At 49.1% G+C, this 71,857-nt stretch overlaps 1 protein-coding gene across 1 annotated transcript; it reads right to left on the reverse strand.

Annotated features, from left to right (window-relative positions):
- Positions 1-2,818: 2,818 nt before the first annotated feature.
- Positions 2,819-57,750, reverse strand: Cracdl (CRACD like). The gene is made up of 10 exons (XM_051204454.1): positions 57,588-57,750; positions 39,588-39,667; positions 33,460-33,628; positions 28,018-28,153; positions 27,567-27,728; positions 25,066-25,275; positions 20,386-22,492; positions 5,558-5,742; positions 4,438-4,582; positions 2,819-3,573 (listed from the first exon to the last, which is right to left on the reverse strand). Exons 1-10 carry the CDS (start codon positions 57,659-57,661, stop codon positions 3,431-3,433), a joined length of 3,411 nt encoding a protein of 1,136 aa, XP_051060411.1. The 5' UTR covers positions 57,662-57,750; the 3' UTR covers positions 2,819-3,430.
- Positions 57,751-71,857: the final 14,107 nt, after the last annotated feature.

A 71,857-nucleotide genomic window follows, 5' to 3' on the forward strand; every position in this document is an offset into this window, starting at 1 on the left:
TCTTCCAGACCTGAATTTCTGTCCCATGTCAAACTGATATCTCCCAAATCTATAACTCAATCTGTGGACATGATGTGTTTACTTGGTGGCTTAAGGGGAGCCATTTAAGATGTCATCTTTTCTGGGGACTTCACTCTCGGGCTCTGTTTCTGTAAATGATTTTCCCACTCATCGAAGAACCCCAGCCAAAAGTTGAGGCATCGACCCTTACTTACATCTTTTCTTCCCATATCACATTAAACACACTCACTTAGACCATTGCCTTAGCCGAGGCCACCAGCCTCAGCTATATAATTAGACTATCTGGTCAGCCACCCCCTACCCCAACCGTAAGTGTCCATTTGGCTACAGTCAACCTCATTTTAGGCTCATTACTGCCCCTACAAGTACTTTCCTCTGATTTTTGCATATTTAATGTCTAGTCACTGTATTCCTTTCCCATTTAAAAATAAATGGGTGTGTCATAAAAAGTTTTCATGGGGCTGAGCCCCACTGTAGAGACCCTTATAGGGAGCTTTCACGGAAGCTACAAACATTACACATTGTTCAAGTGTGCTGGCAATTTAAAAATGACAAAATTAAAGCCACCAAAAGCCAACGCGTTCTCTCATCCCGATAAAGGAGTTAAGGGGCGAGGGCAAAGGTGGTCACCAAGGAGACAGCATGAGCTACACACTTGTTCCTAAGACAGGAGCTCTCGAGGTCAAGTTCAGTACACGCCTACATTGCCTTTGAGGACATGGTTCACTCCCGAACTCACTGCATCTTAAAAACTGAAATATTAGCTAGCATTGGGGACTTAGCTCGGTGGTAGCTTGCCTAGCAACCCAAAGGTTTAGGCCTCAGCTCTGAAAATCGAAAACAAACAGGATTCACAGTACGGCTTACAAGTGTAGGCCTCAGAATTCTCGTCTGCAGAGCGGAACTAAGTACTCACCCCAAGGACTGAAGAGAGGGCGGTCCAACATGACTGTAATGCGCTCCAAGTGTCGCCGTCTCCGCAGGAGAATCAAGGCTGGTGATCCCTCCAGGGTTTTCCCCATCTCTGTTGCCACTCGGACGTCTAGGTCATCGTCGCTGAGCTTTAGCTCTTCTCTGGCTCGCCTGGCATAGAAGACCGCACTCCCCACACAGAAGGTGCTGCTTAGAGGCTCCCATCATCCCACCTTGGCGGGATCTGGTTTATACTCTAACAAATAAAGTGTGTCTGAAGAGCAGAGGGCAGAGCTTGCCGCTGGCTCACCATAGAGGTCTGGAGGTCTGCACAGACAGACAGGAAGATCAGGCTGGGCAGAGGGAGGAAGACAGGCTGGACGAGACAGGCGCTTACTCTCTTCGTTCAGCCTGAGGATTTCGCAGCGGTGGGAGCTCCAGAGGCTGACGCTCTGCTTCTCTGATCTATCAGCTTTCACGCCCTAATATCTGACTCCAGGCTTTTGTTATTAAGACCTATTAGAACTCGTGTTACCCCACCTGCTGAATTCACCCATGGCCCTAAACACCTACACCCTTTGGGTTGGCAACCTCTATGTAATCAACACTGAACGGCTTCTCCTTGAGACCACTGCTTCCAGAGAGTTCCTCTGAAATGATGGTTCAGGGAAAGCAGCAGCAAACTGATCCGTCTCCAGCTAAAACTATCGATGCCGAAGCTTTAGAGTTCTTGTAAAGACACAGTTGTAGAATTTGGGTCTTATGTTCTCTATGAGAATAAGTCATTAATAAGTCAGTTTGGCTGGGGGTAAAAAACAAAACAAAACAAAACAACAAAAAAAAACTGTCCCAAGACTTTTTCGACAGAGATCGATGCAATAAAATTGTGTAAAATTGTGTAGTACTACTAACAGCTAGAAAAATAATTTTCACAAGGATAGAAAATAGATTAAAAGTGGCAACCCTTAGGACAAATAAAATCAAGTTACAATACAATATATTATGATGTCGGACTGATTTTCAGTCTAGCTGAACTAACTCCCACGGAGACTGGCCTGTGGAGAAGAACAAACTGGAATTATTTTAAAGCAACAATTGCACAAGATCCCCAAGTTTTGTTCCAGCCCAATTTCACCACATTCTGCTTCTCTGTCTCTTGTACCAGTGACCGAGTTGTCAACAGGAATATACAGGCTGGATGAGCAAAATGCTATACAGGATTGACTGTGTCCTGCTTAGATTTATTTATTGATTTATTATTTTATTTTTTTGTCAACTTGACATAAACCGTGGTCGTCTGGGAAGAAGAAGCTTCAGCTGAGAAAATACCTCATTAGACAGCGTGGGAACTGTCTTAATTAATGACTGAGGTGGGAGGGGTCCAGCTCACTTCCAGCAGGGTCGGTCATCAGGGTGGTTCTGGGTCGGGTCGTATAAGAAAGCAGGCTGAGCGAGCCATGCGCACGCACTACCCACGGCTTCTGTTGGAGCGCCTGCTCGGAGTTCCAGCCGGGTCTTCCCCGAGTGTGACCTGGGATGTGCAAGCCAAAACAAACCCTTTCCTCAACAAGCTGCGTTGGTTATGTTGTTTATAACGGCAACAGAAAGCAAATTACATCAGCCTTTAAGAATTTTATATTTTTACAGTGTTGTGATTGATACACAGAGAAAATGAAAGGGAAAAAAAAGCCTACATACTATTCTTTCCTCCTAAAAAGAACACCAATGTTCTGTTAGAACAATCACACCAGCACCTCCCCACCCCCACCAAGGTTCGAACACCCAATCCAGCCAGGGTTTTCAGTGAGGTGCGGAAGAGAGCCTTTAACTCAGTGTGGGGGGAGGTGTTCCCCATGAGAAATAACATTTACACACAAAGAGGAAGCATGTTTGAAACCTTTTATTAAACAGGCGATGCATTGTGCAATGGTTCAGGACACAGATGCCTAGTGGAAAAGTTTAAAAATTATTTTTGGAAACAGTCTATGAATTGACAAACCCTGCCACATCCGGTCCTCCCCTTCTCGAGGGTGGACATCTTCAGGAAACTGGATTGTTATGTAGCTGCTCTTGTAAATGGCATCCCTGCTTTACCATGAACGTCATGCCTATTAGTAAACACAAAAGATGACGATGGTCCACAGCAAGACAGTGGCCAGAGGCACTGGCTGATGACAAGTGACAAAGCAGGACCTGGGACTCAAAAGGAGTTCTGGTTCTGTCCTTAAAGTGCACTCTTCATTTCTATTTGCTGGACTGGGGACTCTGAAGGGTCACATGGATACCTCAGCACAGGGAGGAGCTTTTACAGGGTTCCTCTTGCTGCCCTCTGGCCCAGGACTGAGGCTGTCTGGTCTCCTGGTTCCTCTCTTCCCCGAGCACATCATAATTCGTTGACAAAAATCAATCTTAAGTTTCACAGTCTGTTTGCCATGATTTATTGGCAGTTTAAAACTAAGCAGCCCATCAATGCAGTGGACATCGGCAAGCTGCCAATCTATTTTATGATTTGGGGCATGTCGCTCCAAGCTTGGGATTTCTTTCTGGCGAGTTCCATCCAGGATGGCTGATCTGTACTTGCATAGCTGGCTCTCTTCAGCTGATGCAACTCCTTCTCTGTCATGGCTGCAGCCTGAGCTGCTGGAAAGGAGACAAAAGCAACAGACAGAAATGTGGGTTTTCACTAAGCCTCTTGAGTAGCTGTAAACACATTACAGTCTCCACTGTGTTCCGCAATACACGGTCCAGTAACATGTAAGTGTAAGAAGATTTAAGCATCAGGTATGGCTTGTATGTGATTGAAAGAACATAGCAGCAGGCTTAGATGGTTCTAGAGGCAAAGTGGGTTGAGAATGTGCTGGGTCTAACCACGGAACACTGCAGGTAGGCTGCACATTGGACCAAGCCTAATGCCTTCACAAGCACACGCTAAAAGCTTGGAAAAGTTAGATTCTTGTGTCTTTAGAAAATACTAGGGTCTTTCAATTCGGTGGTAGAGTATATGATTAGTGTGCATGAGATGCTGGGCTCAACATCCAGCAGCATTAAAAAACTCACACATGCTACCACAGTGAGCTCCGGGTCACATTCAAAATCAGCCGAGAAAAAAGGCCCATGTTTTATGCTTTCACGTTCCCCAAAAAGGCAAATCTTACAGAGACACAAATAGGTTAGTGCTTACCTACAACCATCTATTCCTGGATTGCCACCAGGGCGGCAGGACTCTACAAACATACATAATGTCACTGGAAGGTACATCTGCTGAAATGTACATTTAAAATGGTTGAGTTTTATGATGTGTACATTTCAGCTCAATAAAAGCCGCATTAAAAAAAAAAACCAAACAAACAAAAACAAACCCAGCGCAACACAATTCAGCAAAAAAAAAAAAAAAAAAAAAAAACCAAAAAAAAAAAAACGATTTAACAAAACACACTCCCAACTGCAGGAAGATTCTGGTTACAATGACGGCAAAGTGAGTGGAAATTCATGCCTATCTCATACCCAAGTTCTGATGGGACAGTGAGATCCCTCTCTGTAGACCCTCCTTGGGGCTCAGCTTTGACCCCTGCCTCTGGGTCACAGCGGGCTTCGCAGGGGTCATCAGGAAAGATTTGCTCCGGACGAAGTCACCCTGCTTTGCAGAGTCCTGTGGAGACAGAAGGGCCACATGCATGCTGTCCAACTCTACAGACTCACAGGGGCACACGCCCAGACTGACTTAGTGACAAGACGCCCCTCTCAAGATGAATCACGCTCCGGGCTCTCTGTGGGCTCCTCTGTGCACCAGCTCAACAATGTCACCCACCAAAGCGCCAGAGCTCTGCCCTGTACCAGCCCCTTCCTGCCCACACCCACATGGTGGTTCTGTTCCTTGCTCCAACAACAGTCTCAGCCCCAGATGGTGGACAGCAAGGACTCTATGTGAAAGCCAAATGAATCTGGTTTGGAAATCATTTTGTGGCTTTGTGACACATGGTAAAATGGCACCCGCTGAAACGGGCTAACATTTCCTTCTAGAATTTCCCGTCCCCTGCCCTTCATAAAGGTCTTCAGCCGCGGCTACAACTGATACGCATCAGCAGGGAGGGTAACAGGGTCCCTTTCCCACACAGCAGAACCCGGCTTATGCTGCTTATACAAAAGGGAGGCGCTGCCTGCTCCTAAGAGCAGCTGTTTGGGTTGGTGAGAGCGGTTTTCAGCTGAACACATAATGCAAGCCTGGGCTTTAGCTGTGCACCCCCAGGTGAGGAATCAGGGAACCCAGCAGGCAGTAACAGGGACCGGGTTCATTTATCACTGCACAATGAGCTGAGATGGATCTGGTGACAGTCTCTAAGGGGAGACGTTGTTTTAACTGTCTTCAATTTTTCCAGAGGCTGAGCTGCTTTGCCTAGGAGGCCCGAGCACGGAGCTGTCTCCACTGCCTTTGTCAACAGCCCACAGGCGGGTTGTTCCTCTACGGGAAGCTGACTTATTGACTCGGCCTCGCTGGTCCTCAAGTGCGTATCGGCAGTCACCACAGGCACCGGCTCTGTGATGCCCATGCAGGATCTCTGCGATCCCCGCAGCGCCTGCCCCCACCACACCCTGCCGCCCCCAGCCCCTTGAACGCCACAGAGACAGGGTTTCCTCTCAGCACCTGGGTTGGCTTTCTGGCTTCTGCCTTCAGGATCCGAGGCCCAGGCTTGTCTTCCTGGCTGACAGGTAGGTCTGGGGCTCTTCGCTTCTGCCGGTTCATGGTGATCCAGGGTGGGGTGGGCTGCCCATCAGTCCCAGGACCTGTAGCTGCGGGAGGCTGACCCTTTTCTGTGACCAAGGCAACAAGGGAGCAAGGTTAGAAAGACACTGCGCCCCTTTGCTTGGGTCTCACTGACTTCACACCCACACAGGGAGTACAGAATTGCCGTAGCTGGGGAGGAGGCCGTAGCTGGGGGGGGAGGCCGTAGCTGGGGAGGAGGCCGTAGCTGGGGGGGGGAGGCCGTAGCTGGGGGGGAGGCCGTAGCTGGGGGAGGAGGCCGTAGCTGGGGGGGCGTGGGTGTGTGTGGGGGGGTTAGTGCAGGGGGTGTGGGGTTGAGGAGTGGAGTCTAGGAGAGACCACATTTTCCCTTACACCCTAAGCAGAAGCCTCTCTGATGACATCATTTCTCTTTAGTGTTTCTAAAGGTGCATCGAAGAGAAGATTATCTCCTCTGGTCTGAGCCACCAAAAAAGAAAATCAAAACAAAATTAAAAGTAACTGCCACCTCAACGTGCGTTTTCATTTTAAGCTAATTTCTACCAGGCCACTCTGTCTGGAAGGTGTGCACGGATAAGCTGTCTTTGCTCGTCCTCATTTGAATCAGCGACGCTCCGCCATCCCTGATTTACTCAACATGGTAAACACACCAGCGTCCCAACAATGTTCCCTTTGTGGGCTGGGATGCCATGTCTGAAATCATTTCAAGCTTCATCCTTTACCCGAGGGCGGCCTGTCATCAGCTGACCTAGGAAGTGCGAGGTGCCCGCGCGGTTAGCAGACTATTCTCTGGTTTTTCCTTTTTTCTCAAAGGGTCCTCTGCTCTCTCTTCTTATTTCTTTACCCACAGTGACCAGGGGACCTCGCTCAAGTACTGCACTTCCTCCCTCCACTTCCCCACCACCAGCACACAGAGGCAGGTGCCTCACTTGGAAATAGATGAAAATTTCTCTCTGGATTTGAACTTAATTCTCTCAGTTGGCAACACATTCAGAACAGTTCTGATCAGGACTAAACTCACAACCGGAAGAACTCGCCATTCCAGTTCTCTGCAGGGGCAGAGAAGAAACTTGCTCAGGGCCAGGTGGCCTCAGCCAGTAGATCTAGAATGTTCATGGTCGGCTCCCTAGCACACTTGAATAATTTCACTCCAGCCAAGAATTTTTTTTTTTTTTTTGGGGGGGGGGGAAACAGGGTTTCTCTGTATTGCTCTGGAGTCTGTTCTGGAACTTACCTTGTAGACCAGGCTGGCCTCGAACTCACAGAGATCCGCCTACCTCTGCCTCCCGAGTGCTGGGACTAAAGGCATGCGCCACCCAACGCCCGGCTGAGCTAAAAGTTTTAAGCTGAACATAAAGGGGGCTGGGAAGATAAGCAGTTAACAACACTGGCTGCTCTTCCAGAAGACCCACATCTGGAACTCCAGGGTTATGTCATATGTCACCCTCTGTGGCCTCTGCAGGCACACACATGGTACACAGACAGACATGCAGGCAAAACACTTGTACACATAAAAAAAAAAATTCAAATGTGCAGAAAACTTACAGGAAAGCTATACGGGACAGCATGTAAGGGGGATTGGTATAAGAGGAGACCACCCAAGAAAGCTGGGACTCTGGGGATGGATCAAGGTCGGGGCCTAGTGGACCAGACCCAAGGCTGACACCTCAGGAAGCCTGTGACAACTCCTGTTCTCTCCCAGACTCTGCATGGAAACTGTAGTCTTGCACACAAAGCAACTACATAAAGCTTGGTGGGAAGTAATTTTTTCTTCCCCTGTATCAGGAGTATGCTGATAGAATCCCCATTCCAACACAGAGGGCTCGCCCGATGATCTGCCTGCCTGTCCGTAGGGTGGCAATTTTCCAAGGGCACTGGTGTGTGCCCGTGCATCTACGTTCGCGCGCTGAGCCACCGGAGTAGGTGAACCCCGAAGCTGCACCAGACTGTGCAGGACAAGACAGGTGCCCCGAGCAAAAGCTCTCACCGGCCATTTCTTCCCTTTGTGGCTTCTATATTTCTCCCAACTTGGCCATCCCCACAAAGCCTCAGAGACCTTGCATCTCTGTCCCAAGTAAGTTTGGGCAGAGCTGGGTGACAGACAGCCTTTCTGCTCTGTAACACGGGCCTGAGTGACCTCCATGACCCTCACTCTGCACTTGACAGCCACATGGGAGGCAGGCCGTTCTGGGTCTGTGCTCTGTCTACCTGGGCTGGGTAGAGGGGAATGAAGACATACGGAAGCCTTAAGTGACAGTTTACAGCATGAACTCTCAGGGTCAAGTCTCTTCCAGGATTAAATCTGTTCAGAAGATCAATCCCAAAATAATAATAGATGTGGTGTCAGTTCAAGTAAAACCAGAGGCAAACACTCCTTTATCTTTCTGCCTCAATAGGCAGAAGAGCTTAATTTCCTGGGGATTTGGTTAACCGCCCCTGACACCTCAGCTCCTCCCTGATTGACGAGGACTTCAGGTTGTCAAGTACACCTGGGTTTGCAACAAGGCCCGAGGGGCGGAGCTGGGCATTTCTGCGACAGAAAACCAGAAACCCCATGTTGGGATTTGTGCAATCCCTTTGCTGAGGGTCTGGGAGAGGCTGACTCCCCCACACACAGCTGCCAGGGAAGAGAGCAACCTAGTCCAACTTAGAACAGACCCAGACTAACACCTCCAGCTGGCAAATGCTTCAGGTGTGGGGAGCCTGAGAGCCCCACAGCTCATCCCAAACGTGAAAACAATGCCCAGGCAGAGGAAATTATCGCTCTGTTATTAAGGATGAGAGTCCTTCAAAGGAGCAGTTGGTACATTGGTTCTTTTTCTTTTTTTAATTCCTTCCTCATTAACATCCTCTTCCCTCAAGCTCTAAGTGCAAAAGTGTAAACACTAATCCTCAGGACAGCCTGTCCTGGGGCTGGGTTTAAGGCCTCGGGCTAGCAACGTGCTCCTGGGCAGGCAAACCCACTAAAAGTGGGTGTAAATGCAGGCGTGAAAATTCCACCGGCCGGTCTACTAGCTACACCTGCCAGATGCTTGGAAAGACCCAATCAAGCAGTCAACCCTCCCCTCCCCTCCCCCAGCGTGCCTGCCACAGGCCAGTTGCATTCCTGCTGAAGGGCCCTGGCTGCTGCCATTGCTATTTTGTTGCTGCCTGTAAATAAATAAGTAAATGTAAACAGCCATGGGGACGCTAAGGTGGGGCTTATTTGTGGGCCTCGTGTCCTGCCTCCTAACACTGTAGCTGAGCTATCTGCTATCTAGAAGATCTGCAATGGGCCACTTCCCCAAGTCCTAACCATCACACCATTCCTGGGTTCTTCCAACCAACACATGGCCGACGCCGTCCGCCACTTTAATTAATTCACTCTGTTTTCTTAGTTTTGGTGCCTATTAAAAGTCAAACTAAAGATACTGTTTTTTGTCTTTGTTTGTTTGTGTTTTGTTTTCTGGAAAGAATCCTAGATGTGACTGGCTGAGGTTGGGGTGGGAGGGGGTGAGACGCAAACGGTGGACCACACCCCACAGGACACCTGGCACAAAGCTGGGTCTGCAAGCTCACAGCTGTCCAGGACACAGTTGTGGGTGGGAAGCAATGAGCTGAGGCCATGAACTGCAGTGACCTCCTGCTTCTTTGGCTGAGAAAATAAGCAGATGCTCTGCTCCCAGCAAACTCGAAACAGGATGCTGCCTTCACTTCTTAAAACCTTGGTGTAAACGTGTCCTCCCTGAAGCAACAATCATGCCTGGGTGCGCATGAGTGCATGTGTGTGCAAGTTTGTGTGTGTGTGTGTGTGTGTATAAGTTCATGTGTGTGTGTGTGCAAGTCCGTGTGTGTGTGTGTGTGTGTGCGCGCGCGCGCACGCGTGTACAAGTTCTTGTGTGTAAATGCATATAAAGGCCAGAGGTTGACAGCTAGTGTCTTCCTAAATCTCTAGTCTTTGAGATCAGGTCACTCACCTAGCCTGGCGCTCAGTGATATGGCTAGACTGGCTGTCCAGTAAGCCCCAGAGTCCTCCAACCCCCAGTACGGGATAACAGCCAAACGGCTACTGGGATTCAGTTCAAGCCCCCGTGCTTGTGAGGCAAATACTTTAACTGACTGAAGTCATCTTCTCAGGCTCTAAACTGACATTGTAAAAATGTATGTCCACAGCTCATCCCCAGTCTCCAGCAGGAAGAGGCCTCAGTTTCTCAATATGACCTCTGATCTGAAGTGGATGTACTATCAGCCACGTGGGAACAGGGGACCAAGTCTCTGTACTTAAGTAAACCCCGCTGCTCAGTCCTGTCTGCTGGCTTCTGAGGTCCCCAGCTACAGTCCTGATTTACACAGTGGGCACGGAATGACAGTCGGGTGCTAAGGGGACCTCAACGGCAGACACGACCTTGAGTCCTGGGAATAGACAGGCTTCATGCCGGGGTCCTGAACGAAGGACTTCAGCTCTTCCTGAAGCATTCTTTCATTGTTGTTTGCCCTGGCCAGCTCAGCACACACGTGTGGTGTTTAGTAGCTTTCCATCAGTCTGTCCAGTGGCCACTGGGCAATCTCACAACAGAACTCATACTTGTGGTATGAGTTTATCAACATTCCGAGCATTTTGAAAGCGGGCCAGGGCTTTCCATAAAGCAAGCTCCCACATACGGTAGAGCTGTGAACTAGCTCCATCCCTGAACGAAGTCATCACCTCCTCCTTCACCATTCAACAGATAATCGACGCTCAAGGCTCACCGACTCCCGGTGAGGATGCCCTCCTAGCCAAGCAGCATTCCCAACCCTGGATCAGGTGCTGCTACCGTTACCTGGAGACATGTACTTGGCAGGAGAAAATCTGAGTTCCTTGGCATGCATACCACGGATGAGATGCAAAGTGAGGACATTCTGCCTTCTGTTTTCAATTCCTGCCCCGTACATGTGCCTTTATTTAGCGCCACATATTTGGGATTTTTCTTGGTGTCTTAATCTTTACACAGGGTTTCACTGTGTGGCTCGGGCTGGCCTGGAACTCAGTCTGTAGACCTCACTGCCTCCCAAGTATGGGATTAAAGGCGTATGCCATCATACATGTGCCACCACGCGTGTGCCGTGCCCAGCTGTACTGTTTAAAATCACACCAGGAGCAAGTGCTGAAGAGCTGTGCAGGGTTCCTACGGGCAAGATGGCTGTGCTGCGCCTTACCATGTCGCACGGGAGAGTATGTGCTCACGAGCTTATGTACTGACCCGCTGATTCTGAGACAGAGTGCTCATAGGAACCTCACCTTGTATTACCCCCACTCTGAAATTCACTGCTGCGAGCCACGTGGTGGTGGAGCATGCCTTCAATCCCAGTACTTGGGAGGCAGAGGCAGGCAGATCTCTTTGAGTTTGAGGCCAGCCTGGTCTGCAGAGTGAGTTTCAGAACAGCCGGGGCTGTTACACAGAGAAACACTATCTCAAAAAACAAAACAAAACTAAAAACAACAACAACAACAAAAAGGAAATTCACTGCTCTGCCCAAATACCATTACCTATATTCTTCTTCAATAAAAAGGACAGGCAGGGGGACTGGAGAGCGGGCTCAGGAGGTAAACTGCCTACTGTACAAGCACGAAGTTCAGAACCCTAACACCAACATCAAACGGCCAGACACGGTGGCAGGCGCTCACAGGGACAGGCAGGGTTAGGATGACCCCTGGAGCTTAACCCATCCAGTCTTGCCCAATCGGTCAAGTCCAGGTTCAGTAAGATGATGCTCATTCACACGTGTACATTCGCAGGAACACAAACACACGCATATGACACACAAGCACACAAAAGCAAATACAAGCTAGGAAAAAAACAGCTATAAGACCATCCGGGCTCACTAGGTGCTAGACACTGATCAGGAAGAGGAGGCTGGCTTCCTGTCCACACAGAAAGGCAAGGCAGTCCTTTGCCCCAGAGCCGTTTCCACACGGCAATGACGAAGGTCAGCGAGGGACACGAAGGACGGCCCCTCCCTCGCCTGCAGCTCCTTCCGGGTCTCTGTGTCGCACCCTCAGCCTCCAGGGCGCCCTGGGGCCTAGCTCCTTCGCCTTTCTGATGGCGGTTCTGATGGCCGCTCCTCACCACCTGGAGGACCTCGCTGTCTTCCCTCTGACTTCCTCTAGGTCAGGAGGAACAGGCAGGAGCTGGAGCTTGACTCTGCTTCCCCAGAACTCACCTTTGTCTGACTTACACAGCTTCTCTCACAGCCTCCAAACCCACAAGATGGGAAGAAAAAAAGCCCGTCAGGCCAGTGAGATGGGTAAAGACCCTTGCTGCCAATGCTGAAGACCCCTACTTTGACCCCTCCCGCTAGGCGCTGGAAAGAAAGGACCAAACCCCAGAAGTTGTCCTCTGACCTCCACACAAGCCCTGTAAGTATACACGCACATATTGAATAACAAAATGTAATGGCTTCTAAAACGGTACTCTAAACTGTCCTGTTTATATTTCCGGGCGGGATGGCGAGCCCTGGCGAGGACTCAGCTAGTTCTTCACCCTTGCCGTCACAGCCTGCCTCTGTAAGGAACTCCACACTCCTGCATCAGGGCCGCGGTCAGGCCAGGCCGCAGGACACAGGAGGGATTCCTCTTGTCACTACCAAGGGCCTCGTTTCTGGTCTATGGACAATAGTTTGTCGGGTTTTTCAGTCTCTGCTGCCCAGAGATGAAAATGTGTGGAGAAGCCATTTACAAAGTAACGAGAGACTCAGGCCTGAGTAAAGTATGTGGAGGGAGGCCAGGAGTCTGTCTGTCATCCGTGTGCAGACACATTTACCGGGGTCACCCGAAGGCAGAGAGAGTCTGTCAGACTCTTTTCCAGGCATAGCTAGCTGCTCAAAGCTTGGCCAGGCAAGGTGAGCGACACCCCAAACTGGCCCAGCCCGAGAGCTCACCTCACAGTGGAACCCTGGGGAGCCAAGGTGAGTTGTTAGATCCACAGAGCCTCATTCTTCCCAACTCTGCAAGTAAGACCAGTTTCTCCCTGAAAGCAATGACCCAAGCCCAGCGCTCGGCCCACAGCCTGCAGGCCTCCGCCACCTGCCTCAGATGGAACTGGAATCTTGAAGAACACCGGGTGGGGACAGTTTCACAATAACTCGAGCTTGAGCTGCAGCAGAATAGTGAGGAAAAAAAACTTTTGCATGACACCTTCTCCGTCCAGCCCGAAGGAGGCACAGATGCCTTCCATGAGATTCCTGAGGACAGCCGAGGCTCCATGAGAACTGCCTGCAGTGGCCAAGAAGGAAGGAACCACTTGCAGAGTCAAGCTCTGGTTTCCATCACACAGCTGGCCCTCCCTCACCAGACTCTAGCAGGTAGGTAAGGCCTCTCCACCAAAGACACTGACTCCCATTCTCCACTTTCCAGAGCAGTGCTGACGCCCTTCTGTCACTATAGCAAAGGACCTGAAAGAACCAGCTTAAACAGAGGAAGTTTTATTTTGGCTTCACAGAGTCAGGGTGTCAGTCAGCTCACTTGACCCGGCTGCTTTCGGCCTTTGGTGAAGAAAGACGGAAGAAGCCTGTGACAGACCAGGCCTGATCACCTCACGGGAACCGGGAAGCAACATGCGGACAGGAAGGGACCGCGGTCCCATCACCCACTTCAAAGTTTCCCCAACGTGACCTAATCTCCTTCCTCTAGGCCTGTCTGCCAAAGGTTTCTCCACTTTCCCAGGGGCTCACCATCTGGGACGAAGTCTTCAACACATGACACGTGGGCCTTTGTCAGACCCCGAGGCCCATGGAATACCCTGACCTGCCCAGGAGGACTAGTTTGAAATGTCAACATGTCATGACTCACAATCAGCTGAGCCCTGTGCCTCAGTTGAAGAACTGTCTACATCCGGTTGGCCTGTATGGGAAGACCCACCCCAAATGTGGTGTTACCTTCTGGTAGCAGCCTAGATAAAAAGGACGCAGGAGGAGGAGGATTACTCCCTTTACTCGATGGTACTAGAAAACTTTTTCCCCCCCGGGCTTTCAACATGGACTGAGGACAAGTTGCTTTCTTAGAACCTTCTAGATCTTCCATGCCAGATTGTAGAAGGACCAACTACTGGTTCATGGCCTCTCTGGTGTAACGCAGCCGTTGCTGGATTATCCAACTGTTGATGTACCCAGCCACTAGGTCCCTGGCCTTCTAAGTGTGCTATTGCTGCTAGCAAACCCTTTATTCCTCTAGAGAACCCAATACCGACAGCCACTGTGTAACAAGGCTGTGAACTCAGCCATCCTAACTCCTGATCTTCACTTACAGAGACACATGCACCCCATATTAAGGGGTCTGGTCCCATTTTCTTCCCATTGAACTTTCACTTTGAGTGACTAAGATAGTTACTCAACCTGGGCTCTCAATTGTCTTTGAAGCTGGCAATTCTATGCCATGGATAGGCTGTGCACTGGAGAGCGATCACCATCTTCCCTCACCCCACGGCTTTCTGACAATCAATCGTGTCTCTAAAGATGGCCAAACGTCCACAGGAAGACAAAACTGCCCTAGGTTGAAATCAGAACACACACACACACAGCACCTGAGCTGAGTCAAGCTGAATTTCCTGTGCCCTGAAGGCAAGGTGTCTGAGCTGGGGCCTGGTTCCTTTCTCGATGGCTACAGGACAATGGCTACAGGGTCCAGGTGGGGGAATAAGAGAGGTCTTCGATTGACACCTGCCACTATCACACTGAGCTCGCTTGCCAGATGTCCAGAAGGTCTCTGGAAAATTCCTGTCATCTTTTTAGGCCTCTTGGGTTTCAGCTGCTCCCCAGAGTTCTCTTCTCCTATTGGTCAGCCCATCAAAGAGGGCTCTGGGGATACAGGAAGGTCACAGGGAAGCCTTATCCACCAAACGTCTGTAAGTGGCTACAACTGGCCACCAATCCTCCAAGGTGCCCGGCACGCACAGCTTAGGATGAAGTTCCAACGTATCTCCTTTGAGACTCAAGAGTGTGTGGAGGACGTCCACTCCTGTCCCAGTCCCTAGGGGGCACTTGGGGGGGGTCACAGAGCTGTGCTGGGCTTGTCATGGAAGCCCTACAAGGTCCCTACCTCAGGGTAGGTGGGTTAAGTGGGTCCTGGATGCCTAGATTCTTCACACACTGCCTGATAGTCTCCACCTGGATTGGCACCTCGGTTCCGAGCAAGGACGAAGACTCCCCACCATGTTCTATGCCACCGAGACGAGGGAACTGGCACCTTCCTGGGAAAGTGGCTCTGCGCTGTGAAATGGTATCACAAGTCACCGGTAACGTGGCTCCGCTGTCCTGTGCTCCCCCAACCCACATTAGCAACAATCTCATTTTACACATGAAGCAATCCGCTCAGCATCTGAGAAACTCAACGGACTCTGGAGAGCAAACCTTCCAGATCCCTGTTGCTCAGGTCAGGGTGATGGGTGCTCCACACAGCAAAGGCGTGCGAGCCTTCCAGAGCCTGGGACCTGAGGGGAGGCAAATGGGTTAGAACACAGAAGGGCTGTCTCTGTCCCTGATTGAAAAAGCCTTCAGTGCCTGACCCAGGAATTATACAAATCTACTCCACATGTGTTGGGAAGGCATGGAGAATGTTTAAAGAGGAACCGTCGATGGTTAGATATGGGAAGAGAACTGGAGAGGAGTCAGGTTAATGATGGGGAGCCCTGTGCCGTGGGTCTAGCGTGTGGTGGGTGCCCTGGGTTCAGTTCCCAGCTCAGGGAAAAACAACAAAGTGAGCGTTGATGCAGGAAAGAGGGAGGGAAAGTGGCCGCACTTCCTGTTGAGATACTTTTTGTCCTTCAGGCCAGGGAGGGGTGGGGTGTGGTGAACCCTCTCCCCTGTGCTGAAGGCCAGTGCAGTCCTCATGGAGGACAAAAACAGCGAACGGGAGTTCACTTTTGGGAGTCGGTCCTGGAGAGCCCGCAGTGTGATCCAGGAGTGAGACTGGCCAGTGGCCACAATACAGTGGCTGTCTTATCTATTGCCGAGATAAAGCCAAAAGCAACTTGGGGAGGAAAGGGTTAATTTCGGTCCCCATCAAAGGAATCAGGGAAGTAAGTCAGGGCAGGAACTTAGAGGCAGGGGCAGATGCAGAGGACATGGAGGTTCCCTCTTCTAAAATGACTCTAGCTTGTGTCAAGGCGACATAAAACTAGCCAGGACAGGGGCTGGAGAGATGTCTCAGTGGTAAAGAATACTAGGTGGCCTTCCAGAGGTCCGGAGTTCAATTCCCAGCAACCACACGGTAGCTCACAGCCATCTGTAATGAGACCTGGCGCCCTCTTCTGGCCTGCAGGGACACATGCAGGCAGAACACTATACATAAAAACCAAACCAAACCAAACCAAAATAACAACAACAAAAAATTAGCCAGGATAGTGACCAAGAGGAAAAAAGATTCAAAACAAGCACAATGCCCTTCATCGTGTGGTACACATAGTAGGCAAGTCTTAAAATGATATGGTCAAGCCACTTCAGCTGTCCAATATGAATAGCATGTTGCGATGAAAATTAATCATATACGTGTGTATCCTGGTATGTTAGGGCCACAACTTCAGTGTGGGTTGGGGAGGAACAGGCTTGGGTCTCTTTGTGATTCTCTTTCTGGAGGATGGGAGTAGACATTTCAAACTTCACACACAGGGAAATTCTCCCTTTCTGTTAACTCCTGAGCTTTTCTGAAAACTGTCAGGATGTAGACTAGAGTCAATACTCCAGAGAATTCACTTGTGCCTACCATGCATGAGAGGCCCTTCGGCTACCTCTGCTAACGTCTGGTCTGTCTTCTCTGATTTCATTGTCTAATGCAAGGAGCCTGTGGGCGAGGTCGCCGTGCTAGGAGGCTTTCGAGGATGAGAAGACTGGGGGTCTCCATCCGAACGATTCCTCCGCAGGAAACGCCCATTTCTGAGAGTCATGGACGGACACGGAGGAGCACAGGAAACGCGGAAACGCGGGGAAACAGGCCAGAAAGCTAATAACACTCTCAGGAAAGGACTGAGAAGGGAAGGATACGGCTAAAAAGGAACCTAAGTGTGAGCAGAGAAGGTTTTCCTAAAAACACACACACACACACTCACACAATCACACACACAAAATCACACAATACACACACAGGATCACACACACAAACACACACACATACACACAGAATCACACACACACAACCACACACAATCACACACACTCACACACACACACACAAACCACACACACACACAACCACACACAATCACACGCCACAAAGAGGTGGTGCTGTTAGTTTTCTTTCAACTTGACAGAGGCCAGTCAGCTGGGAAGGGGAACCTCAGTTGAGACAATGCCTCCATTAGATTGGCCTATAGGCAGGCCTGTGGGGGCGTGTCCTTGACTGATGAGGGAGGATGCAGTCCGATGAGATGCGGGAGGTACCATCCCAGGGGAGGTGGTCCCAGGAGGTCTAAGAAGGGAACTGATCAGGACTCTGGAAGCCAAGGAGCAGCTTTTCTTCAGGCCCCGGCATCAGCTCCCACCTTCCAGTCCCTGCCCCTCTTGAGCTCCTGCTGTGCCTTCCTTTGATGAAGGACCGTGATCAGGGGGTGTAAGTTCAATAAACCCTTTCCTTTACTTTTGGTCATGATGTTTTAGCACAACGATAAAGAGCAAATTAAAGCACGAAATAATCTCTGTCTCTCAAAAACATTCCCTCGAGGCAGGGTATTGCCAGATTGTAGAGGCCTGCCTCCGTCTCCCAGTAGCTGCAATTACAAGCACATGCCAAATACACAAGGCTCCCAGCAAACTCTTTCTGTGCTTTAGAATTTTTTTTTTCTAAACAAGACACTACCACCTTTTAAAAATAATTCCTACCATGTTTGTGAAAAGCTGTTTCTTCTTGGCCTGTCATTTAGACTTGGAGATGGATTGGTGTCTTGGAGAATGAACAAACTGTCTAACCCTAGGCCGCTTTCCCCTTATAGCAGATCAGCACATTGTGGCTGAGGCCTATGAACAGGCCTACTCTGCCCTGCTGAGAGCACACAGGGCACTGAGTCTGTAACCATGTCCTAGCAGCCTCCCGATGCCCTGCCCTTTGGCAAACTGGGCTCCTGGGTTTATGACAACATTTCCTGTGCCTCCTGCCCTCATCTCACTGCTGAGAGGGTTAATCTATGCTTCACAGGGCACACAGGGTGTGGAAGGGCAGGGCAAGCATCAGCGCTAGGGACACAGCAGCTGGAGACGCTGCCTGCCGTTTACAAGTGTGCACCCACCTGGGACACTCGGCACACTCTCGGTTTTTATTGTCACAGGTGGGGCAGAAGCAGGCTATCTGTGCACTCTGGACGAGTTCTGAACTCCCTGCCACCACAAGGGAGTAAACAGCAAGACTTAATTATCTGTAGGAAACAGATGAGCAAGTTTTATATGAATTAAACTGCTCGCAGCTGCTCCAGCTCGGGTGACTGTAGACTCATACTAATGAATGAAGCCACAAACGGTGGCGTGTGGGGACAGTGTGGGGGCTGTTTCACAGGTGAGGCTCAACCACACAGACCCGAGATTCTGCTCTGGTCTGTCTGAAGCAGCCTGCGGACCCCAAGGAGGGGTTGGGGAGGACGGGTCCAGGCAGCACCCTAGTCTGGGAGACCGGACACTTGTCCATCACATCATACCTTCCTGGAGGTATGTGGGGAATCCCTACTCTGTTCCCTTTTCAGGGACACACAAGCCATTCCCTGTGGCCAGCAGAGGAGCCCAATGCATTCACTTTAGAGATCAGTTGCCATCTCTGTGGGTTAGAAAATGTCAGCATACACAGATTGGCAAGGTAAATCCATTACTTAAGCATGGTCCTCATCAAATGAAGACAGCCTCACCTTTCTGTAAGTCAGATCAATGCACAAAGCACAAGGCTCTCTGCGAGACATCCCGGGCACGATATTTATTTATTTATTTAGGAGACTGGATCTCACTATTTAGGTCAACCTCACTTCCGACTCATAACCCTCCTGCCCCTGCCTATCCTGCACATTTTATAGCGTTGAAGAGGTCATACGGAATTAAGAAGCCAAACGTCATCCCAAAGCTTCTCCTCTTTTAGCTCTAGCTGTGACTCCGAGTTCTACTCATTCACTAGGCCCTGGAGAGACATTTCCAGTCCTGGACCACGGAAGCAGATGGTGGTTGTATCAAACATTCACCTACAAAGCAATTCTCCTTGCTACTGAAACAGCTTTCTGAATTGCTCTACAGCTACAGCTGCCTCAATAACCCGCCAAAAATGTGCAGAGTGGATGGTCAGCAAGGACACGCCCCTCCCCCAAACTCTCTGTTGATGGATGCAGTGGCAAGGAAATCATCGAAAGTTTGTGCCTGAGCCAAGAGTCTCAGGGACCAAGAAAGATACCCCTTCCCCCCGCCTAACTTCTTACGTGGACTCAGAAAACATCAGTTAATCTTTGAACTTTGGTTGATGATGTTTCCCTGAGAGCATTTTTCCTGTGTCTGCATCTGCCTTTCAGGGTTCTAGATTTCTCAAGAGAGTCACCAAGCTTGCCTTGCCTTCTTCTCTGTCCCACAGTGTAGTGGGCTCTCAGTTAAATGCATAAGTGTGTGTGTGTGTGTGAGTGAGTGTGTGTGTGAGTGTGCGTGTGTGTGAGTGTGTGTGAGTGAGTGTGCGTGTGTGTGAGTGTGTGTGAGTGAGTGTGTGTGTGTGAGTGAGTGTGTGTGTGAGAGAGAGAGAGAGACCCAGCAGTTGTATAGTTTTATTTTCCATTAATATCATAAGCCTGAAGCAAGTATTTTCTTTAATTGGGTTGCAGATACTCACTTCAATAGGTTTATTTTGATCTGGAACATCAAAAATAAATCAAAGAGGGATACAAATCACCTATTTTGTCTCCGTTCATCTTAAAGACAATTTCCTTTAAAGGTTATTAAACGGTGTCCCAAACCTAACATCATCTCCCTTAAGAGACGATGGGAAGTAAGGGCTGACCCTCCTGACTCCTGTCACACACAGCGTGATTTCCACGAGAGGACTGGTTAGGGGAAGGGAAGACATTTTTCCTTGAAGGGGATAAGGTCAGAAGAACTTCCACAAGCCAGAAGGAGATTAGCCAGCCCCAGGGAAAACCTGTATGAAAATCAGCACCTACATTGTGGTTTTCCAGGCTGAAAGCATTACCCATTGCATTACCCATTTAGAGCCTGGTATGGGAACACCCTGTAAGGTCAGCTTTCACATTTCCTACTATGTCTACACATACGATGTCTCTGTATTCACACAAAGTCCTGGTATTTGGGTGTCTATCTCCACCACATTCCTGATTCCTTTAAAATACTTATTTTTATTTATGTGTATGGGGATATATATGTTTGTAGCATGTGTGAGTCCAGGCGCCTGGATGTCAGAACCCATGAAGCTGGAGTGTGAGCCACCAGACATGGGTGCTGGGAACCAAACTCCAGTCCTCTTCCCAAGGAGGAGCGAGCTCTTAATCACTGAGCCGCCATCATGCTACCCCCCCCCCCACTACTCCGGTGCTCGTGACTGAACCCCAACCCATCTGTGCAGGCTTCCTATCTCTCAAGCACGCCAGCGGCGCTTGGCGCTAAGAAAATTCGACCCTTTCTTCCATTTCCCTCTGTACTGAGGTCTGTGCCTGTTTTTACAGGGTTTGTGAGCGACACATTCCAGCAAGCATCGTTTGGCCGACCCATCTATTCCCAAAAGCACCTCGGAGGGCTCTTACCAGCTCCCTGGTGGGGCGACTTCTCCTTCCTGGGCTCGGGAGGCAGGATGACCGGTATAAGTCTCTCAGACTCCCCGGGGCTGGCCTCCAGGCCTGCGGGTGGGTAGGGCAGGGTGAGGCTCTGCAGCAGAGGCTTCCTGGGCAGCGGTGGCTTGGTACTAGGCTGCTCGGGAGACCTGGACTTCCCTTTCCCTTGCCCATTGGGGGACCTGGAACTTCGCAGTGCGGGGGCAGCCCCGGCATGGCTCTGTTCATCCTTGGGGAGTACAGCCAGGCCTCCTCGCTCCAACCTGACCTCTGCGCTGTACCTCTTCATGGCTTTGGCCTCCTGGGCAGGGCCGTCTCTGTATTTGAGCGACAGCGAGGTGGACCGCAGCTTGACCGGGAAGGGGCTCTGGTCCCCCGCAGGGGGACAGGGATCAGCATCCTGGGGGCTCCTGCCCGGTCCTGCCTGGCCAGCCCCCGTGTCCCCTGAGTCTTGAGGGTCGCCACCCACCGCCTTCCTGCCTTGGGGCGCTGGCAGCACCTGGAGGTCATCAAGGGCTGCCTCACTCTTCCAGGCAAGGCCACTGCGTAGCAAGGGTGCTCGTCCCCCTGCAGGCACAGGCCCGGCTTGTTCCAGAAGGCGAGAGCTGCTGGCGCGGGCACGCGCTCTGCTCGAGGTCACGGAGAACCTCTTAACGCCGCGCTGAGGCTCAGTACTCCGCTCGCCCTTCCTCCCCAGGGCTGGCTTCTCAGCAGCCCCTGATGTCACAGCCTGTTCAGGCCTGGCACGGGCGGGGGGCACAACGGTTCTGACCTGGACTCCGGGGCTGGGCTCTTTCAGAGGAGGCTCGCCTGGGGACCCACCCGAGGCCAAGGTCTTGTGCTTCAGGCAGCTCTTGGGTATTGGAGGGCTCGGGGAAGGAGCTGTAGAGGACTCTGTCCCTGCTCCCTCAGGCCTGGGTACCACCAGGGTTAGCTCCTCCTCCTTCTGGACACTTTGGTCCTGTCTCTCTGTATCTGAAGGTGTCCCCAAGTTGCTGTCAGTGACAGCCTCTCCCTTTGGAAATATTGTGTCCCTATTGGGAGGTTCCATGATCCCTTTAGTGGGCGCTTTGTCTCCCTTGGAAGGTGACATGCCTTTCTCTGGAGGTTCCATGTCTACCTCTGGAGGTGCCATGTCTCTCTCTGGAGGTGTGGTGATACCCTTGGGAGGTCCCTTGGAAGGTGCCAGGTCTCTCTCTGGAGGTTCCATGTCTACCTCTGGAGGTGCTATGTCTCTCTCTGGAGGTGCCGTGGTACTCTTGGGAGGCGCAATGTCTCCCTTGGAAGGTGCCAGGTCTCTCTCTGGAGATTCCATGTCTACCTCTGGAGGTGCTATGTCTCTCTCTGGAGGTGTGGTGATACCCTTGGGAGGTCCCTTGGAAGGTGCCAGGTCTCTCTCTGGAGGTGCCACGGTACTCTTGGGAGGCTCAATGCCTCCCTTGGGAGGTGCCAGGTCTCTCTCGGGAGGTGCCATGGCCTCCTTGAGAAGTGTATCTCCTTCTGGAGGCGTTATGCCGTCTTTGGAAGGTACAGTCTCCCTGTCATGAAGTGGGTCTCCCTCATGAAGCATGGAGCCCTCCTTGGAAGGTGCCATGCCTCCCTCAGGAACTTCGGATAGTGCAGTTCCCACATCCCCAGAACCACACACAACCTCCTCAGGTGTCCCCTCCACTAGGGGACACGGGCCTCCAGAGGACAGCTCTTCCTTCTGGATTTCACCATGGGGAATACGGGGCGGAGAACCTTCTGGCAAAGTTGGGGTGTCCATCTCTGAGGCTGCCATTGGCTCAGCGACCTCTGGCATTGCCGGGTGGCTTGAGGGTTCATCTCCAGGACAGCCTTCCTCTTCCATGCTGGCACTGACGGCCGCGCTGTGCTGTAGGCGTGCACGCCTGGCACAGGCCCCTCCGGGTAGCAGCAAGGCTGCAGGTCCCCCAAGCTCAGGCCTTCTGCCCAGCATCAAATCCCGCTGCTCAGCACAGGGGTTCTCGTCTATGCTGAACTGGAATAACCGTTTCCCTTCGTATTCGTCCTCCTCCAGGGTCCAAGACAGATCACTCAGGGACTCAGACTGTGCCCTCTAGGAGAAACAGAGAGACGTCAGCACAGCGGCAAATATTAGACAGCCTATCATGCTTTTCCTTCCTCTACGACTAAACATGGTTTAGGAAACACAGTAGCTCTCAAAGGCGGATGCTGAAGCAGATGTCCTCACACAGGTATCTTCAGCTGCCCTTATGAGTTCACAAGGAGCCTGGTTCATAAACTCAGAGGACCCATGGCAGCCAGGCCCTCAACGTAAATGCAATGTGTGCAGCCAGATACGTTATCACACACCTTTAATCCCAGCACTAGGGAGTCAGAGACCGCCAGATCTCCATGAGTTTGAAGTCAGGTTGTCTGGTCTATATTATTGAGTTCTGGGCCAGCTAGATCTATACAATGAGACCCTTTCTTGGGGGGTGGGGGAGGACCTAGTTCATATGTCTAAGCCACAAAACAAATGGTACCTGCCCACCTAGAGCCAAATAGAGGGACTAGGACCAAGACAGAGCAACTATCTGTCCTGCTTTGTGTCCTTTGTTAATTTCGTTTCACTCTAGGCTTACCCGAACGAGGACTAGACTCCCATTGTCTTTTTGTACTTGGAGAGCCAAGGGTCCAAAGGCTTGGAAACTTTGGTCAGTACACTGAACTAGCTGGCTGATAATAGGAATCCCAGGCTGAAAGTCCCTCATTGAGAAACCAGATAGTTTCCTTTGAAAAGTTATTTGTATCAGGTCAAACATGGCGAACTGCAAACCACAGGATCAAACCCAAAAATTCCAGTCTTAAGTTCTCTGGTCTACACTCACGTTGAGCCAAGGTTCCTACCACTGTGCCGGATGCTGCCTCCTGGGACAGTGTACCGGGACCATGTACCCCCATTGTACGAGCACAGGCGGACTCCCCAGTCTTTAAGTCCTGTAGCTACCTTGCCTACGCTAACGATGCCTCCTTCTCTGGCTCTCTAATGCCCCTGGTGCCCTCCTACACTGCCTTGTGGCATTTTTTCCTTCTGAAAGGTGTCTGGGATTCAGACGCTGGCTGGTGTCCCCTCATTTTCTCACACTCAGGCCCCCTCTCAGGAGGAAAATGAAAATCAAGGTAGACACAGGTCACACGAAAGCGATGTGTGAAAATAATTCAAAGGTTCATGACATCCGCCCTCGGGAATCGTTCAGGTGGCTGTATTAAACAGTGCTGTCTTGTTTTCTAAGGTAGGAAACGTGATCCTGGGTTTGATAGAGTTTGTTCTTGTTGCTGATATTTTTATCTTTGTGATGCTGGGGGTCAAATCCAGGGCCTTGGGCAGAGAGTCAAGTGCTCCAACCCCAAACTACACCCACAACAGTCATCATCATCATCATCATCAACATTTTCCAGCTGGCATCTGCTTGCTAAAGATCACGAAAGGTCTGGGATTTCTGTAACCATACCTAAGCTAAGTTTTGCCAAGATGCACAGTTCTCTTCTTTTGGATTTCAAAAGAAGTTGAAGGAAGAAATCTATACAAGATTCTTGCCAAAAGCTGAGGTTCTTCACTTCACTCTGGCATTTTTGCCACTGTAGGAAACTATTGATATGGAGAGCTCAGTAGGACATGGGTCACGATTTGAAACCATCAATCACAGAACCCAGATCAATTCAGTGGAGAGCCGGGGACCCAGTCTGGCTAGAGTACCTTCCGGCTCGTCTACTGGCAGCTAGAGGAGGTGACTAAGGGGTGGGGGGCATTACAGGACGAAGGCTAGCGTGGGGGTACACTCTCTGGAGGGGGAATCTGATGCTGAGTAGAGCTCAAATGCTGGAAAAGCAGCTCCCGCGTAGCCAGGACCTCTGGCTAGCTGCATCAGGCAGGAACTCAATCCCCCATCACTGCCAGGGTACACCGTGCCTACCCCATCCCGGCAATTTTCACGGCATTTCCTCCTCTGGCTGCACGGTGGTTCGACACTCTGGAAACACCCAGAAAAAACAGAAATGCCCAGCCTGTACCAAGATGGAGAGATTCTCATTGTGGTTGTTTTACAAAGGCAAGTGTTGGGAGGGGGCAGCAGCCTGTGTTTACAAAGCACCTCCCACATGCCAAACAGGAAACTCACTCTCTCCAGGAAGTTCCTGAAACCCGGTCAGGCCCGCTGTTTGTCTCCAGCTGATATGCCTAGCTTGCTGTGAAATCTCCACTAACTGCAATTGCGGCTTGAGGTAAGGGCAGGGAAGATGTTATTCTGTAAGTCCTTCTCAGGGTGGGTCATTCTCCTTGGCCATGCTTACCCTCTGCCCTCGCCCTTCACCTCCTCTAGAGCTGAGGTGTCTAGTCAAGTTAAGAGAGAGGAGTTCAGGAATGGAGAGTGTCAGGTTTGGCCCATGACACAGTGGACTCTTGGTGTTTGTAGAATGAACAAATGCATGTAAGTATTAATGTCTGAATGGGGTGTTTATGCAAAAGAGATACGCCCAGTCCAAGGCGCAAAAGGTGAGCAGGCCTAGCATCCACAGTGTGGCTTTGATCCACCGTGGAGGGGCTCAGAGGTGCTACGAGGCTAGGCAGTGGGTGGAAATGCCAGACCTGCCCGTCCCATCCCTACCCAGAGGGGGGAGGCTGATTACCGAAGACAGGCGCCTCATTTTACTGGACCGCTGGTTGCGGGGCTTAACCAGGAGCTTGTGTTTCGCTGCAGAATTGTCCAGGCAGGAGGAGAATTCCGGAGGGCGGTTGAAGTCAGCCACAGGTGCCAGGCTGCCATCCAAAGTCCCAGAGGAGACAGTGACATCGCTCACGTGGTCAGGAGACTGTGGCCGCGACGAGGACACCAAGATCTTCACGGTACAAAGAACAAACACACCAAGCATTAATTCAGCGACTAAGGGTGGAGGCTGCTGTCCTACGAACGCCCCTCTGGTGCGCTTCTGTGATGTCTTTGCAAGGTACCTGGGAAAGAATATTTTCAATTGGCTCTTGACAGAGAATGTTTTGGAATATCCCTTTAGAGCAAATGGCTGGGAGTCCAAAGGGTGGGGGCCAACCCTAAGGACACGTGAACAGGGTTCTTTAACAGGAAAACGTAGCTACGTCCACCCACAAAACAGACTGGCCCAGCGTCTCCAGAGGGGGAGGGACCCGCTCATTCCACCCAGCTGGGATATGGCCCAGAGGTGAGATCTCTGGGCGCAGGCCACAGAAAGCAATGAGCTTGGTGATGGTGGTGCCTTCTTTGTTCATTCTAAAGGGTCTCTGCAGCCTCTCAGGCAGCCTGGCTTCCGGGTACCATATGGTGAGCTACAGACACGTTACCTCAGTGGGGAGGAACTAAAGGTCAGCAATGAGCAAATGCATTGCTGGGGGGGGGAACGCCTCTGGGGGGGAACGCCTCTGGGGGGGAACGCCTCTGGGGGGAACGCCTCTGGGGGGGAACGCCTCTGGGGGGGAACGCCTCTGGGGGGGGAACGCCTCTGGCAGCCATGTGTAGGAATGAGAGAGACACCCTAAGACACCGGCCCCACCTGGTACAGCAAGCTACTTTCTGGAGTGCTGGATGTCCTGTAAGGGTGTGTTCCATGACAAAGCAATGCCTCAGTGCGTGTAGCCCGGATGAGGAGCAAGACACAGAGAGAATCTGGGATGTGCTGGGCTTTGAGAACAACCCTGCCACCTTTAAACAAGCAAGCAAACACGAAAACAAAACAAAAACCTGCCCGTTTCTATAGGCACACTGGACTAACTATTACACATATTTTGTTTGTTTGTTGGGATAAGGTCTCTTGATGTAGCCCTGGCTGTATTGGAACTCAGTACATAGACCAGGATGGAGATCTGCCTGATTCTGCCTCTCAAGTGCTGGGATTGAAGCCGTGCATCACCACACCTTTGACAACAGTAGATTGGATACACTATCTAACAACTGATGAACACCGCAGACTTCATTTTAATAACTAGAGGAATAAAAGATTAGGTACGCGCTGCCCCAGCACCGGCGGCCCCCATTTGGCTAATTTAAAGACTGTGCATGGCAGTGGCGGTCAGGTTTGGAGTTGAGCTCCATCTTCAATCAATGAAGCTGCTCCTCCTGCCTGATCCAGCCGATTGCAGACAAAACCAGCAGCCTTGAGAGCCAGAGGCTCAAGGGATACAGAGTAAGGTGACAGGACAGACCGCCTTCTCATCATCTAACCCTTCCTGAAGTTGGAGAGCAGGTGTAGGTAGCCTACTCTACAGCAGCAGGGATATGCTCACCCTCAAGCCACACTCTGGGAGTAATTCTCTGAGCAACTCCGCGGGAGTTCCCAACCCTACAGCTGACTTAAAATCAGCCCCATCACAGTCCTGACTTTTCATTAGTAATATTCCGGGAGCTCACAACTACAAAAACTAACTAGTATGTGTGCGGGGTAGGGGAATGTCTCTGTGCCAAAGTCGAGTTTCCTCGTAAGCAATGCCCTGGCCAGGCCAGGCCAGAATGTGATCCCAGTAAGCTGCACAGCTATCAAACATCAACTCTGTCCTTTATTTGTTTTTCGAGTGTCAGTATAATTTGGATCATTCCAATTCCATCTTCCCTCAGCAAGAAGGCTTATTAATGTGGAGGAAATGGCCATCTGTTTTGTCATTGATGTGTGACTATGTTACATGAACATTGATATTCGTATTATAAGCCATGGCATCACGAGCGTGCTGGAGTCTACGGGGAGGACAGCATTTGGGATTACTTCTCCAGTGACTGAGATCAGTCACTGCTGGACAATCTTCATGGGTTGCCTTGTTCCCCAGAGGGCCCCATGTGACTTGCCCAAACCTACAGGTTCCTTTGGCTGTGACTAGGGCATAGAGCTGAACGCTGTTAAGTGTTCACTGTGCGCTCTGTCCTCTGGCCCGTGCCGTGGCAGCAGGGAGACACAGAGGTAGCTAGCTCCTTCTCCAGTGGCATTCTGGGTCTGGGCATCTGCTCAGACAAGACACAGAGCAGACGGCATCACCGTGACCACACAACCACACAAACCGATGGCACGTGGCCTCCCTCATCCGCGGGGAGACATGGAGGGCCTCCAGAGTTCTAGCCACGCTGGCTGGCAGGTGGAGGTGGAAAGGTTTGAGGGCGGACAAGTTCACTTGCCTTTATAGTCATGGCTGGCCCCGCGTCATGCAGCAGGGACATCTCTGGGGGGCTCCGGGGAAGGCCGTCATCCTCAGAGCTCATACCGGTTTCCTCCGCCCTCCTGGTAGGAATGCCTCCCGGAGGCGGCGGGCCCATTTTCACATTGCATTGTATCTTCAACTGTACAGAAGGAACGGCAGTTATTCTTAGTATTCTCATCCAGAACACGGGGCGACAAGTCTGCCCGCTCTGACTCATCCATCCAGGAAATGACTCCGGCGCTCCTGTATGGTGTAGAGCACTGACCCAAGGGGTGCTTGTCCCCAGCTCCCTCACCGCTGACAGCCACCAGCAGCGCCTAACGTGCCTGCCTGCAGAGAACCGTACTGCACTGCTACTGAAATTACTTAGAAACTTCCGGATTAACCCTGGACAGACACCCAAGTGACAGGGCCAAGCAAACACTCACCTGCAGGGCCTTGATCCGGTCACACACATTTTCTTGGGAAAACACCCGCACAGGCCGAGCAGGGTCCTGTCCCGATTCAGGAAAGAAAATACTGTCGTGTGAGAGGGCACGATTGCCCAAGGTGCTCCTGGACTCCCTAGGGGAAGAAGAGTCCCCGTGAGCTTTTGTCCACCTCCATGTGTCCCCGATCCTAGGGACTTAGAGCAAGAGTGACAAATCCTCCCATAAGCCCTCTGTTGTGCATGGTTAGCAGCTGCCCATCTGTCCCTGTCACTGTCAAACACAAGTCAGAACATTCTACACAGGGCATTTTCCTAAGACAGTTGAAGGTTGTAGGGAGACTTTATTTATTTATTTTTGATTAGTGGAAAAAACAAGGTTTGATGTGGTGTGATGTCCAAGACAGCAAGCCTTCAAAAGGGAAGGTTGGTGCCGGCTGCGTTCTGTGGGAATCCGTCTCAGATGTCCTGGGAGGGTGAGGTCATGGACGGGGGCTAAGGAAATGTGTGGCCCCTCCGTACTCTGGAGACTGCTGGCACAGTCGTCCCCCACGACGGTCCAGATCACACATCTGTGGCCCGCTTGCAAGAAGAGCTGCAAGTCTGCAGAGATGGGCCCTGGCTTATGATCGGGCACGGAAGCCAGGCTCCGAGCCACGGACCTAATTTGGAACTGCAATCACAGGACGCTTGTAAAACTCTCTCAGAGGATGTAGGAATTCACTGTCAGACTTCCCTGGCCTCCTAAATAATAGGTGGAAGGAGATGACCAAGACCATCGGTTAAGGAAGGGAAGCTGCCTTGGCGTGCACGAGATATCTCGTGCACACCAGCCCCACCCTGTCCCCCTTGGTGTCCTGTCCTCCATGGGGCACTGGGGACTCTGAGGTGTGGCCCGTTCCGCTGCACATCCAACTGTGTTAGTAGTTCTGTGTGTGCGGGCCTACACATTCACACAGCAGTGCTCTTCCATCGAGCACCTCAGCTCAAAGGTGTTTCCTGTCCAGGCTGCAATAGCAAGCTTGCAAGTGGAAATCCAGAGTGTCTGGACGGTGTAGCTTCAGTGTAACCCAGAAAGCATACACTAACAGCAACTCTCAATGCAAAGGCCACACACACACACACACACACACACACACACACACACAAACACACACACCTAGATTTACTCCCTCTAGTCAGCAGCCTGGGGCCACATCCTAGAAACCACAACTACTGGCCAAACACCTCCAGCCCAGACGTAACTAGTCGAGGGCAGCAGGAAGGGGCAGAGGCCTCTGATACAGAACGAAAGCCGCAAATGGCCGAAGGCACACGGTCCTTCATCGCAGTATCTACACAAAGGGAAACAGCATAGGTGCCAAATCAAATGACCTTGGGTGTCTGATGCAGGGCTAGGCAGGTGACGGAGGGCTGAGGGCTTCCCAGAGGACACTAAGTGAAATCAGAGCACACTGGACAGAGAGTGCACGTCAGCGGTGCTTGAGCGGAGAGTGGGCATGTGTTGGGCATGTACACGTGCCTGCTAATAATTAAAAAACAAAAAACTGGTACAGGAAGACCCACCGGAGTGGAGAGCCAGGTGGGGAAACAGAGTCAAAGGGAACCCAGGTAACAACGTTTGCAGGTCTGTCTTTGGGACTATTTAATGTGTTACACAACAAGGCACAAAATCAATCAGAAAGGGAAGTCTCTAAGACTAGGAAAACAAAAACAAAAGAAGCCTAATTTTATGGCAGACATGTTGGCACAGGCTTGTAATCCCAGCCCTGGGGAGGCAGAGGCAGGAGGATCGTCGAGGAAGGGACAGAGAAGTTATTCCTCTGTAGGAGGAAAACAGTCAACCTGTTAAAGTTCAGGCTTTTCAGTATAACAGAAAACAGTACAAAGAAGAAATAAAAAGTTTCACCTTCCCTGGAATTGGAGGTGTCAGTGAGTGACTTACTCAGACTTCTCTTAAAAATAAAACCATTTCCCCGCGAGAAGTCTAGAAGGGTCGGTAGCCAGGGCACGGCCATGCCCACTGAGTCGTGACCACACTGTGGTTCGGGACGACTTTACATTAAAAGGAGGGAAGCATGGCTTGTGAAAAGGGGAACTATCCAGCATTAGCCTGGAATTCCTCACCGCTTAGGAAGAAGCAAAGAGCTCATGGGAAGTGACCCTTGATAGCCCGCCCGGAGTGAGACAATGAAAGACTGCTGTGGATCAGAGCCAAGCGGATCCGCTCCAGATCAGTGTGTTTGGATTTGACACGTGGCTCCGATGGTAGAGCGCTTGCCTAGCATGCACAAGACTCTGGGTTCAACCTGCAGCAGCACGCGGGAAATGCGTATGCTGTGTTACTCCTATAATCCCGGCGCTCTGAACGTGGAGGGAAGACAAAAGGTTCAGGGCTGCCCAGTGTGGGTTACATGAAGTTCTGTCTAAATAAAATAAATAATTAAAAAAAAAAAAACAACCAACCCACTGTGTTCACAATGATCCTTTAGTGGGGAAAATCTAGTTTTCCAGTCACTATTAAAAGGTGTGAAGGTATCAGATATTACTCTGGGAGTGGGGGAACCTCATCCTGTTTTTCCTGAATAGACTGTATTTCAGGCTATCATGAAGTTGATGGAGGAAAGTTAACTTTTTTTTTTTTTAATTTTAGGTTTATTTAATGTATACATATGTGAGGTTTTGCCTACACATATGGGTGCCTGGTGCCCTCGGAGGTCAGAAAAAGACATCAGATCTCCTGGAACTGAAGGTACAGGTGGCTGTGCGCCATCATGTAGGGGCTGGGAACGGAACCCATGTCCTCTGCAAGAGTAGCAAGTACCCAACCTCTGAGCCATCTCTCCTGCCCCTGCTGTAGGACGGTTCTTCATAGAAGGAACTCAGCTATGTAAAATGAATGAAGGAATAGAGTTGCCACCGCGGGCCAGGCACAGGTTGAGAACATCAGGTAAACGCCGGAGTAGTGTTGACACGGACCACCCAGGACCCAGTGCTTGTTTGCAGCATCAACAGACCCGAGAGACCCAGAAACGAAGGGCCTCCTGATGCGTCAGGGGCAGCTCAAGCTCAGCAAGCCGCTAGAGCGCTGGTTCTCAGCCTTCCTAACGCTGTGACCCTTTAATAAGTTCCTCCTGTTGTGGTGGCCGCCCCAACCGGAAAACTATTTCTTGTTGCTGCTTCATAACTGTATTTTTTGCTACTGCCGTGAGTCATGACGTAAGCATCTCATATGCAGGGTATCTGGTGTGAGAATCTGAGGGGCCTCCACCCACAGGCTGAGAACTGCTGCTCCGGCTCGACATGAACTTCTGCAGAATTGGGAGAACTCAAGTGTGACGAGAGCAGATGCAGAGAACAGCGTGTTCTGTAGGCAAACGGACCCAGAGGGGCTGTCACCGATGAAGCCAGACCAAGACACCGCAGCACAAGAGTTGGGCTGTCTGTGTCCTTATGGAAGTTGCTGCAGAGGCTGTGGGCCAGATTCTCAGAGACTAAGAAAGGGTTTCTTCCTCGGTGCTGACCCTGAAAAACGTCATTGTTCCTTCCAGGACCTCACTGCACCCCTCTCTAACCACCTTTACCTCTCCTTTCCCTCCCTCCCTCCCTCCCTCCCTCCCCCCCTCTCTCTCTCTGTGTGTGTGTGTGTGTGTGTGTGTGTGTGTGTGTGTGTGTATACAGGTAAGTCCCCATGGAGGTCAGAGGGGTTGAATCCTCCTGGAGATTGAATCTACCTGCTGAGAACCCACCTCAGATGGGTCCTCTGTGTAAGTAGTGTGCAGTCTTAACCGCTGAGCTATCGTCCACTAGCAACCCGCCATCTTTCCGTTCTTAGCAGCGAATGTCAGCCATGCTCACACCAGGTGCTAGTCACAGACAGATGTCAAGGGCCCTGCCCCTGCTTTCCCTGGATTCCTATGAGAAGGAGAAGTTCCCCGGAGCCCGGCTCTCCAGCTGTATTCCTGTTTGTGGCTGGAGGGCTCGCTCCCAGGCTTGTTTCTGAACAACGGGAGGTGGGGTGGGCATTAGAGGTCTCCTGGGGCTAGCCAGGACGGCTTCTCATGCACCCCACAATTGTGCAAAGGCATACAAGGTACCCATATGTCCATTCTGCGTTTAACTAGCTCTGGGAGGAGGGAGAGGGAGGAAAAAAAAAAAAAATCAAACTGATTTTCCATTTCAGTCATCTAGCGCCACCAAGTGGCCAATGTAATTTCTCCACTTCTAGAGAAGGGCTGTTCTGTCCGGGACACTACCAGTCTACCAATGAGAGTCAATGTTTAAGAGACATTACAAGCTGCCTCCTCTTCTCTTCAGTGGGAGGAACGGGGATAGACAGCATGACTACACTGTGAAACACAAGTTAGAAAATCAAAGTTTTGTCCAGAAGAGCTGCCTGAGTGTTCCCACTATATCTGAACTGTGTCCAGACAACAAGAAGCCGTTTCTTCTGCATCCGCGGGCCTTGTTCTGTTCTATCAGTTATTCGATCAGCCAGCGTTTAAGTTCAGAGAGATGAGTGCTCCCTGTATTGTGTTCCAGATCCCTGAGCATTCTTGGTGAAATTAAGCCAGAGCCGGCATCCACCCCTGCCCCTTCTGCTAAGCAGGCTTGCAGGTGGCTTATGGTTTATTTTGTTCATTTCTGTGATGGTTCATAGCATCATCTCACACAGCTACTGTGCACTTAACAAGCATCCGCCCCCCTCCGGTATGTGTGTGTGTGTGTGTGTGTGTGTGTGTGTGTGCGTGCGCGCACGTGCACTTGTATTGTGAGTAGCTTGGTATACACATTTCACAGTGTCGAGGTGCATGTCAGAGAACAACCTCAGGAGGCAGCCTTTGCCTCCCAACTTGTTTGAGACAGGCTGTTGTTCATCACTGCCCCAAGGCAGCTTACCCACAAGCTTTTGCCCTGTCTCTGTCTCCCATCTTGCTATAGGAGCTCTGGAATTACAGACCTACACGTGCACATGTATTTTATGTATATGAGTGATTTGCGTGCATACACATGTGTGCCACGTGCACATGCCTAGCACCCTTAGAGGCATCGGACAGCTCGGAATTGGAGTTAGGGATGGTTATGAGCCATAACGTGGGTGCTGAGAACCAAACCCCAGTCCTCCGCAAGGCAACACATGCTCTTAACCACAGAACCACCTCTCCGGCCCCAATTACCGCGGACTTTTAAACACTCATGGCACCCAGTGGCAACTACACAACCCTGTTTCCCCCACCCTCCTCCATCCTGTCTTTGCAAAGTTAATAGACGCGCTGTGGACTGAGGAGCTCCTACGGGGGTGACCCAGGATGGGAGGAGGCTCAGGAACCTGACAGGTTGCCAGGCACTGAAGTAAGAATGCTGGCTGGGCATCTCCTGTGCCCAGTGTCCCCCTCCTCCTTGATGCTCGCTCACAGGCCGGCAGCACGGGACAGCAACTTACTCCAGCTCATCTTCAGAGTCATAGCCCACCGGCCCCGACTCGACTGCAATGACCTCGCTCTTGGCCTGACTCTGCTTCCAGACGCTGCTTCCCGTGGACGAGGGCGACTCCTTTCTCTTCTTCTTCCCAAACAACTTCTTAAACGTTTTGAATTTGGATTTCTTCTTTCCTACACAGATGAAAAGAAAAAGGTTAGCAGAAATGTAGAGTGCAGATGTGTGAGTAGAATGCAAGGACTCGTCACACTACAGACAGAAGCAATGACCTACAAGGTCTGACCCCCAAACAAATACTGGTTTCTGTCTTTGAAAAAAATTAAAATTTTGGGCTTCCCTTGGTTGGGGGCTGTCCCGCACCTAAGGCAGGAAGATGGTGACCGTGAAGAAGACGAGAACGTCCCTCGAGTCCATCAACTCTAGGCTCCAGCTTGTTATGAAAAGTGGGAAGTACGTGCTGGGATACAAACAGACTCTCAAGATGATCAGACAGGGCAAAGCGAAGTTGGTTATCCTCGCCAACAACTGCCCGGCTTTGAGGAAATCTGAAACAGAATACTATGCCATGTTGGCTAAAACCGGTGTCCATCACTACAGTGGCAATGCCACTGAACTGGGCAAAGCGTGTGGAAAATACCTCAGAGTACCCACACTGGCTATCATTGACCCAGGCGACTCTGATATTATTAGAAGCGTGCCAGAACAGACTGGCAAGAAGTTAGTAAACCAGAAAAGCCAAAATTGAAATTGCTTGGATGTGTGTCTCTGCGTGCACAGGGTAAAGAGAGGCCAAGAGGGCATCAGATCTCCCGGGACTGGAGTTACAGACGTTTGTGAGCTGCCATGTGGATGCTGGGATTTGAACCTGGGTCCTCTGGAAGAGCAGCAAGTGTGTGCGCTTAACCTCTGAGCCGTCTCTCCAACCCCCTTGTTTATTTTTAGGATATGAGTAAATGAGCCAAGAACACCGGAGCGTGATCAATGAGTCACAACCCGAGCGAGCTTCCTCTCACCTGATAACCATGTTCTTTAAGTGTCTGGAATATGCATGCTATTTCATATATGATGTGCACATAGCGTGGCAGGTGAGGCCAGGGCTGTATGAGAACACAAGTTATCTTCTTTGAAAAAAATTCATTACTTTTTAAGGTTTTTTTTTTTAAACTTTAAAAAAAAATGTGTGTTGGGGTGGGTGAGAAAAACAAGCCAACTGTGGCCGTCCCTACAGTGGAGAGGTTGTGTCCATGCTGAGTTCCTTGGACGTCACCTTTGTTCTTACCCACAGGGTCTATCAGACCCAGGAGCCCATGACTTCACCAGGGTAAACCCTTCCCTTCTGAGCATTGCTAAGATGGGACCACAGGAGGAAACAGATTCAGAGAGTTCAAGCATGCTGTGTAACATGGGAAGTTTGCTAAAACGGCCTGAGACTACTTTATAAATGAGTTTACGGACGGAATTGACTTAAAATATAAGAGAGGGGCTTCCTAACTGTCTTTGTGTGAAAGTCCCCTTGGAAGGTCACATGACCTCGCTGTCAGCGAGAATAGAGCAAATGAGGACCGGAGAGATGGCTCAGCAGCTAAAACCAGAGGAGCAGAGTTCGAATCCTAGCACCCTTACCAGATAGCTCACAACGTCCTGTAACCCCAGCTGCAGGGGAATCAGACACCTCTGTCCTCTGTGGTATCTGGATTTGTATGATATACACATAATACAGATATAAACAAATAATAAAATAAAAAACGATTGGAGCAAATGTCTCCCAGCAGGGGGCAGCGTTCTACGGCAGTTTTCTTTCTTGTTTGTTTGTTTGTTTGTTTTAATGTCCAGAGGAAACTCCCTTTCACATCACGACATGTTTGTCTTGTGTGCAGATGGCTCTCCGTCCGGAGTTTACTTTGAAAGACTCTCTGGAGGTCTTCTGTATTTGGTAGGGACACCACCTGGCCTTCCAATAGTCAACAAATTATTAGGTGTCCCTGGAGACCCGAACAAATAGACACAGGTGTGCTTAGGGCATGAGCAGTGGGGGTGGGAGGTGGCCACAAAGAGCAGAGGGCAACAGCCGGGCGCCTGCCGCTGAAACTCCAGCTTCGGGAGAACGGCGCCCTCTGCTGGCTCCTGCAGGCACTGCATGCGTATAGACACAAATCCGTCTATTAATTGATTTCTTCTTCTAAGCATCGCCACCCAGCTTCTAAATTGATCCACTTCCCGATTCTTCAGTCTGTTCTGTTGTTTCACATATCTAGGGACTTATCTACATCTCAAAAATCTCAAATTTGCTGGCAAAAAAGTTACTACTAAGACACTCTAATGGGTTTGGCATCCAGGGGATCTGTAGTAGTGCCTCCCCCTCCGTCTTCCTTGGCCAACTATACCGATGACTTGTGAAAAAAGTAAGGGCTTCCCAGAGCTCTAGCATGCTAGGCGAGAGCCTTACCACTGAGCAATAAATAACCCCAGGCCCAGCCTCGCTATTTTACCTTCTAAAGGTTCTTCTGATGAAAGCCGACATTTTTGAAACCTTTCCTCTAGATCTGTTAAGTTCTACACATTATAAAAGTCCCTGTTTTCATTATTATCTGGTTAGACGTGTTTTCCGACTTCCATGGTCATACCTTTTAGATCTGTGCGTTTTACAGAAAAGGCGCGTCTTCATTTCGAAGCACCTGGCAGCCTTCTATCTCTTTGTTACTGATTTCACTGTGGTGAGGTCGTGTACTCTGAATTTTGTTCTACTCAAATCTGTGGCGACTTACGTCATGGTTCACCATGTTGACGGTTCCCATAAGCTTCCCATAATGCTCAGAAAGCAATGTATTCTCTTCTCTGTTTTAAAGATGACAATTTGGACACCGCCATTTTCTTTTTGTGTTTATATTTTACACCTCTACTGATTTTTGAAATAAATTCACCCTAACAGTTTCAGAGGGAGTGAGAGGTCTTATTTACCTTTCTGTAGCTGTCAATTTCTACTTCACAGTTTTAAGGGCCCATCAGTGGCAAACTTAGGTCTTTGACCTCAGCTTCTCCCTCAGGCCTGACATGCAGCCTTCTCGGGTCTGGCCTCCAAGGCTGGTAGGTATTTTTTCTACTGGGGCACAGTTTCGTGGGTTCTACTGTGCTGTTAGGAAATGAGCCAGCACTCTCTTCCTTTTGCTCCTGTGAAGGTAGCCCTCCCTTCCTTGGACTTAAGATTTCTAATTTGAACGTTGGCTTTCTACATCGTTCTCTTTGTATTTTTACTGTCCTTTAATTATCCCTCCTAGGAGTCCCTGGGTTTCTTTTATTTATTTGATTAATTTATTTTTATTTAGGTATTTGTTTGTACAAACGCAGTACCAGCTGAGGCCAGGAGAGGATGCCAGCTGGCCTGAAGCTGGAGTTTCAGGCGGCTTTGTGAACTGAACTCAGGTCCTCTGCAGGGTTGACAAGTGCTCTTAACCGCCGAATCATCTTTCCAGTTGCTCACTGGGCATCTCAAATCTGTGGGCCAGGCTACTGTTTTTGTTGTTGCTGTTTGATTTTTTTTTAACACTCCTAGACAATTCCGAGGCATCATCTCTCTGAGCCTGAACTTGCTGTGTAGACCAGACGGGCCTTGAACTCACGGAGATCTGCCTGGCTCTGCCTTGAGTGCGAGAGTGACAGGATTAAAAGTCGTGTGCCACCACCACCTGGCCTGCCAAAAGGTCTTTCAAAGTGGCTGTATCATTTTGAATTCTATAAGGAAAGCATATGACCAGTACCTGTCTGCCGGGTTTGGTTTTTTTAAAGTTTTAATATAGTTTAAAGCTATAGTTTTAATTTCTGTATCACTTAATGAATACAGATGCAGCCATTTGTCCATATTCTTAGGTAAACCATTTTTATAAGTCCCTCTCTAAATTTAAAAGCAAATTTAGGCTTGTTATTATTACTAATAATTATTATTTTACTTCACATAGTTCCAAATGTTTGCTGTTTTTTTTTTTTAAACTAGTACAATTTAGAATTTTCCCGATCTTACATTTTTGTTTTCTTAAGAGTGTTTTTGCAGAGATTTTGATGAGGTTCCATTCACAGTTATTTTTATGGATTAAGGAGTTAGAACTCTGGTCTAACTGTAGGTAAGAAATATCTTCTCTTCTTCTCCCTGTGAAGGATTAGAGTCTTATATGTGTGTCAGTAGCACATTTTGAGTTGTTCTGGATCATCTGTGAGGTGCAGATCGATGATGAGTTTTGCTTTCTTTCTGTTTCTCTCCTTCCTGCTCTCCTTTACCTTTCTTTTGTTATTAATTTTATTTTATCTTTCAACTGCAAGTGTGTAAGTGCACCAGGCAGATCTCCTAGAACTAGAGTTATAGATGGTCAGGAGCCACCATGTGGCTGCTGGAATTGAACCCAGGTCCTCGGCAAGAGCAGCTAGTGCTCTTAACCACTGAGCTATCTCTCCATCCCGTCTTCTTTGCTTTATTTGCCTGTTTGCTTGTTTGCTGGTTTGTATGGGGTCTTACTGGATCCCAAGCTGGCCTTGAACTTCCATGTCTGAAGTTTCAGCTTCTACCTCCCAAGCGCTCGACTCTAGATGTTTGACAGTCTTTCGAGAAGGCACGTTGCTTCTGCACAGAACCTTAGGTCATGTCTGACCTACTGACCCAAGTTCAAGAGTTGAGGTTCTCGGGGTTTAAGCAACCAAAGCTACAAATTTGCAGGAGGGCTGACATATCTGTGGGCCACACCCACCCTGTCTTTGTAGCTTACCAAAGTGAAGACGTTTATTAGACTGATCCCCTCAGACCCTGTATCTTGCCTTCTACCCTCACCCCATATCCTACCCCACAAGAAAACGAGATTCAAATTTTCAGAGCAAAAGATCAAAGGAAAATGTTCTCACTTATCTTTATGAATTACCATTTTCCTTTCAACTCATATTCTCATCTAGAATTTTCAAATTTAAGCAGGAAGAGTCGGTCTGTATATAGTAAGCTCACTATTATTTGAAACAAACAAACAAACAGAAAACCACAATACCTAGATTCTCCCATTTTCTAATATTGATTCCTCATGGTGACCTATGTAGGCCATACTGGCATCTACTGAAGCTATTTTGGGGAAATGAAATACTTACTATAACATTTTCTTATCTGAAAAAGCAATAATTCAGTGTCCCCTGATATAATGCAGTTTGAATGACCATTTCCCCCACTGAGGATTAATCTTAAAATACTCCCACCTTGTATTTGGATTTATGTGGTACCTACTGAAATAGGAGCCCAGAAGTGGCCTTAATGGAAACTGAACAACTCATCTTCCTATAAGAAATAGAGTGTTCACTGGGATAAGAGCTGGGGGTAGCAGCTGGCCGTTGGCTTTAATATCACTGGAAATCATTTCCTGACCTAGTCAAAGAAAATCACTCCTGAGATTTTGAATTTAAACAAGAGAGGGTGAAGACTTTTGCTAACGATACGAGGTGAGTAAAATGGCTGAAAATCCAGGAGAATGTGCACTGAGGGAGATCAGTGTCTTTTAATATTGACTTCACAACTGTGTCAGGACATAAATAGCAATCCCATGACTAGATCAGAGTGTGTTCTGAGGTGATGATCCACAACGGGAAGTTGGCTCGGCAGAAGCTAAGATAAGGTCTTGTAAAAGTCTTAAGAGAAGGGTCAAAGGCTCTTTCGGTGTAATTATTTTCCTTGGAGGATCAGCTCATCCTGTGCTTTACAAAACCTCCTACTCACAGCTTTGGAAAGTGCAGGGTGATACGTGAATCCATTTAGCCTTGGTCTCTATATGTAGCTCAACCTGGCCTTGAATTTATGATCCTCCCGCCTCTAACATCGAAACTCCTAGGGTGGTCCCTGTTCCTTTGCTTTGCTTCCTAGACAAACACAGGGCCATGTCTGCCTCAAGGGAAAGGAAAAGGACATTTAAAGCCCCAACTCTTTCAGAGCAGCAATCGAGAAACACAGCCACATGGCATTAAATGGTACGGGTGTCCTGGAGTCAGCGTGGGGCTGGGGATGTCTGAGCACCCCGGGGACTAAACAAGCCTCTCCACTCAGGAAGCCACAGAGCCCAGCTTCAGCCACACAAACCCAGCCTCTTCCCGGAGCAGGGGAAGTCCGGAGCTCACCTGCGCCATCCTCTCCAAGGCCTTCAGCAGTCTCCCGAAGCTTGATGTCCATCACCCTTGTGGAAATCATGTCCAGCTCACTAAAACCAGATGGGAATCCACGTTAGAGGAACACACGGAGCAGAATGATGGGGGTTAGGGTGGTGGGGACTGCTTCTGCCTGTCACCTCGCCTGCTTGTAATTCTGAAAAGTCAGGAGGGCCGAGGAGGACAGGACCGGCCATGGCCACAGCCGCATGGGTAGCAACCACAGAAGCATTTCTCTCATTACTGATGTCTGTAATTTCACAGACAATGTTAACACAATGGAGGGTCTGAGACTTTCAAAGTTCCCCTCAAACTGTAAGACATTGTTTGTTTTTCCTCTAGCAAGTTTGGAAAACGTGGAGAATAAAAAAAAAAAAAAAAAAAAAAAAAAAAAAAGAAGACCCATGCTCCCACCAACTAAGGATAATTACAATGAACGTTTTAGTCTCTTTCCAACCTACCTTTACACAACGTTACCCGTGCACACACATTAAGACGCCTGACTTCTGACTTTTGTAGCATACTACTTGACTAAAATCCTACGTATTATCTGAATGGCTACACAATATTTTAGTGTTATTGTTTACATCGAGCCTTCTGGTTGTGAACTTGGGGAAAATTCCAAGCAAATACAGCACTGCAGTGACTCCCAATAAAATTACCCCCTTCCATTGTGCCCTACACCCATGCTTGCTAGATCATTTCCAATAAACCATCCCAGTTACTGTTTCCATTTCATCCACACGGATCCACCTTCTTCCTAAATAAGAGTATCTGATCTACTCGTCCACAATCCTGCCGTAGAAATCCAAGCTACTTGTACTCTGGCCTCCCATACCCAACTGGAGGAAGCACCCTCTGTCTGGAAAGCTATCTTTCACTGGGAGCGACTAAGAACCCTCATACAGAAAGAGAGAGGTCCAAATGTTTGGTTAACCAACTTACAGTTTGGCTCTTACATAAGGTAAAGTGATGGGAGGAATGGAATTCGTTAACAAAAGAGACACGCACACCATCCTGTGCTGGAGTCGGCACTAGTATTTAGGTGGCTTTTTAGCATAAATGTTAGAGTGCATGCCCTCCCTCCCTTTTAACAGTTTTCACCATCATCACCATCGCTGAGACAGGCTCCCACTGTGTAGCATTAGCTGGGCTGGAACTTGCTATGTAGACCAGGCTGGCTTTGAACTCACAGAGATCTGCTTACCTCTGCCTCCCTGTCTGAATTAGGGTTTCTGTTGCTGTGATAAAAACATCATGACCAAAAGCAACTTGGGTAGGAAAGGGCTGATTCCAGTTTACAGTTCTACAACCAAGTCCAGCAATGAAAGTCAGGACAGGAACTCAAGCAGGGCAGGAACCTGGAGGCAGGAGCTGATGCAGAGGCCGTGGAGGATGGCACTTATTGGCTTGCTCCCCATGGCTTGCTCAGTCTGCTTTCTTATAGAACCCAGAACCACCTGCCCAAGAATGGTACCCTCCCACACCAACCACCAAGTGTCAGTGACAGGAATTGCAGAGGGTATGTATGGGTGTGAAGGGTGCCTGAGCCCCCGTGGGGAGGTGTGTAGTGGGTTTTACCCTGTGATTCTGCAGCAGCCCAAAGGCTCAGAGCTGCTTCTCCCAAACTGAGTGACGTGTCTGTAACAAAGCTACACAGGGCAGAGGGTGCAGGAGCAGGTACAGGCAATAGGGAACAAGAAGGTTCCTAGTGACACCCGTGTGGCTTCCTAAGGAAGAGTGCCAGGAGATGCCACAAGAGCCAGCAGGCTTAAGAAGACCACAGTAGCCACTGAAGTCGGACTCCGTCGAGCAGATCTGAACACGTTTCACGTCCCAACCCTCTTCTTTCTGATTATGTGTACCATGCAGCTAAGACCAGAAGAGCCAAGACTTGGATCCTGGGATGCCTTGGGGTTGCACCTTAATTCTAAAATCTTCCAGCACTGGGCTCAGGTTCCTCGTTTACAAAAGACAGCCTGTAATACCTTTAACCCAATGAGGCCTGCACCAATTACTTTTTTCATCACTGAGACAAAACACCTGACAAAAGCCACTTAAGGAAGGAAGCTTCTATCGGAGTCCATCATGGTGGGAAAGCTGTGACGGCGGGGGGGGGGGGGGGTGAGGGAGCGGCAGATCGACCGATGCCGCCGCCTGTACTTAGCCCAGTCTCTCTGTTCAGCCTGGGACCTCAGTCCATGGGACGGAGCCCCTCACAAGCAGCATGGGTCTTCCCTGTTCTGCTATCCCCTCTTTTGAAAGCATACTCATAGGCCCACTCAGAGGTGTGTTTCCGTGGTGACTCCAAACCCCATCAGGATGCCAGCGAAGAGGAGCCACCCCAGGACCAGAAGCCAGCATCTACCACGAGCTTGCACAGCGATGCTGTGGGTACCACAGCTCATACTTTGGGGTCACCGCCATCAGTCATAATTCTATGACGCGGGAGCTTCCTAACCCTCAGTCAGGCTGCTGCAGGGTCACTTATGAGGCACGCCCGTCACCACAGGCTCCACCACAGACTACACAAACGAGGAAGTGTCTCTATCACATGGTCATTCTAGGGGGAACGGCACAGCTCTAACAGTCTTGGGCCCTCGTGAAGATGGGGCCTCCGCCTCAGTAAAGCCAAGAAGAAAGCCACAACAGGACGAGTACCTTGGCTTCCCACAGGAAGACATGCTTGCCTTGGGCACTCACAGTTGAAGCCGGTTCCTACCTATAGGGCCCACAGCAGGCAACTGCATTTCCCTACCCTGCCCTTGCTTTTCTGACAGCGGTTAAGTCCCAATCAAAGGAAACCTATTCTTTAGACTACATCTGGGCTTCGAGGGCCTCCTCAGGAGTTCTTATTAACCCACAAGGATGCTGTTCTCCTCCAGCCCCTACGCGGTGTGCAGTACTTAGTGTGAATGTGGGTACCCACAGACCTCAGGGAAGTCCTGCTTACAAAAGAGACCTTAATGTGGGGATGGGGGGGCTGTCTATTCCTTCTCTCCATTCCCACTGTGACCACAGGCTCCTTCCCAGCAAACAGCCAAGCTCTACCGGTAGCTGCAAATTCTACTAAAAAAAAATCCTTTAAATTTGTCCACATGAAGCATAGGTTTTAATGCGTTATCTTAATGTTCCAATCCACTAACTTCACCTACGCAGTGGGAAACGTCTGCACACTAGGGCTAGGGTACAGACACCTAAGTGTCTTGGTGTTCATCAGAGAGACCTGCTCCCGTCCTGAAGGGCTCTTCCGCACCCTCCTGGACCTTTACAACATACCCCAAGGCTGGTAACAGGCATTTGGCAGCCCTGGGGGGGGGGCTAGGCTAAAACACAACAATAAAACAGCCTTGACTTCTATCTTTACACCTGTTTCCAACATTCTTCCCCCTGCTTTTTATCAGCCCTCGGCAGGCTTCTGTATTTCTCGGGGTCTCTGTACCCACCAACCTTCATGCTACTGTCTGAGAGGGCATTATTCTCGGAGAATTAACAGCATTTTAAGCAGGAAGCTCCATGGATAGAAGGTAACTACCAACATGAATTTTAAACTGCACAAAATAATAGCCTTCAGTTTTAAAGGTGCGTTAGGCTGCTGGCAGTGTGGTAAGGCCTATGTCACTCACAGCAAGCCGGGTGCGATCGATAATGACTGACGGTCTAAAGTCAGTAAGGAGCAACCAAAAGCAGGCAGATATTAGACTAGCTTCGCCCATTGAATGAAGGAAATGGCTACAGGAGGTTTAGTGTGCACAAGGCTTTTGCCCCGAGGGCCCTTCTGTTTGTGTGGCGAAGGGATCGAAGGACACAAAAGAACAGAAGGCTGGGCTAGCTGAGCAGACGGGAAAATGCAGGAGATCTTGCGAGGCTAGAACTTGGAGAGAACGCTGAAACTTAGGCCCCCTCTTCCATAGTTCTTGGTTCCCATGAGTTGTTCGCATACTGGGGATATGTTAAGGAACCAGGCAGATGGCAACATCTGGGAAGCTGAGACAAACGGGTGGAGATTTTCTTCTGTCCGCTGCAGAAGAGATGGGCTTCACAGATTGAGTCTAGCCAAGTTGCTAGTGGGCAACATGAGCGCTCCTCAGAGGACACAGCTGATTCCAGAGTCCCTACGGTTTCCAGTGTCTCCCATGGAATCCAAACGCGCCAGTCACATACAGAGATGGAGAAACGCGGCCAATGGTCAGTCTAAGAATATTAATTCACAGAGAGTGAACCCAAGAGACATTTGCTTACAAAACAGACAGAGATTTGAAAGAAGATGTTTAAGAACTGAGAAGGTTGCAAGGAGTAAACAGAAGACTTTTCACACTGAAAGCGGTATGAGAATATGAGAAATAAATGTAAACCTTAAAGACAAAGGTGCCATTTCCTAGGTGAAATATTTCCCTGAAAGGTCTCAACTGTAGATTGGAGACAGGCTTCGGATAAATCGACAGAAACTACCTCCTTAAAAGCAGAGAGGAGAAGGTGAACATGAACCATGAACAGACCATGAGCCAACCACAGTGCAGCGTGAGATGATCTAACAGAGGTGCAATTGAGTCCGAGGAGGACAATTGTCCTTCAGTAACAAAGACGTCCAGGGCTGCGGTCAAGAGCACTTGCTGCCCTCACAGAAGACCCTGGTTCAGCTCCCAGCACCCACATCGTAGTTCACAACTGTTTGTGACTCCCATTCCAGAGGATCTGATGCTCTTTTCTGACCTTTGCAGTGACCACGCGTGCCCACAGTGCACACACACATGCAGGCAAAACACTCATACACCTTAAAGTAAGTTAGCCTAAACTTTAAACATAATTTATACAGTGGAAAACATATGCAATATACGTATCTACCTAATCAAAACTTTGTTTACAATAGACATCGCTACAGAGAATGCAGGAAGATGTTCTTTAGGATACTGGGAGAGTAGACCAGACTGAAGCTGATAGCTGACGAGAGGAGCTGGAGGAAGGACAGGGGAGAAGGGGAAAGGGAAGAGAAGGAATTTGGGGAATGTGTGAATACGCGTATCGATGGGGACAGAAATGTCAGCATCTTCACTCACACGTGGGCAAGACCATAGAGCTCAGAGTGTGGAGGAGGCAACCCTGTGTATTAAGAGCGAAGATGAAGACAAAATCTTGACAACACTCAAAAGGGAATGATGCAGCTCATGTAGGCAGACAGCAATGTAGATGCCCATGGACGAATAAGACAGGAGATGGGATGGCATCTTCAAAAACCCCAAAAAGAACCCACCATGACCCAGTAACCCGAGTTCAATCCCAGGCTAACACAGAGGAAGAGGAAGGACAGAGCTCCTCCCAAGGTTGTCCTCTGCCCTCCACATGCAGGCTGTGGTGCACATATGTGCACGGGTACACACCTACACACAAACGAATCAACAGAAAAGCGAATGAAAATAAAGACGCCACGAAGAACAAGATGAGAAATGTGTGTGGTAAACAGCCACAGACATAAAAGGAAAACAAACTCTTCTAAAAGAAAGCACGGGCATATAAACCTTCCGGACAGAAATGCAAACAAAAGCATCTTGGTATGCATGAAGAACTCATAACAAGTGTATACTTTGCTCTTTATTGAAATGAAATATTTCTGCTCATTGCTCATTAAAAAGTGACATTAAAAAAAACGAACCGTAAAGTCACAGGTGGGGAGGTATGTGCAAAATAAATAAATAGATAAAAAATGAAAAACAAACCCCTTTGCATCCAGCATATACAACGGACTCACAGAACCCAATAAACCAAAGGCAATGACTTCCTTACTCCATCACTGGGCAACTGACCGGAACGGACATATTGAAACGAAGATAGGACAGTAGCCAATGCCGAAATGAAAAGCCAAGAGAGGAGGTAACACCAGGTAAACTCGAAAGGACGCAATGAAAAGCCCAGCTATGGAAAGCTCCGCCAGGTCCAGGAGTGAGACAAGGGTGATTCCAGGGAAGACACAACAGAAGCTGTAGACTAGCCTTTGGGCAAATGACAAAGGCCAAATATCCTTGATGCTTATAATTACGGTTGCTTAAAATAATGTTGTCAGGGCATACGCAGTGCCTCCCCTGAACCAGTATCAAACAGTACAAAAACGGATGGTGTGGACGTCCAGATAAACACTCGAGAAGCAAACGAGGCAAAGGGCCAACCGTCAATCCACCCGAAAATGAAATCGGGAAACGCTGGGCCTGTGTGGATGGCCAGAGAAGAGAGAAGGCAGTGCGAAGCATACACTACTGAAAAAGGAAGCCCTGGCTCACATGGAGGGAAGGCAATAGAAACCACCTCTGAGAGGTGCACAGGCCTGGCTGAGCGGACACGCCTTTACCGCAGCTATTACAAACACGCAGGGACGATACACACAGCCTCACACACACATGATTAATAATAAACGAAAGCATGATTACAATGACTCACAAAACAGCAAACAGGAAAAGAGGCACGCAGGAGGGCTGGCGTCAACCAAGCCCTGGGTTTGATCTCCTATGCGAGAGAGAGAGAGAGAGAGAGAGAGAGAGAGAGAGAGTTATAAAAACAAACACACGTAAGGAAGAGATACTATTTGAAGGGCTCAATTATAGGTCTGAGTTGGAAGAGTGAAGAATTAAGATTGGAAATTAATCAATGAAGAGTATCTGAAGTGAAAAAAAATATTAAGAAGCCCCAGAGAAATCTGAACGCTATCGGTATACTAACATTCAGGGTAGGAATACAATGGAGAGGAAGGGGGAAGTTGCTCTGCGAAATAATGGCAAAAATCTTCTTGAATTTGATGAAAGACAATCCACACATCGAAGAAAATTAACAAAGCCCACACAAACAATAGTAATGAAACCTGTACCATGATTACTGTAGTCTTAAATACGGGAGCCAAAGACAGCGGGGGAAAGTATGTACACAGTAAGAAAAGAGCCATTGTGTATACAGGAACCACAGTAAAAATTAACAGCTACTTTCTCTTCAGAAACAAGGCCAGGCCAGAAGGCAGGACTCAAAGCCCCGAGAGAAAAAAGTGTTAATTAACAATGCCATATCTACCAATTAACAATTAACAATGCCATATCTCAAAAACGGACGTAAGGGCTGGAGAGATGGCTGAGCGGTTCAGAGCACTGGCTGCTCTTCCACAGGACCCACACATGGGTTCACAACCATCTGTAACTCCAGTTCCGGGGCACATGGCACCCTCTTATGGACTCTATGGGCATTGCATACACTTGGTGCACAGACATAGTAAGGCAAAACAATCATGTACACAATATAAAAATAAAACGCTAACTTTTAAAACTGAAAAAAAAAAAAAACCAAAGGCATTCAAGATAAAGCCCTAATTATTTCTTGTGAGCACTCCCTTACAATCACTGCCGAGTTCTTTACGCTGAAAGCAACACCAGCCAGTAACATGAATCCACAACTCAAGACCACAGGACACTGATTAAAAAAAGAGAATCCTGACAGAAAACATATGATTGGATGAGTCTGCATCCCCTTTCTTCTAAAAGATCTCAAAAGCAGCTGTATAGAATATTTCAGATTTATTACTGGGACTGCACCATGGAGAAATGTAACATATTTGACAGTTACAGAATGAAGAAGAAGTACAAGAATAACGCTGCTGTGTTTTTAAAACTGCAGGGGCTGGGGAGACGGTTCAGTGGTTAAGAGCACAGCGGCTTTTGCAGAGAATCTAGGTTTGGTCCCATAGCAGGAAGCTCATAACTGCATGTAACTCCATCTCCAGGGGATGTGACACCTTCTGGACTCGGTGGGCACATGCACATGTGCACGTGCGTGCACACACACACACACACACTCAACAAATAATAAAAATCAATCTTTAAAACAACTTCCTATTTTCCTGATGCCTCAACAAGCCGCACAAGTGATCTGTGACCCAGCCCACAGTGTGATAAGGCTGGGTCTTGTCACCCTCTGACCTACTGAGGTCCCAATGGACAGTGAACCCTGACCTCCAGTGCAGGTACACACACAATGACCTCCTTACCTGCTTGGTTGAGCCTGTTTCCCACACATGTAGCATGTCACATCCTCTCCTAGACCCTAGGACGTCATAAACCTTTCCATGTTGCATGGCTCTCCATGTTCCACAGCAATGTTGGAACGATCCTTAGATTATCCTCTACCCCACTAACCATACAATTGCAAGTGAGTGAGGAAACAAGAATCTTGACTCACAGGACAAAAGAAAACCAAAATGGATGTGTGTGTGTGTGTGTGTGTGTGTGTGTGTGTGCGCGCGCGCGTGCGCGCGCGCCTGCCCACGGGTGTATACACTTTTTTCTTCATAGATTGAGTTTTATTCTTTTTTTCCCCTCCCTCTCAGCGCCTTTAAAGGACAAAGGATTCTTACTAAGTTGTAATTGTTAGGTTTGAACAAATATAGATGCCATATATACAGCAACAATAACATCACGAGGAGGGAGGGGACTCATTGGTGAGGAACAAAGCTGGAGGTCTGCAGAGATGGCTCCATGGGCAAATCCATCCACGTGTTAGTGGGAAGATGGGGTTCGGAGCCCTGGGGTCTCCAGAGCCCACGTTAACACTGGATGTGTGTGGAGACTGTCTGTAATGGCACTGCTCTGAGGCGGGGGCGGGGCTCTCTGGAACAAGCTGACTAGATAGACCAGATGCATGGGGGCCGGTGGTGGCGCACACCTTTAGTCCCAGCACTCGGGGGGCAGAGGCAGGAGGATCTTGGTATATCTGAGACCAGCCTGGCCTACAGAGCAAGTTCCACGACAACTGAGGACACACACAGAGAAATCTTGTCTCAAAAAATAAAACAAATAAAAAAGAGTCATGACGATTTCCAGGGTCAAACACAGGACTTCATATGTACGCTGCCCATATATGCTCTCATACATGTGAACATGAATACACACACGTATCACACACACCACAGACATATGTTAAATAAAAGAATGGAGTTGGTATAGATCTAAAGCTAATTTTGGCATGTCAGGATGGATATGTGTTGTAAGGGCTAAATGAACCACTGAAATTAACCGAAGAAAATGTAGGTAAAAATCGGTACAGACGTCAGAGGCATGCTAGACGACATTCACTTCAGAGGAAAGGAAGAGCGAAGAGAGACAGGAACAAAGCACTCAGTAACTAAACTGGAGAAAGGAGAGTCAAAATAATGTACCTATCCACGTCCGTGATGGTGCTCAACGCAAGTACCCACTCAAACGGGAGAAACTGCCCTTAAACGACTTAAAAAGCATGTTCAGGGGCTGGGGAGACGATTCAGTGGTTAGGAGCACTGGTTGCTCCTCCAAAGGTCCCAGGTTCAGTTCCCAGCACCCACAAGGACTCAGCCATCAGTAACTCCAGGTCTAGGGGATCTGACACCCAAGTGGTACACAAACAGACAAGTAACCTATACACATAAAATAAAAATTAAGTTAAAAAAAACAGCAACAAGTTTAAGCCGGGCATTGGTGACACATGCCTTTAGTTCCAGCACTCGGGAAGCAGAGGCAAGTGGATCTACTGAGTGAGTTCCATGACAGGCTCCAAAGCCACAGAGAGACCCTGTCTTGAAAAGCCAAAACAAAACAAAACAAAACAAAACAAAAAAAAAAAAAAAAACAAGTTTAGTATCACAAATACAAATAAGTTAAAAATGCCGTATCTTACAGGTCAACCGAGTGGCTATGATAATAACAGACAACATAAATGTTAAAATAAAAACATTCTTAAAGAGGGACAATTTAAAATGATAAAATTGTTATGCTATCAGGAAAACATAAGAAATATATATTGACCTAATACAGCTTTACATGACATGCTCTACAAACTGACAGAAATGAATTCAAAGACAGAAAATTCAACAATCATAGTCAGGGACCTCAATACCTGACCTTTTATCACTTTTATTAGAATATGTTAACTGTACAAACCAATGGATTTCACGAAGACACTTGATTCATGGATGTAAGATGCTATGATCACATATCCCTGCTGTCATATGGTGTGTGTGTTTGTGTGTGTGTGTGTGTGTGTGTTTGTGTGTGTGTGTTTGTGTGTGTGTTTGTGTGTGTATGTTTGTGTGTGTGTATGTTTGTGTGTGTGTCTGTGTGTGTTTGTGTGTGTGTGTGTATGTTTGTGTGTGTGTGTTTGTGTGTGTGTTTGTGTGTGTGTATGTTTGTGTTTGTGTGTGTGTATATGTTTGTTTGTGTGTGTGTGTTGTGTGTGTGTTTGTGTGTGTGTGTTTGTGTGTGTGTGTGAGTGTGTGTGTGTGTTTGTGTGTGTGTGTTTGTGTGTATATTTGTGTGTGTGTGTGTGTGTGTGTGTGCGCGCGCGCGTGTGTTGGAATGGGTCACTTGATCTGACATGTCTGAGACTGGCCTTGAACCCCTGATCTTCCTGACTCCACTCCCCAAGTGCTGGGAACACAGACATGCATCATTACACATACCTTTCATGTTATTTCTTGCAGCGCAATAGGCTTCAGTTACATCAACTTTTACACAAACGATGTGACTTTGCTCTTCTCAATGGTGTGCATTACATATGCACACACCACTAAAATACAAATACCGCACACGCACACACACACACACACACACACGAGCACACACACACGCACACACACGCACACACACGCACACCTCAGTCCGTCTGTTGATTGGCACCTAGGTCGATCCAGGACATAAAGCTACAATAAACGTGGACGTGCAGGTCAGAACCTGACTTTTAATAATTGATGGACAGACAGGCAGTGTCAACAGGATATAAAAGACTCGAAGAACAACATTAACCAGACTGATCAGGAATCTGCAGATCACCCCACCTGGCAACAGAGAACATAGCAACCGAGATCACATGACAGACTCTCCAGGAGACACAACAGAGGTCCTAACAATTCCACATACACTTAGAAGGAATAAAGTAAAGTGTGTTTTCTAACCAAAAAATAGGGGAGGCAGATATAGAAATATAATTACATGGAAATTAGATATTTTGAACTGACCAAGATAATGGCTCCATATTAGTTTTAGAAAAACTTGTTTTAGAAGAAAATTTTTAGATAGTGTCTTTTAAAAAATGTGTCTCGATGGGTAGTGGTGGCATATCTTTAATCCCAGCACTCAGGAGGCAGAGGCAGGTGGATCTCTGTGAGTTTGAGGCCAGCTGGGTCTACAAATCGAGTTCCAGGACAGGCTCCAAAGCTACACAGAGAAACCCTGTCTCAAAAAACAACAACAAAAAATATGTCTGTTATAAACTTGAGGGTTAATCCATATAAAAAGAGAATCCACATATTCTTGAAACAAAAACTAATAAAATGGAAAGATGGTCCAATTATAACAGTTACTTCTACAACCAGGATTATCTTTCAATAATTGGTAGAACAAACATCGGAAAACTCACAATGTACAACTATTATTATTCAATTATCTTACTCCATTTAAAAATGTTTTTAAGCCACGAATAGTACAAAACAATCTTGAGAAATAAAAATAAAATACTCTCAAATCCCTTCAAAGGGGCTGTAAAGATGGCACAGAGGTTGACAGTGTTTGATATACAATCATGAGCACCAGAGTTCAAATCCTAACACCCACCCACCCACCCACCCACCCACCCACTACAAATGCCTGTGACTCCAGCCCTGAAGGAACGGATGCTCTCTTCTGGTCCCCGTGCAACACATAGGTGACAAAGACTCCCTGCACATGGGTACACAGACGCTCTCTCTCTCTCTCTCTCTCTCTCTCTCTCTCTCTCTCTCTCTCTCTCCTTCAAAAACATTTACGAAGCTACTGTAATAAGATCTCACTTAACCGACACTCAGATAGAGACAGAGATTATAGAAACTGGAGCCAAATGTAACTGAATACCTCGGCAGCCAACTATTTTGAACGGGGACATCAAGGTAATTCGATGTGGAAAGGACAATCTTTTCCAAAATACTGTGCTGGGACAAGCAGACATCTACATGTAAAAGTAGAATCTGTACTCCTATCTCATAACATACGTAACATCGCATATAGAGATCACAGGGCTGAATATAAGTGTCAAAAGAGCATGTGGAATTCTTAGAGAAAATAGGAATAAGTCTCTAATCTGGTGCTGGGCAATAATTACTCAGATGTGACCGACCGTTCAGCACACAAAAAGGGCAGAGTCATCCGCTTTGCCTTCATCAAAATGATATGCTTTTTGTTTCAAAGGACTATAAAAGTATAAAGACAACCCAGAAAGTAAGAGAAGCATTTGCCAACCACATATCTGATAAGGGAATATATACAAGACATATAAATATACAAGCTATAAAAATGATTTATATACAAGATATGTAAATAATCCCCACACGTCTATTCGAACCATCCCCTTCAAAGACAAAGGGTTTGAACAGGAACCTGTACAGTGGAGGTGCATGGACATAATTCTTCATGACACTAGCCATTCGTCCTTACATGAGTCAAACCGCAGTGAGCCGCTACCTCCTCGTTAGAGCGGCTGTAATCAAAGACACGCACAATACATGTATGCCAGGCGTATGTGAACAAAAACTAGAACATTAATTCATTGCTGACGAAAAGGAAATTGGCATGCTCCTTCAGGCAAGTTTGTCAGCTCCTCCTAATGTCAAACATAAAATTACCACATGGTCGCAACTCCAGTACCAGGCATCAAGTAAAAGGGAGGGAAAGCCATGGGGCCGTAGAGGATTCTGGGAAGGGGGCAGAGACAGAAGAGAACAATGACAATAAGCAGAGTTTGCCCGATGTAACTATTTCAGATCTGGATTCTAATAAAGGCTTACAACTCCCAGGAGCTGTGGACAGCAATCCAGTTCACATCGATCGAGTTCTGCTCTTAGGATAGTAGCACCTACTCAAGGGCCAGGTCCCCAGCCCCATGGCAAGCGATGCATGTGTTTCAGGAGCATCGTGCACATAGCTGGCAAGATCCAGAAAGGGCAAAGGGGACTCTGTCCTCCATCCTGACGATCTTTGCTTTGGCTACTGCTCTGGGTCACAGCGAGTCAGACAAAGAAGTAGAGTCCATAGTGGTACCTTCCCTCACCTTCGCAAGGCTCTTTCCAGCAACCAGATGAATCCCCAAGGACTGAATGTGTCCCATCCTTCTCCACTCCTTCACTGTTCTGCTTGCCCTTGAGAGAGACAGACCTTACAGACCAGGTCCTTCAAAACCGCCACCCACACATCAGTGAAATTAGTCTCTGTGACACCCGGGGAAATGTGCGACCACATTTGATCATCAGTGCAGACAGCCTCCGGCAATCAATCAGACAGTAATAGCAAAACAAAACAAAAACAAACAACAACCACAAAAAAGCAAACCTTGAGGAAAGAGAATTTGAGTTCTATGATTACTAAATGTAGTAATAATGATTAGGCTGTACTGTCCAATTGTCCGTAACAACAACGAGGTCAGAATGGGCACAAAGGAACAGAAACTACGGCTCATTCATAGGACGAAAATAAACCAAGTGAAAATACCTCTGGAAAAGACCGGACGGACCCAATGGTACAGTAAGACAAAGATTTTAAACACTGCCTTAATGAAGCACGAAAAGCTTAACGGAAGATGTGGAGAATATCAGGAAAACAATAATGAACAATACTGAAATATCACAACCCGAGCAGGAAGGCAAAAAAGAAATCCTGGAAATGAGAAGTACAAGGAATGAAGTGAAAAACTGAGTAAAAGGCTCCGGAGGCAGAACGGAGCAAGCAGAAGAATCAACTGGCTTGATACGAGGACAATGCAAGTTGGTGAATCTAAAGAGAGAGCAAAACGATGAAATGTAAGTCCGCATAGAACAGAGGACTTGGTGGAAACTCCCCAAGTTTGATGCAAGAAGTAAATACGAACATCATAGAAGCTGAGTTAAGTCAAAGTAGTCTGAATTCAGCCCAAAACCAAAACACACATCGTAATCAAACTATTGGAAGACAAAGACAAAAGTGTCCTGGAACTGGCAAGAGAGAGGTTAAGGCAGATGAGAGGCAGCAGCTTCCCTTGTGGCGTGAACAGGAGCGAAATATCAGAACACTATTAAGTCTCGTTCAAGTTAGTTACACGCCTACATCAAAAGCATTGCTTTAAGTGTTGTAAAGGATCACACAGAAACACAAAGCAGATCAAGGACTGCCCACAGTGGGAAGAGGGGCACTATGGGAAGAAGGGGCAGGTTTCTTTGGGGGAGTGTAAAACGTCCCATCATCGGATCATGTCCGCATAAGCACAACTGTTAAAACCCACTGACTGACTGTATTGCGAAGAAAGGCTAACATTATGGTACGTGTATTATGTCAACAAAGTTGTTGCCAGTGGGAGATAAGGATGAAGGCATTTTCTGGAAAGAGAACCTGATACAATCTGTCTCCAACAAACTCATGCTAAAGCAAATGCTAGATGAGGCTGGAGAGATGGGTCAGCGGTTAAGAGTGGGCCCTGCTCTTGCGAGTTAGGTTGACAACTGCCTGGGACTCCAGTCCCGGGGTATCTGACACCTCTTCTGGTCTCTAAGGGCACTGCACAAACATGCATATACCACACACACACACATTCACTCACACATAAACACACACACTCACACATGCAAATAATTTTAAAAACAGCTACTAGAGGTAGATTGAGTCAGGAACAGGAAGCAATAATAACGTGGGGAGATCCGGGCATGATAAGGAGGTGGCAGGCTGGATTCCAACCAGAGCCCCCAACACAAACAGCTGAAGTCCACACCTCGGTCCTGCTCTCCCCACCCCAGACGCCCACGTCCTTCCGGGCCAGCACCTTTGCAGATGTTAACACTCTGATGCGATACCGCGTTCCCTGTCTCCAGCTACCCAGTGTTCTCACTGACCGTCCTCATCCTTCAGACTTCAGCCGTGAATACCTTGGAGGGCTCACAGGCTCCTGGGGGTGAACCAGTATCCCCTTCAACAGGCAGCGAGAGCCCCTGCCCCTTCCACCCACAAGGCGGAGCTGCGGGACACTCGTGCGCGGGTGTGAGATTATTCCACCTGGAGCCTGCTCGCAGCTGCACACGTGCTCCCATGGCCCTTATACTTAGCCAATCTCCCCTCCTCTCGGGGAAAGGAAAAGACAAGAATAAAGTATGACTTAAACTATTGTTCTCTGGTGAGTCATGCGAGGATCTGCCTTCTCCTTTTTTTTTTTTTTTTTAGGAAAACAAGTTTCACATCACTGAGGCGAGTGGAATGTGCGATTCTCACAAAGTTCCTGTGACAAGTCTCTGCTGAGACGCAGCACCAGCTCCCTGCTTAATGGCATCATTATCCTCAGGAACAGAGGGGTCAGGACGGCTGTACCAACGGGACAGACACAGCGACTGGGAGTCACTGCAGTCCACACCCCCTGCCAGTGCAGGACAGATGCCTGCCTGCTCCGAAGCCGGTACCTGGCTGTTTGTGACCCTTCCTCTACCTGTATGGAGCCAGTGACAGGCCTCCACCGACAGGGGCTCCTAAGCAAGGGGCTCCAATGGGGAGGGCACCCCACCCTCCCCACTGCTGCTGGTGGAGAGCTCAGGAAAGGAGCTGGGCCGGCTCAGTGTCGACGCTTCCTAACATCTTTTAATTAACTCCCATCTTAAGTAATGACGATAAAGCTTGGCCTGGAAATGCAAGCCAAGTACGTAAACTTGAAAGTAATTATGACACAAACAAACAAACAAACAAATGACTAGGTTAGGTACTAGCAGGGTGCCACCATAACCCAGGGGCGCTGGAAACTATTGAATGAGTGAGTGAGTGAATGAATGAATGAATGAATGAATGAATGAACCAACCAACCACTTCTTAGTAACATTCACTAGAGAAATTCCTATTAAGTTTCCTATTAAAAACGAGATGGCCCGCACATCCCACTCACAATCCCACTACCAAGGCCACCCAGCATTCCTGGGTTTCAGGGGCAGACTTTAAAATCTGTGACTCTGTGTGACCTTGTCACAGTTCACTAGCCTGAGAGGTTTTCCCTCACTCTACAGTCGTACGGAGCGGAGGCTGGGGCTCTGAGGGTCTGCTGTGAGAGCTCAGAGGAATGTGGGGCCCTCGCCTCTCCCTAGGCTTCCTTTCTGCTGTGGTCAGGGCAGGGTCAGCACAGGCAGAGAGACAGCATGAGCCATCCGGCCACAACTCTTGGGAGTGTTTCTTTGCAAAGAAAGCACAGGACAACTCAGCCACTCACAAAATAAACAGCGTTTATGAGCACACAAATAGGATCTTACGTAAGACAGGCTACTGCTTTCTGGAAACTGCGTAACAGTTGATCTGGTGGTCTCCGGAGACCCTATAAACAGGAACTGAGTTCCTTCATGGGATCCACATGACTAGTCTAGCATACACAGGAGTCCATGTTTACCAGCAACCTCTACCATAGACACACGGGATGACAATGTGTGACAGCTCCCACAAGACCAGGCAAAAACATGAGTTTACACATTTTCAAGTTATTAGCATAGAATGAATATATATATATATATATATATATATATATATATATATATACACACACACACACACACACATTCAGATTTCTGACCAAATCATTACTTTAAAAATAACTAAGTAAGGAGCTTCAAACATCACAACCTTATTTTTAAAATTCTATTTGCATAATTCTTGGGGAAATACCCCATGCTAATGCTGGAGTATTTCTTACAAAGATGCCTTTAACTTGAAAATGTCCAGACTCCAGATGTGAGTCGTACCTATGACAGCCAAACACATATATGATGGGCAGAGACCTGGAATCTCGGTTTTTAACTTTCTGAGTGTATTAAGGTAATGCTTAGTCACACACTCGCTGAAATTAATGCTTGAGTTTTCCAGAATATGACATGTGAGAGGCGTGTTCTTTCAGTTCAGCGGACACACATCTGAGGGGAATCATGTAGGAAACGTGACCCAAAGCCTATTAGCAAGATAGGTCATTGTGCTACCCTGGACCGTTCCAAACAGGCAGCATCAGACACAAAGGCTAAGCAACTATCACTAAACTCCTTACAAAACAGTAGCAAAGATGACAGCTCACATGCACAAATGGCTTTTTCCAGTATACGACAGCATTGGAAATGAGTCCCTGAATTGTTGAGTCATTATTCCTACGTAACAATGGGGGGCGGGGATGAGGCTTACGGGGTAGACTAAAATCCTCAAGTGATACCCACGGCCAGGATGGCAAGTGGATCACTTCCAGAGATGGACTTCTCAAAATGGCCCTCCCAGGCTGAGGGATGGCAAGATGATGCAGTGTCCAGGACACGATGGAGGAGGTGGCCACACCAGGAATTTTCCAACCGGGGTGTGAGACATACAATGTCCTTAGTGAATTTGAACCAGCCAGATCTATGCTTCCCTCGGGAATCACAAGGTGCTGAGAGCCAAGAGCCAAACCCCTGTGAGGGAAGAGGCCAGGGGGCCGGAGGAGAGCGCTGTGTGCACAGGAGGGTGGGCAGGGTGTCAATCATGGATGTGTCTGTCAGCTGGGGCCAGCCCTTTAATGCTGAGCTTTAAGGAATAACTGCGATGTCCCTTCATCTTGACCTCTGCATCCGTCCGTCCGTCCACTCCAAGGACACCAGTTACCGTGTAGACTCAAGGTACAGGAATGACGCGTTGTGTGGACCCAAGGTACAGGAAACACAGCGCACTGTTTACCCAGCCTTCCATGTCTCTCCTCCCTCCTTCCCTTCCCTTCCTTTCTCTTGTATCTGAATGTGTGTTAAAGGGAAAGTATTTCCCCCCAAAAGTCACACAACTGGAGAGGACAGGATAAAGTACACGAGAGGGGGGCAAGGGAACACAGATATCCTAGAACAGAAGACACTAGGGGCTGAGGGTCTGGCCTCAGTGTCAAGGGCGGTGAGAACCGGGCCCTGCCTCCCTGGACTCAGCCCACCTCACCACCCAGCTCTCAGGGGCGCACCTGGGGTCAGGCCTGACGCATTGGTAAAAGGCAGCCATCTTCCTGAGCGCGCAGCGAGCCTCTGGCTCTCTCATCCTTCTGGAAACTAGCAGCAGGGAGAGGAGTGGGCCTCCCTGCCCACCCGCGAGGGGCTCGGGGCTCTCAGGACACCACGGGGCACGGGGCACAAGTTCTCGTCCCTGCTCCCCCAGCAACTCCTCTGAGCCATGAGGAAGTGGGGCTTCTGCCAAGCGCGCTGCGCCGCGGAGCTCCTTGGGCAGGTGTGCAGGCACAGGGCAGGCACAGCCTTCTGGAAAGCACAAGCACTTCCTTCTCCCGAGGGCCAGGAGTGGGGGTGGCCTGACTCCTTGCGGAGTTGGCACCTGCCTCACGGGGACTGGAGTTACTTCTGCACCGCAGAGAACAAAACACAGCAAGCTCCGGGGCACTGTGTCACCGTGCTCCCCAGGGAAGTGGCAGAGACCGAGGCCAGGACCCTAACCTCTGCGGGGAATGAAGCCGGTCCAAACAGGCTCCTCCCCTCGGCTATCCCCAGGGAACCGGAATTCCTCCGGGAGCCCCACACTGTGGGAAGGGAAAGGCTGAATGAAGCCTGTGCCAACCCGAGAAGGAATTTGTCCCCCAGGAAGAGATTTCACAGCTCTGCCAACTCAGATCACCTCGCGGGCGGGAGAGAATGACAACTCAGTGATGGGCAGGGCCACACCCTGGTCAGGACCCCTGGGCCTCTATCTACTTAAGCCTAAATCTCCTATCAGGACCCTGAAGAGGGACTTGGGAAGGAGCTGGATGACTGGGTCTCTGTGTTCTTCCCAGCATGGCCGCTATTTTTCTTCATTAACTTATGTGTTCGGTTGGCTGACTGAGGGCAGGGTGTCCCAGCCCAGCCTGTCAGGGCTAATGGCCCAGGCTCTGACCCTAACAACTCTCCATTCGAGGAAGGCCAGGGCTTGGGAAGAAAAAGAGATGGAATGCGGAGAAAATCTAAAACGCACTGGGGATTGAACCGCTCCCACTCTGGCACCTGAGCCACACCGTCCTTCCTGGTACCACCAGGTCCACGCTGCAGAGCTAGGGGCCGTGGTGTGGGGCAGGGACATGCTTCTCTCCACCCCTGCACGCCGCTCCTCCCCAGCCTCCCCTCCAAGCTTATCATGATTTCTTGGGCCCCACACGTTTTCAAACTACTTTTCCCGGGGCCTCCCAAATGCTGCTTGTAGCTGTGTACAGGTTAACTCCGTTCCGTGTGTCTCTGAAAGCACCCCCCATCCAGCCCGGCTGTAAGTAGTCCGCCCCGGCAGGTGCATGGTCACGCCCACCCAAGAAGTCACCGGTGCCAGCCTCTCTGGCTGGGATCTCTGCCTCTCCCTGTGACAAGGCCAAGAACTTAGTGACATCCTCTCTGCCTACCTGCAGCTGCCACTTCAAAATAATAGACTCCAGCAACCAGCCTAGCAAGGTCTCAAGTTCAGCGGAGACTGACTGCCTCGGGCTGCTACAGTCAGCAGTTTCTAAGCGACATCTCGAGTGTTGCCAGAAGGGGCTAGGCAACTGATGAGTGTGGGGTGTGACTCTGTGTTATTAAAATCCAGGCAACACTGTGACTTCTGAGGGTGGTTCTAAAAAGAAATAAGTCCGTCTACTTTCCAAAGTCGCTTTATACAGGGCTCTGGCCCAGACGTTTACAATCTAAAGGGAAAATGGGGACAGGAAGAGTTAAGGGTGACAAAAGACAGTGGACGCCAAGGGCTGTGGAGATCATCTATCCCCTCTTCTCTCCATGAGGGGCTGCGTCTGCAAGCCTGCTGGTTCCATCTCTCCTGCCTTCCTGTAGGGAGGACAAGCTGGCAGACATCCCCTGTGTCCCGGGATGCGGCTCAGGAGCCCGTGCAGCTGGGCGAAATGACTTAAGTGACAAGGCCAGGACCTTAGGCCTGCTGCTCCCAAGGCCCAGTAAGAGTTAGCAGCAAAGCAGGCCCAACCACCAACCACAGGGCAGCTCCACTGGCGATTCCACACTCCAGAGCCGGACAGACTGAGTTCGGGGGCCTGTGCGGGCCCCCAGATAGAATGGCACTGTCAGGGGCTGTGGCCTTGTTGGAGGGCGGGATGGGCACGTTCCCGCCATGATGACAATGGACTGAACCTCTGCAACTGTAAGCGAGCCCCCTCAATTAAATGTTTCAATGTATAAGAGGTCATGGTCATGGTGTCTCTTCACAGCAACAGGGACCGCAATTAAGGCTGACCACCATGCCACTCGCCTGCCCTGGGCGTGACCTGCCCTCTCTCAGGCGCCCCGAAAGTGCCTCACCACCACCACAGCTTTGGCATCCAGAACAGTGGACCCAGCACAGAATGACCCAGGAAGGGATGTGTGGCGTGCTGTGGCTGTACCTCTGCATGTCCAAGGATCACGCTTCCCTGAAGAGCAGGAAGGCAGATGAGAGACAGGCCCTAACCAGGCCCTCGCAAGCTTCTGCACACATCTCCACCTTCCCCAGCATGCTCTCTGTGGCACATTTTACATGGCTGCTCATTTTTTAGCCAAAGTACCCAGGAATTACTCTTTTTTGCTTTTGTCCCAACGTCCAAGTCATGTTTCTCTGGGATGGAGACTAGTAATACCCATGAGTTTCTCTGTATTGTTTTTGTGCCTGTCCTGGCACTCACTCTGTAGACCAGGCTGGCCTTGAACTCACAGAGATCCACCTGCCTCTGCCTCCTGAGTGCTGGGATTAAAAGCATGTGCCACCAATGCCTGGCTCCATGTGTATTTTTTTTTTATAATACAATTTTTAAACTACAACAGAAAATCTTTTATGCAAAAATATCTAAAGTTTTCATAATAGGGCCTCTGTCTTGGCCCATTTTCTCTTTCTATAACTGAATAATACAGTGGATAATTTATAAAGAATAAAGGTTCATTTACCTCGGAGCTCTTCTGGGAGCTTCAAGGTTGATTGGGGAGGGGGAGGCTGGGGTAGGGGCTCTGAAGAATCTTGAACAGCCTAGGATATCACACTGTGAGAGGGACACACAAGACAGAGCCAAACTGGCGTTTGCTTGTTTATTTTTGAGACAGGGTTTCTCTGTGTAGTCCTAGCTGTCCTGGAACTTGCTCTGTAGACCAGGCTGGCCTAGAACTCTCAGAGATTTGCCTGCCTCTGCCTTCAGAGTGGAGGATTAAAGGCATTCGTCATCACACCTGGCTCAAACTGGCTTTTATAATAACAGAAGCCATGGATAGGTCAATTCATTCTTAAAGACCTTGCCTGCTCATCTCTTTCTCTGTGTCTTTTATTTTGCAAGTGTCTCTGTGTGCTGGTATCTGCATGTTTACATGTACAGGTATGTGTGTGTGCACACATGGGTGTGAGGGTCATGGTGCTGTGATTGTGCATACATGGGGGCCATGTATATTGAGGAAGGGTCTCTTGTTCTAACCCAGAGCTTACAGATACAGCTAGTTTAGCTATCCAGATTGTCAATTTGTCTCCAGTGCTGTGATACAGGTAGGCCGCCACACCCACCTGGCACTTGGGTTTCCAGGGATTCGAACTCCAATCTTCATGTTTTTGAGGCAAGTGCTTTACTACTAGGCCAGCTCCCCAGCCCACACACTTTTTAATGCCTCACAATGGAGATTAAATTTCAACTTGAGTTTTGGTGAGGACATTCAAATCACAGTAACACTCCAGGCTCCCTGGGATCGATTTACTTAGGAGGGTTATCACAAATGAAGCAGGTCCCTCTCACCCAACGCTCACACCCACCACGGGTTCAAGCTTTGGCTCAGTATTATTACAAGATCTTTGTAATACAGGGTCTTTGAGGTCGGGCAACTAGTCCAAGGTCACTGAGACCGTAACTAAAACTCTGATGCTCAAATCAAAGTTCATATATCACCCAAGTGTGCGGCTGTCCTAGGATGGCAGCTACTTGCTAAGAAACACTGGTCAAGAGCCTGAGGGATTGGTCAAGTTCCACCCCTCTGGGGCTGGCAATCAGGCAGACTGTAGCACAAGTCTTTCCCATCCCATCTTCCTGTGGTAGTCATTTCTCCTCTGGGCCATTTGTCCTAAGAGACAAACAAAGGAGGGGACTCATCCTACCCCAGGGATTCGGTGTTAAAATCCGTTGTGGGAAAGTGCCCACGGTAAATTGTAAGGAGGGCAACAATGTTGCTTCTGAACGTGAGTTTCATCATCCAAGAGTCCGAAGAACAAGGATTCTCTTCTAGTCACATCGGGCTGAGCCCTGGGGCCCTTGATTTCTGAGATCCTCCCAGGCGATGTTGAGGACACTGCCCACACTGATGACAGTGTGCCACAAGGTGGTACACGAATAACCCATTTTTATTACAAAGAACATTCTCTCGGGCGGAGGTGTAGCTTAGTAGCAGACCCCAGCATGCATGGGGACTCTGGGTTCAGCGCCCAGCTCTGAAAAAATGAATAGTCTGTACCTACAAGGAAGGAAGTGGTAGGCCGGAGTCACGCCTGGGTCCTGGCCTCACACTGGAAATGCTCACTGTTTCACTAGGTTGTGTCAGTTTCCCCACAGAGTGTATATTTTTGTTCATAATTAGAATATGTAAGATGAGTCAGTTTGGAGCTGAGTTACTTTCCCTCTCCGGGGCTCTGTTCCCTCCCTCAGAAGTCCTTGGGAGGCTGTGAGGATCCAAGGATCTCCTGTGTTTGCGTTTCCAGCCCGTGCCTGACACACAGCGGGGACTGTCGGCCTTGGCCCTCCACCATCGGAGATGACAAGCCATTTCTCTTGTGTTACCAAAGTCTTTTTTGCACAGGCTTCCTCATCTGTCTCCATACTGTCTCTGCCCCAGAGCTGAGGAGGAAGTTAAGAGCTTACAGCTCTGCAAAGGAGCCAGCGTGCCCAAGGCAGCCAGGAAGCTTCCAACCCAGCCATTCTGCACACCCCGTCCCACACTCTGTCTAGCGGGCGGAAACAGGGCCTCACCCAGAGCGGCCTAAGATAACAATGCAGCCTCAGGGTCCAGCCATCTGGAAAACAAGCCGAAGGAGCCTCACATCATGAACCTCTAAGCAAATGGAACCCTCTGAGGAACCCTCACTCATGCATGAATTCCTAGGCATCGAAATGTGCTTTTCCTTGTGCGAAATTCTGAATGTTCAAGCTGTTTAAACAACTCTGGGAGAGAATATAGGTTTGTGGGCCCTAAGGATCTTTTAATTTTTTTTTAATAGCTGCAAAGTCAAATTAAAAAAAAAAAACCCAAACAACTAAACCAGAGATGTTCACAATGTTATTAACACATGCGTTAACTTCTGAATCGTCCCTTAGACGTGTTGCTCAGATTGACTGTTACAAGTAGACCCTGCCATGCTACACATCCTTTTCTTGTTTTATGTATCAAAAATGCTGTCACAGAGGACCCCAAATCTGCCATGGACCACACGGATTACTGAGCCGAGTGCCTCCAATGGAAAGGGTTCCCATGGGGCTCTGTTTCTTGCACAGGCTCCCACTGGCCTTCCAGCGGAGTAGAACATGGGTGAAGGGCAGGGCTGGAGAGACAGCTCCGAGCTTAAGAGTACTTCCTGCTCTTGCAGAGGACCTGGGCTCTGTTCCAAAAACCCACACGGCGGTTCACAACCTCCTGTGACTCCAGTTCCAGGGGATCCTCCAGTGTCCTCTTCTGACATCCATGGACACCAAGGCATCCACGTAATGCACCTGCACATACATGCATGCATACAGGCACACAGGCATGCATACAGGCAAAGGACACTCAAAAAATAAGATTAAAAAATCAAGAGGAGGAGGAGGAGGAGGATGAGGATGAGGAGGAGGCTCCAGAGTGGCTCCCCTCTGGGAAAAAGGAGACAGCCGCAGGAGTTGCTCCATCTCAGGCGGCACGGGGTCAGTTAGCACCGGCACACCCCAGTGCACCCGCACCCTTTCCCAGAATGCAAAGGAAATCATTTGAGGACTTCTCTTTGACCTCTTCTCAGGCCCTTGAGAAATCCACTCTGCAGAAAAGAGTGGGTGTGAGAGCTCCCTGGAAGACCCCTGGGCAAGAGCTGGCTCAAGCAGTGTCTTCTGCTTTGGTCTGAGGCCCAGTCTCCTATTTCATCAACTGTTAGCTCCGTCCCGAGCACAGGTAACAAGGACACGGGTATTTTCTACAAAGAAAGGCTCGCCCTCCATGACCACTGCAGTGCCTCCTCCAGCTGGAGACAGACACAGACTGAGGGGCCACTGCCACCCCAACCTGTCCCTCAGATCACGTGAGGGGAAGGCAAAGCATTCTCATAACAACCCCACTCCTAGTCACCTGGCTATCCTCCATTTTCCTCTCCTTGGGCCCGTGTGACTCAGGTCAACGCCAGCTAATCACCCTGTAGATTACACACTTATGCAACAAAGACACAGCAATGTCCTTCCCCACCCTGCGGCGGTAAAGCAGCATGGGGCTGGATGGAGTGAGGTCCAGTCCCCCACCCAGCAGAGGAAGGCACAGCTACACAGACAGACTTTGCTCAGGTTTGTGGTGCGTTACCGGTAAAGGCTCAAGTAGACGCCTGGCCCCTAACTCCCAGCTCCCGGTGAAGCCCAAAAGAAGCTTCACCCTCCTAACATTGTGTTCCCAGGCGACAGCTGTCGGGCCTGTCAGTCAGTCTGCAGGGTGTGAGGAGGCAGGTCCTATCTCTGACAGGAAAAAAAAAAGGAAAGTCCCAGCTGACAGATGGAACAGGAGAGAACGGAAAAAGCCCGGGCCCGCCGAACTGTTAGCCGGTGATGTTCCATCATCCCGCAGGAAGCTGGATGCAGACCTACGCGGAGGGAGACAGAACGCAACCAGGAGCATCAGGGGTCACTGGGAACAGTGTGTAGCAAGAGACGGAAGAAACAGGCTTCAGCGCCAAGAACAGAAATGAAGGGTAATGAGTGACATGAGCCAGCTGGCCCAGTGGACTCTACACTTGCCCTGGGAGGGTTGGGGGAGGGGGTGAGCAGGCGGGTAAGCTGTGGGCTACAGGGCAGCCACTAATACCAACAGTTTCCTCTCAGACATATTGAGCACTGTTGCCAATAAATGTGATCCGTCTATCTGTTGGGTTGCGCTTAGTCAACTCCCAAGTTTTCCTCCAACCAGCTTGATCCCCCGGTAAGACACACACCTGCAAACTGGCTTGTTACATGTGCGAGCGAAGCCGCTTTGCTCCAGGAGTCATCCCGAAAAGGGCATTTGAGTTTGGAGCTGAATGTGAAGGTTTTTAGAAATGATGAAACCCCAAATTGTACATCTCCATTTGTCTGTATTTTTACATTCAGCAACAATGTAGGTAGTGTTTGATTGACTTTATAAGTCTAAAACCACCTCGGTGGGTTAGCAACTAAAAGGTATTAAATTAGCTTCTATTTTAACTTTAATCTAAAAATAGCTTAGCCAGTCAGTACAAATGCACCACACAGCTTAAATCTTCTATTAACTGTTTTCACATTTTCCCATCCTGTTACAAGCTGTTGGCGTTTAAGGCAGGTTCATTCCTTACCGACAGGGTTTTTCTCCAAGAGCTGGAACCTAGTAAGGGCCAGCTTTGTGTTCACAACGCAGGACACATATGCTAGACTACAGTAAATGGTTATACATATAAATTAATGCTTTGGGTTTTTCATTTTAGTCACCACTAACTAGTTTCTGCTTTAGAAAAGGCCTCAGCTTTACCACTCTCCCATTGCCTGTCCATGGCAGACATCAACAATCTATCACAGCATCATTCTCTGGACTGCTCACAGCACAATACCACAGATAGCTACTAACTGCCAGCTGTACAGATAGAGAAACCTTGTCTTGGAAAAACAAACAAACAAACAACAAATCTAGTTCTCAAACGTTTGTTGTCCAGAAAAATCGAGTCATGATGATACCACAAAGCCCTTCCCCCCAGCCTTGCCCGATGCCCCCAACTGCCACACCTAGTGCTCTGCAGTCTCCAGGGGAAATGTGAGCCCTCTGCCATGCCCACACACACCAGCAGCCTTTGCCAGCACTTTGGTTATAAGAAATCTTTCCTCTCTAGGCAACAGGCAAGCTTCTCTACCTTCTCACAGTTTGGTTTGCACACATTACTCTCCTGAACTTTGAGGTTGGAGGTGGGGCGGCAGCTGGTTCTTTTATCTTTGATGCCCTAAGTTCTCCACTCAGTAGAGGCTTGGGAAACACTGGATGAAGCCTCATCATCTAGGTTTAGAAAACTCAAGGAGACCAAGCGTTCAGCAGAGAGCAACGTTCACTCATTAAAATCAATCAATCAATCAATCTCAATCAATCAAACAAACTGTATTCTTTGGGAATTTCATGCCTGGAATAATATATCTTGATCATATTTACTCTTTGCTCACTTCCAAATTTCTCCTAAGACCCCCACATCTCATCTCCCTCCCAACTTCATGTCTCCCCCAAATGCTTATTTTTAACCCTGAGTCTAATTACTGCTGCTCATATGCACGTGGGCATGGGTTCATCCACTGGCCGTGGAGAGCCTACCCGTGATGCTCCTTCTCACAGAAGCCATCGACTGCCAATAACTTGCCAGTGGGACCCAGGGAGCCTCTCCCTGTGCTGGACACTTTGACTGACTTGGTCTTGTGCTGCTAGCCACTGCTTTCATGTGTCCGTATGTGCAATCTTCATCACGTGCTGAGGTCAGTTCTACATGGTACTCTTTTACATTCTTTCTGCTTCCTCTTGGGGATGCCCTTTAGCCTTGCAAGGAGCGTGAAGTGTGAGATAAATGGTCCATCTATGGATAAGCACTCAGTTATTCTTTGAACAGTAAAGGGTCTCAGCATTAACTGCTACCCCCTGCAATAATATGCTTCTCTGACCAAGGCTGGGAGCAGCATAGGTATATGGATATAAGCATAAATATTTAGAAGGTAGTTTGACAAAGTGACCATTTAGAAAAACAACATCAACAGTTATACACTAAGACCTATGACTTCTCTAGTCAAGGAGTTTGACTATGTTTACATTACCAGGCAAGAAATCACTCCTGTGGAGGAATCCTTGGATCCAGTCAAGACAACAGTTGGTTACCACCATAAACAGTCTTGCCACTATTACACCAGTGGGCATATTAGGTCTAGATTGTAGCATGCAGGGCCGGTGTTGGATAAGACCACTGATATCTGTTTTACCTTAGCAGCCTACACAGCTCTTTCTGTCACAATGGAAGCTGGTCAGCATGCACATTGACTTGGTCAGTTTGATTTCTCTATTTCTTATAACCAAATTATGCGATATATTCAACAATAATATCTTAGTACCTGGTTACAGTGGGCAACCAAGAGCAATGGCACTAGCCTGTGTTGTTTTGGGTGTTTCTGGAACCTCTCTGACCAATAACTTCAAGGGAAGTTGCCTGGCGCTGAGATTTTCATTTAATGGCCCATGTCTAGAGAAAAGCATCATTTACTAATATGGGGGGCATTGGTTCAAACTTTGTGAAAATATTTTAATAGGCTTACAAACTAGTGGGGTTCCATAAGGCTCCTTTATAACCCCTAGTTCTGGTTTAGGCCGCCCCCCACACCCTCTGCCCCATCACAGCTGTTAACGCATAACGCTCACTTTTAGAAGTCTTTATTGTGTTAACTTCCCCCTAAACAGCTAAGACAAAAATTATTCCCAAATAGTTCATTTAGTTTGAGCCGTTTGGTAAGATTCTCTGACAAAATGCCCCTGTGTGATTCAGATGCGGGGGCTGGTTTGGTTTGATATAAATATCTCCCTTTTCTATAATTCCAAAGCATCACATTTGGAGAGCAGGGACACGGAGCAATATGGAGACACATTTGGCTCATTATGTGCAAACACCTAATATTCCAGTCTCTGTACTTCAAAGGCTTAAAAAAGCAGCAACCCCACACACCACTCAGCACTCAGTGTCTATTGGGTTCAGCCGGCTCCTCAATTAGACCAAAAGTCTTTGAAGGCGGTTATCAATAAGCTTGATGGTTTCTGCGTACATCATGGCACCAACTGGGTGCTTAATAACTCAGAGTTTGATATCAGAATGTACTCCTCTGGCGAGGGGCATCTGCAGCACTGCTGTGGGCATGACTCTAGGGATGGCTCCCAGCCTCCTCCTCTCACTGATGCACAAGAAACTGACCAAGGAGGGCAGGCTGGGATTTCCCAGACCTTCCCCTTCCAGTAAGCCAAGTGTGACAGTCACAGTTTAGCATGTGCTGAGACTCTTGTAAATAAAACGTTTTCTCCCTAAATGGACACTGGCTTGAACATCAGGACCATCTCACCTGAGCCAGATGGCAGAGCCCTTCATCACCAGGCAGACTAAGGCAGGGGCGTGGCTCGGGGGCTGAAGGCAGACTAAGGCTGAAGGCTTGGTGGGTTTGATCTCCACCAAGCACAGCGCACAAACAGCACGCACGCACGCTCTAGGTCATCAGGTGGCAAGTAGGACTGACAGGAAACATCAGTACTCGAGTGGGGGACTCCAAGCCTACAGGCTTCGAGCCCTCTGGCATGAGGTCGGTACAAGAGGCACCCTTCAAGCTCTTTCCCACATCAAACTTCTGGCCAGGGGCAAGAGGCTGCTGTGGAAATGGCCACAAGGCCCACTGGACAAACACCTGGGGTTCTGGACTCCGAGTGAAGAGAGGAGTGTCAGGTGTCCAGAGCCCTGCCTGGAACTAATGACCAGGTACCTCCTCCCCAAGGACTCTGTGTATGATCTGCCATAGCGTGCTCCACACGGCAGAGGCGCAGTGCTCTGAAGTCCCATCTAAAGAGCCCAGTAACCAGGAAAACGGGCAAACTCTCCAGTGGTGCCCACTCTCTACGGGTCCAGTGTCTTCTGACGGCCTCCACCAAGAAAGGAAAGCATCGTTCAACAGCTTCAGAGTGAGACAGACACAGGCTGCAGGCAGTTAGTGGCAGCAGACTCTGATAGAAAGCTCTGGAAGGGTGTTCCGGAAAGTGAGCCATCAATGCCTCAGGTGGGGGCCTGAGACTCGGGGGGTGGGGAAGAGAACCTCAGCCTGAATCTGAGGAATCACCAGTGATCCGGAGTGGGCTAAGTCACCAGATCCAGAGGGACTGTGACAGGAGAGGACTCAATGCTACCCTACCGAGAGGGGCAGGAGGATTAAGGTTTGGATGGATTGGATTAATACATAGACGACGGTCAGTACTGCTCTTACCAGACCCCAAACGCTGCACCCACCTCCAGGCCTCAGAAGGTACCCACTGTGTGCCCGGCACTGGCTGGAGTTACCCCTGGTAAGCAGTCACTGCTGGGACTCGAGCTGTGAGCTGAGTTTGCCCAGCACCTGCTGACCCCAGCCAGGGCCTCTCTCCGCAGGTTACTGGAGGAGCAGAAGTTTCTCCCAGTAGCTCTACTGTATGTAGGCCCTCGGGAAGAATGTCTTTGCACAAAGCTAATTCAAAACGCTGCCAGTACCATCAGCCAGATGCGGTAACTCTCCGCCATGCGCACAGGACGGCACATCTGGGTCTGGTTAGAGCCAAAAGAATCCCACCTCACTGTCTCTCCACACACTCTTGATGTCACTGCCAGCCAGGGCCTGGTAAGTTTCTCGCCTGTCACAAGAGGACGACAAGGTCTGTCACACAGACCCAACGGGATGATGTCATGCTTAAAGGAGGCGTGGGGCTAATGGAAGGGGATTGTTGCTCACTGGTATTTTTGGCAGCTCACAAAACGCAGCACATGGAGACCCACCCACACCACCTCCAGGCAAGCCTGCGCTGGCTGTCCGTCTTCACTCATTGGGATTCAGAAATAGTGCCACCCACGGGAGACGATTTGAGGATGGGGAGCAGCCTGTGCTGGGGAAAAGTCAGAACCACAGGTGTCGCATCAACCGCCATGGCCAGCAGAGGGCAGCAGCAGGGTGGTGGGTGTGAGGGAGCCTGTCTTCCCTACCACACGGATGAGTGGCCCTGAGTTCGAGAAACAGCCAGGATGGGCACCGAAGTCCCCAGATCACCCAAACAGTTCAGAGGTCAACATGACTCACAGAGCTAGGGATGGTGATGCCTCAACACAGAGGGACATACATGCACATCGCATGTCAAATCCAGCCAGGGCCCTATCACGACCTCAAATACAGGCCTTTGGGGAAGAGAGAGGGAGAGCTGGAAATGGGTAGAAAAGGAGTCAGGATGCCGAGCCAGGCTGCAACCCCACTCTCTCCCACAGGGAAGTTCATCAAGTCTGCCCGGCCACACCCAGACCAGGTTTCACCGTCCCCTGCCACCCAATCCAGCCCAATGGCCGGAAGGGCAGGGCACGGGGCTGTTAGCAGGACCCTGTGTGCCTTCCAGGTTTCACTGCTGAAGTTCTAATCCCTGGGGCCGCTGGGCGGGGACTCGATTATGACCGTGGATCCTATGAAAGGAAAGGAGATGCCGCAGTGAACTCTCTCGTCCCTTCTCCCCTGTAAGTTCATGGTAAAGAAGGCACCATTCATGCACGAGCCAGGGGCGGGCCCTGCCCAGACACTGAAGCCAGCCCCATACCTCTAGCCCCCAGAAGAGTGGGGACCAGGTTTCCATTGCTTCTAAGCCACCCTAGTCCCTGCTATTCTGTTATAGAAGCGCATGCTGACCAAGGCCTTCTACAGCATGGACTCTGATCCCGCGCTTCCTGCCCCAGACTCTGAAAGAGTCGACCACTGAACGGTGGTCGGGCATGTGGCACAGTCACACAGGGGCGTGGTGTCTGTGGCAATCGGGTATCAAGAGGTTGCTACGCATCCAAAGGAGGTGCAAGTTCAAGCAAAGGGCTACAGTTTACAGAGACGTCCAGTCAAGACGATGAGGATACTCATGGCCGAAATCGCTTTTCATCAATAACGATGGATGCAGCAGACAGCACTATGACCCTTGAACTCCAGGCTTAAGATTCACACCCTAAATGAAGACAGGATCAGGAGCCATTCCCTGCACTTCACGTCAAGAAGCCGCTAAACCACGGGGAAGGAAGGATGCTGGAGGGAAAAGCAACGGCATCTCCCCGTACCGCTTTCAGATGGAGGCACAGTAACTACATATTTAAAATACTTGGCAGAAATAAATCATACCTAAGCATGACGGTGCCTCCAATAGAGAGGATGTTTACAATCTAGGATGAGGTAAGTATTGCGGAGAGATGCCTGGTGAAGTCTGACAAAAATCAGCCGGATAAACGCAATGAAACTGCAAAAGGAAACATAGAAAACACAAGCGGGAAAAAAGGCCGCTAGAAGCTGAGAGTCGCCGAGGTGCTGGACCATGGGCTCTCAACTGGCAGCCAGCCAAAGCTTCCCGCTGCACCAGACCGGACTCTGACAGGCTATGTAACTTGCCTCAGGGCAGAATGAGTAAGTGATCAAACTGAGCTGGCTTAGTGAACATTCCATGGGATCCAAAACACCACTAAACTAATGGGAAAATTAAAAGCAGCTGACATTAGGAAAATGTGAGAATAAGGACCCCCTAAAATTCACTCCCCAGGACAGCCACGAGAAACTGGCCCAACCCAATCAGAATTACCTTGTCAAAGTTCTACAAACCGATAAAAACTCAAGGAGCATTTACTCAAGAGAGGCAGCAGGACCTCAGTAAAGCAGTGAGCTTCATGGAGTTTCCACGTGCAGCATTACACCCCGGGACTCCCTCCACGCTCTAGCGCCACAGCAGCCCTGAAAACCAGCAGTGTCACAATCACGGGGTGAATTGGCAGCCCGGAAGTCACTGTCCGGGGAAGTGAGGTTGGGCTTCTTTAAAGTGCTATTCCAGATATGGTGCTGGTGCCCGCCTTTAGTCCCAGCACTCAAGGAGGCAGAAGCAGGTGGATCCCTGTGAGTTCGAGGCCAGACTGGTCTACAGAGTGAGTTTCAGGGCAGCCAGGACTACACACAGAAACCTTGTCTCAAAAAACCAGAAAAGAAGTACTATTCCCTATGATGGTGATGATGGTGATGATGATGGTGATGGTGGTGATGATGGTTGTGGTGGTGATGATTATGATGATGATGATGATAATGGTGGTGATGATGATGGTGGTGATGGTGGTGATGATGATGGTGGTGATGATGATGGTGGTGATGATGATGGTGGTGATGGCGGTAGTGACGGTGGTGGTGGTGATGATGGTTATCTATGTGGTAATTCCCTCACTTTTGAAAGGGAAAACCGTGGTTCTTTTGCTGCAGATATTGCCTATGAAACACAAACACAAGACTCAGCG

The sequence above is a fragment of the Phodopus roborovskii genome, unplaced genomic scaffold, assembly GCF_943737965.1.
Source record: "Phodopus roborovskii unplaced genomic scaffold, PHOROB, whole genome shotgun sequence".
NCBI classification, from domain to species: Eukaryota; Metazoa; Chordata; class Mammalia; order Rodentia; family Cricetidae; genus Phodopus; species Phodopus roborovskii.

Bases quoted from the DNA above. Each gene is read 5' to 3' on its own strand.
- Cracdl (XM_051204454.1), bottom strand. From the start codon at position 57,661: ATGAGAGAGCCAGAGGCTCGCTGCGCGCTCAGGAAGATGGCTGCCTTT. The intron at 27,729-28,017 runs GTGAGTGTTTGC...CCTTCTGTACAG, and splicing joins ACCGGATCAAGGCCCTGCAG to TTGAAGATACAATGCAATGT. The intron at 22,493-25,065 runs GTAATCAGCCTC...TGTTTCTCCTAG, and splicing joins AAATGAGGCGCCTGTCTTCG to AGGGCACAGTCTGAGTCCCT.